Source organism: Rhynchophorus ferrugineus, unplaced genomic scaffold, assembly GCF_030347505.1.
Source record: "Rhynchophorus ferrugineus isolate W39M unplaced genomic scaffold, kcgeb_rfMv2 rfM9, whole genome shotgun sequence".
NCBI classification, from domain to species: Eukaryota; Metazoa; Arthropoda; class Insecta; order Coleoptera; family Curculionidae; genus Rhynchophorus; species Rhynchophorus ferrugineus.
The window spans coordinates 25,899,661-25,960,608 of record NW_027472588.1 but is presented as its reverse complement, the minus strand read 5'-3'; the positions used below and the strand labels follow the sequence as shown (position 1 = coordinate 25,960,608).

The window sequence follows — 60,948 nt, the reverse complement described above, 5'->3', positions numbered from 1 at the left end:
TGCTAGAAACTCCATCTACATAATCACTGTTACCACTATCGTAGATATTATGGTAATAATCTTACGAACATTGTTACCGTTCTCTTTTGGTGCTCTATTTTTATGCAATTATGCAATATGCAGTATGCTATTTTTTCCATCTCTTTCTCTTTACAGTCTTCCATCTTTCGGGTCTTTGTTTAAGAATATCTCAATTCTTGTAAATTAATTACGCTACATAATGAGGTTCATCTTGTACTTACAATTAATAACAAGAGTACGCCTTATAGAAAAAATCGTTTCATTCTCGTTATATTGCTATACAGAAACCGTTCAAGTTTAAATAAATCAATTTTAAAGTTCAACGCTAATCATAAACGACAAAATAAATGAACAACTCAGATGAAATATGATCCAGCCCGTGCCACGGCGAAATGAAAAATGAACCATAACGTAGAAAAATAGAAATATAAGTCAAGAAATAATGTTCTGCACTGATGCTATTATTCACTCATTTGTTTAACTCCAATTATACATTGTTTGGTTTAATTATCAGTTAAATATAGTACAAGGAATTACTTGGGAATGATGATTAACATAATTCATGTTCATATTCAGTTTAATAATTTCGCGGACTTTATTTTTCAGCATAATTTCATTTGATGTTAATATATCAATTCCAATAATTATCCTACTTAGAAATCCCATTGTAATAATTGCAGTGTTAATTTTCTGTAAAACCTCGAAAAAATTTTGAGGTAATTGAAGGATCAATAGGTAAGTGGAACTAAATTAGGCGGAGAAGTTGTATATCGACACAATTAGTGCTTTAATCGATTAATTTTGACGAGAGTTTTTTAAGTTATGTGACCATGCGATCAGCAGGTAATGGATCATGTTTTGTTTTCTTTTGAAAACCAAGTCTGTTTCACGAATTGTTTCATCTTATGAGCCCAAAAAGTTTACAAAAATAATCTTAGCAGAACTAAAATGATATTTTGTTTCACTATTTGCTGTTATTTACTGAAATATTATGTTTATTAATTACATTAATTTGCATTATGATTGAATAAACTAAAATTGAATGAAATAGTGTTTTGTTCCTCTGAATATACTTTTTGTAGAAAATTATGTTTTTTACATATTTAAAATGCTTCTTCAATAGTCAAGGTGTTAATTGAGACACTTAAGGAAATTTATATGATTTATATGTTGTGACTGGATACATCTACGTTCGGATATTATCCATTTGCTTATGTTACATTAAATTCAGAATAGTGGGATGATCTGATGATTATGCTATAGAATGGAGAAATCCGGCTAGAATATGGACCAGCTGCTCGAAATATAGGTTGGAATCTGGGTGTGTTATTAAATATGCGGAAAAAAAAAACGGTTTTCTTTACAAAAATAAGGACCTATTGTGGGTGGTCCAAAAGATTGTTCTTCAATTGATGTGGGCCACTGTAAGTTGGAGATCGCAGTAAGGATAGATACATCTGGGCTCTTTCGATATCAAAAAAGTTTTAGAAATTGATGCACACTTGGAAGTGGCGATTAAGTCGATGACATAGTGGGATGCCGAAGTCGTATTATAGGACCCACAGTTTGTTATCTTTTTAAAGAATGTCCAACATCAGAGCTGGACGAAATTATCATATCCGCTTGTTCATTGTCTGGAATGCCTTTGTTGCTCGTAACTCAGATCAAGGGTGATACAGTAGTATGATCATAGGTAAGATTTTGATATAGTACGTAGGCGCTTTTGACGAGTGGATGTATAGAATGTGGAGTTTTTCAGAATCTGAACAACATTAAGACCGTCTGTGCAAATGGTTTTTGAGCGGTGCTGAGGAAGATATGTGACAAACATCGTTGATGCGAATTCTAGGTCTGTTTCATAGTAAGATAGAACAATGTATTATTATCCCAACGATCCAGGATTTTTGAAATCTCTTGAGCCCGGGGGTTTCTTGTTAGAATGAGAGTCTATTGATATATGAGTCAGTCAGTGTGGTAGGTGAGGCACTTGAACAATACCTTCTAAGATACTCCGTTGACGGTATGAAGTTTGGAATGATAGGATTGGATAGAAATTGGTTCAGTTTCTTGCGTACCAACGACTGGGATTCCTCTTGTCAAATTTGCGCCATGAAGTAGCATAAGTTTGCTAGAGAGGGTTTGATATACCTTATAATAATAATGAGAATTTTAATTGGACGGTCTAGAAATAAAGTCACTGTTATTTATGATGAAATAGTTTATTATTGTCATGAACTGATATTCTTGTATTGGCTTGTAAATATCTTACCTAAACATAAATAAATACTCTGAGCTCGTATTCTGCAATAAGCTACTATAATATAATGAAGCAATCAAAAAGCTCTTTTGATTATTTATATGGAAATCACGTATCGAAATTGTTTGATAAATGGCTCAAAACGGTTTCAAGGTCGATCATTAGTTTCGTACCAATGTAGCCAAATTTCCGAAATAGGAAGGAAAAGAAACTAACTAATTTTGATACTGGCGTTTATTTAAGCACTTATTAACATAAACACCACACGATTTTCGATAAATCTGTCATGTAGTTTTCATTTTAAAGAGAATTAAATTCGATTCCGAATTAAAAGAGATCTCCATTTTGAGAGTTCAATAACATTTGATCGGGGTAAGTGAATTATGTTACTTTATTTTATTTATAGTATTCTAGGGGTTATTACCTTTTGAACGTGCTATATTATGCATTCATTTAATATTATTATTATTATAATTTAAACCCACCAGAAAAATCTAACCTTTTTTAAAACTTTTTCGCCAACTTACTAATTGAGTCGGCATAACAAGAATCTCGACAGCGTCTGTAATGATGGGGGGATACTCATTAAATATCTTTTTTTGTGCCATTTTTTGATACCAATAAATTGCTGTTTATAAGATAATTGTATTTTTTGCTTTATCTGGTGCCACTTTGATCTCTTAATACGGAATACTCACTAAATATATTTTTATTACTCTTTTTATTACTATTTTTATATAATTTATTAATATTATTAAATAGTAAATGTTTATTACTCAAAATGTTTGATATTGATGTGAAATTAATGATAATTATTAGTTCAGCCTCGTGTTTTTTGTTTAAACTTGGTTTTTTAATAATTTTAGTTTAATAAGTTTATCTGGAGTGGACCTCGATATTAATTCCACTGACTGACAAGTAACCAAATGACCATACCTGCGGTTGTAACTGCGGTTATCAATGTCCTCGGTTTTTAGTGTTCTGTCTTACTTATCCTCTTAAGCACCTATCTATTGTACTGTAAAATTGAATTCATTCTATCGGAAGCTATAAATTTAAAATAAAAGCAACTGAAAATAAACTTGCCTATATTTTTAATGACATACCCTCAAATGGCAGTAATGGTGTGCTAGAAGTGATTTTGCTGTGAAAGTTTGAAAAACGAGAGCTGTTATGAACCAAATATCTGTAAAATTGTTAAAATAATCTAACTTTTAAAGTTAATTATTGTTCTATAATAATATTTGCTTAATAGAATCCTTCATTTATTCAAAATTTTGAAGTAAAATATATATGATAGAACAATTATTTGACAAATGACATATGACATATGATATAACATCAGCAGATATCAGACTGACATAAAACATCATAATAAAACAGTGGAGATCATATAAAAAGGCATCACGAGTGAAAGGCTGACTCTGTGAAAATGAAAGAAGTGAGGCTCTGGTACCTAACAATTACTATAAATTAAGAAAACTATCTATAAACAATTAACATTATTTATTTAATATTAAGAATATCCATGTAAATTAGAGATCTTTAATTACATCATTGTTAAAAAATGTTTAAAAATGTAACACTATAATATTAATAATCAAATATACTGCGATCCAGATCTCGTAATAGCAATTTAATTATTAAAACAATTTATAAAGAATAATAATAAACATCACGAAATTAATTTTCCTTTGTTAGGGGTACCATGAACAGTCCTGTATCTCTGTAATATTTTCTTGCTCATTTGGGACCTCTGAAAACAAAAAACACATCATTAGGGAAACTGTAAAATAATTCTATTCATTAGAAACAATGCGCAAATAATATATTGTGGTTCATAGAAAAAAAAGGAGGTACAAAATTCATTTTAAAATGTTTATATTTTTTATTTAATTCATATATAGCTCCCAGTGATATTTCAGCTTTCCTTAGCCTAAAAGAGTTCAGTCAGCCGACTTAAGGAATAGATTTAACAATATTAAAACAAATCTTTTTGACTTACTACAAATGGTTTTTGAAATTGAAACATAGCCAGCGCTCATTGCCAGATCTGTTGAGTAAGGATTATCTTCTTTAACAATGACTTTGATTTGGTCTAAATACCGAAGAGTAATCCTGCATGGGATGATTAACTATTATGATACAATATAATTTACTTTCTTAATAGTTTATAGGACACATTTAAAGAATTATCTTTGTTTTCTTCTGTGTACTTTCTGTAAATTTCTATATATAACATTAGTTTTCATGAATGGATGGCGTCAAATACAAGTAAGTTGTTGACGGTTACACTTAGGAACCAATGATTGAGAGTACGCGTAGGTTGATAGTCTTTTGTCTCTTAAACAAGTTACAGAAAAAACAAGAGAGTTAATCGGTCCTTAGCTGCCTTAAATCTGAGAAGCAAAACCGCGGATAAGCGAAACCGCGGTTGGCGAGACTGCGTGTAACGAGGAACCACTGTAATTATATTCTGGCGTAATTCAATAAATTACAAACCTGATATTGATGAAAATTGAAGAAACTGAAATTAAATCAATATCTGAAATGCACCATAAACTGTGATCACATACTAGAACCGGAAGCATTCCTGCTGGTTTACAAAATTATTTTGTTTTTATTGGTATTAGAGCATTTTCTGGTATACAGAACATACGCGTCAATACCTGGCATAAGCGGATTCTTTAAAAAATATCGAATTTACATTTCTGCAAAGCAGAAGATACATAGCAGGAGAAAAAGAGGTAGACATCAGATTATTGTCAAGTACCTACCCCGTTGTGTGATTGCGAAACGATTCGCCGAGTTCATTTTCGATCCTTGCGAAACATGCAGTCGAGTATGGTGATAGAAATTTATTGACTGATGATGTTGAGACTTCGAGCATTATTCGTCCTTCGACATAATATAATTCGCCTAATAACCCCATATGGTTTGGGAATATCTGAAGAAAAGATCAAAGTGATGACAATTGACGAGTTCCTTGTTGTACTAAATCTCAACAGAATTCTGTAAAGTGCAAGTGCTGAAGTTCAATTGTTCGGGATCACTACTGAAGGAAGCGAAAATTGAATACAGAGCTGAAGTAATACGCTAATCAGACAAGTCGCAGGATCTTTGGTTTCTGTAAGATTGTGAGTATTATATGACTCGACGATTTTGCAATGTTGCTATAATCTAACATCTGAAAGCTTGAAGTATTTCAAATGAGAAGCTTAACGCGAAGAATATTTTTCGCCGGGTTTGAAGTACATATTAAGTTATTCGATTAAAAACACATGATAATAGTTTGAATATGTATGTAGAATTAATTGTTCATACATTTTTTTTTGACGAAATCAGTCATATGGATAAAAGACATGAATCAAAATCATAGAGGAATATCTAAAAGACAAGAGCTTATTCGATGTTTATCCAATTGCTATCGATTGTTAACAGTAGCGAGATACAATCTTCAGGATATTGGTTTAGAAGTAGGTTTTCAGAGTGGGTTGAAACACTATGAACATCTGGATTGTGTGTGAATGCTATTTATTGATTTATGATTGATGATTATATTGACCTACATTTATCTATACTTGTAACGACAGCATTTTCAGAAATGGGCTACCAGGACGTAATATTTAATAAATAATAAATAATAATGTATGCCTTAACATTAATTGCATTAATTTTAGTTAGCAAGGTATGGTCAATGGTTTTAACTTCGATTACTCAGAAAAGGAATATAAATAGATATTATTGAAATTATATGAAATAATTAAAATTAAAAGTAATTTAAAGTGGAATAACATGTACGCCCTCAAAAGAAAATGTTCGTATTAAAACAAAACTCAGTATTAACAAAAAAAAAAGAGAACAAAACGAGAGAAAAGCGGAGACACTTTTCAAACGCAAAAAAGATCAATATAATGCCCCGACAGTTACAATACTCAGGAGAGAGCCCAGTCCAGCGATGCACTGCTGACCAAAAAAAAAGCCAATTATTTCCGTTCACTGACTGAACTGTTTCGACGATTCTTTCAAAAACACACTCACTTCATCCAATTTCGCGATTTAATGGAATTAACCGGCCTTTGCATCTGCCTACGTATGCAGCTAAATCTCGTTCTGTTTTATAACCTGCAGCAGTATATCCTTCATCGAGTTGTACAACAAAGAACGTTTCGAACACAATTCGAAGAGTCTGAATAATAAATTCATATGGTCCGTATGGTAAGTTAAGGCGATCATTGACTGAAATTGATATGGCTTATAATACAAAAATTGAATAATATCGATTTCGTTTCGGACGTGTGTTGTCTATTCCGGTGACTGTTCCATTAAATCCTTTAGTTTCTTTCCGGTATTGTCGTCGAAAAGGATCTGGTGGATAAATATATTGATTGAAACAGAACAATCTGGTGGATACAATATGGTTCGAAAAAGATCATTTAGCAATAAATAAAATAAGAAAGCAAAAACGAAAAACAAATAAAAATGTTAAGGTTCATATAAATAAAATACAAAAATGTTTTTGAATTTTTTATCGTGTTTTTCAAAACCAATTTATATAGGAAATGTTATATAGGAATTTGTTATATAGCGTGACCGATACGGCCCTGTATACTTAAGGAACGGAGACTATGTGCCAATATTAAAACTAAATGGTGTGATAAATGATACGTCTAGACATAGAACGGTTTGGCTTATATTAGAATAGCTTTAAACCCTCAGTATCGCATCACAACGTATATATTTTAAAGTAAAAAATAGTTTTTGTTATTTTAGATAATTCACACTTCATAACTGGACGAAAAGGTTAAAATTACTTATCAAGAAAATAAGACACGTTGCCTTTGGATTGGTATTTGTTCCTCAATTACTTAAAATTATCCCTTGCTGTAGTTAAGTAGAATTCTGGCAAAAGTATTTTAATTGTAGCTATAAAGTCCTAAAAGATGGATTGAAGGTACTCAAGAATGGCTGATGGTCTCGGGACATAAGTAACTCCACTAGCTAGGAAACATCCATTCTTGAAAAAACCATTTCTCGTCCATATACACGGACCTTGGGAACAATTTCCTACAATATGTAGCATGGAAATTATGGAATATGGTAAAAATCATTTTATTAAGAAAATCATCAAAAGAAAATTGGTTGACGAAGGCACAGGTCCTCAAAAATAAATGTATATTTTTATTCATAATATGTTTAAAAAATTATGTACCGTTTTGATCGATGACAAATCCATTATTCCGTCATTGTAGGGCTTGGGATTTCTGGGTAAAATGCTGAAGCAAGTGATTTTCACATGACTGTGTTGAAGCTAGTTTTACAATACTAAGACTTGTTTTAGTTTTGCAAAGAATGAAATAAATTATAGTTGGATCTACAATACTAGTCTTTTTCAAAAACGTGAACTTTTGTGCCAATTTTATGTAGCTTTTGATAAACAATTCGTTTCCCATCCTACAACATACTTAGGCATAACCTTCCTTGGTGACACTATAGTTTTTATGTTCATTTGTTGAGCTTCTCCAAGCCTCAACCGTAATCTTTTTCAAGCTTTATTATTGTACATGATTCACTATCCGAATAATCAGATTTTAATTGCATCCAAACTTAGTTTGATTAGTTTCCTATTGAAGGCATGAGATTATATATATATATATATATATATATATATATATATATATATATATATATATATATATATATGAATATAATTTTATATTCTTTGCGATTTAGTTGACTTTTTCAACAATTAGTTGACTAGGATGGGGTTCACTTTTAACACCAAATTTCCCGAACGAAAACATACAAATCAACTCTGACTCTGACGTTCACTTAAGTAATCATCAGCATAAACATCATAAAATTTTCTAAGCCAGCATCGGGAAGTAAAAATATAAGATAGTACAAAAATAATGTTCTGAAATAACCGCTTTCAAAGCCAGCTTTTCAAAGCCAAAGCCAAACTTTCGCCAGAGTAGATGAATTACACTACTTTTATATCTAGAATGTTTTATGGATTGTTTCCTTTTAAACGCGCTGTATCATTTCTATGGTTTTATCTATTAAGAAACACCGAAATTTGGTTACATCCAACCTAATATACTTTTAAGATTATAAAGTTTTGTAGTGGAAAGAAAAAGAAATCAGGTCTTGATGATATAACAAGTCAATTGAAAAGTCCCCGGCCTCCCATAGTAAAGCACATTTTTTTGGAAAAATTAGTTTTTTTATTCAACATAATTCCCTTCAAGGGTGATATACTGATTATACCGACCCTCCAACTTTTCGATACTATTTTATTTGTACTAGTCAAATTTATACACGCATCTTTTGAGGGTTAGGGCTAACTAAAAAACATATGGGTTTAATTCTAGTAGCGCCATCTATGTGTCAGGCCGGGGACTTTTCAATTAACCTGTTATATTATTCTAACATAAAATAATTTAAAAAATGCGATGAACATTCTGGTGAAAATTCTTCATCACCCAGTTTAACCTTAATGGTCTTCAAGTCATGGTGTTTCAAAATTTAATAGTCTAAAGCTGGAGATATTTCGGGGAATTTCAAACTTTTTGGAACTTTTGGTGGTCTTACAGGATGTGATAAGGAATGTTAAATTCACCTTTTGAGATATTAAGTGCAAAATCAATCTGATTTTGTTGGCGTTGATATCTCCTGAAGTTGGATTCTTGTATCTGAACAGTCTTAATATATTCTAAGGGATGCTTTGAATTACTGCATGACTCTTGACAATCCAATTAAATTTAAAAATTTCTAAAGAGTACAACACAGGCTATCAGCTTCTTGAATTGCCAGTTTGAACGATACTGCTGATTCATAATTTAATATAAATTAATATTCTAATCCCGTTCAATTTCAAGAAAGCTTAAAAAATGTTTGCAATAATTTTTATTGAAATGCATCTAAAATGATTTACATTTACATTTTAAATCGCGTAATTTTAGTATCGCTACTATAATACTCCTCTAAGTATTAAATAACTGAAGAACTAACAGACATCTGTCTGTTACATTATGCAGCCTTACAACAGCCTATTAGTTACATTCTACATGTAAAGGTAACATAATTTTTTATTCAGGTAAGCCTTGGTACATAGCCAATTGTGTGTTATTTATAGTAATATGTGCTTAAGTGAACACCAATATTAAAACTGGATGTTAATGATGATTCTCACCCTGGCCGACAAATCTATAAATATCTCTATAGAAAGAAATTTTATAATTACATCGACCATAAACTTTTGACACATTTGCGTTAGATTGGATACCAAAATAAGGTCGACTCTTAAATTAACAGTAAAAACCTTTATGATATTTGAGAAAATTAAATGCTGCAAATCTAAATAATGAATAATTTTTGTCTAAAATTGTAAAGATAATATTTAAGATAAATTTTTTATTATAGCTTAGCTTGAGAGAAGTTTCGAAACGGAATGGGTTATTTTGGAAACAAAATACTTTTTCCAGGATACTAACAAGCGTAGGTTGAAACTTGATTACCTATAATTTGAAAACCGTATATATAAAGATCGTTCGAAAGTTTTTTGAAATTTGCTTCGATTTGGTATCACATTTCACTGGTTTTATATATTGTTAAAATTATTTTATGAAAAGTGGTTTTATTGTTCTCTGGTTGATTTTATGGTAATGATGCATCACTATAATTATCATATTCGCATAATATTGTGAGTGTGTAACGTAATTTTTTATAATAAATTCAACTTATGCCTTTGCCATGATTATCACAACCACTACAGAGAATTACATATTGAGTTGATTGGGGATATTAAGACCAAATTGACAAATACTTGAAAGGTTATTTCTAAAATGTATTAAAAATTCTCTCGAACAGTGAAAATAAACTTGGTATAAAAGCATTTACATTTTATTTATAATAGGTAATTCTTTTTCAATATATCTAGAATTTATTACAAAAATGCCATATTAAAAAATTAATAAAATCCCAATTATTAATATTATACTGCAAAGTTAATGTTCTAAATTTCATTGATATAAATTGGAAGTTTTTAATCAAAAATAGGTATTTCATCAAACACAAATTTTATTTACATTGACAAATTAAACATATATGTTATTACAGTATTTACTGTTTACGTCAATATATATAAAACCAAAATTCGTTTATGTAAACAAACTGGAGATTATTAGGATATAATTATAAATATCTAATTTAATTTGCTGCCATTTTTTACGGTAGCGTTGACTATTAAAAAAAAAAGGATTGAAGAAAAAGCTGAGAATTGTTGAGTTAATAAATTTCATTAACTTTAAAAACTGTCGAGCAAAATAAAAATATATTTAGAGTAAGATTTGTTGTAGATTCTAACAATAAAAGTTTAACAGCGTCAATACTCAATATATGGTAATAGGATATAGCCATTAGTTTTATCATCAACAAATGAGCTTTAATTATAATGATGTAATAAGCCGCAGTTCGACAACAATCAAAGCGCATCTTGTTTAAAATAAACTTTATAAATGTAGTTAGTTCTTTAGGATACTAAGAATCGGCAACTACCCAGAAAACGGTACAAAGTATAGAAAGAGTAATATACTGATAAATTACGATGTTATACTGATCATTTAACATACCATATTGTTTCCTTAATAAACATGTAGTGTGTAAAAAGTATATGCAGAGTTTAAAATTATTAGTAAGCATTATTTTTTAGTTTAAAGTAATTCTAAGTAAAAATTGTTATTGGATGGATTAAACTGAAGTTTTAAAATATAAATAATGGAGAAACAAAAATTGATTGATAACTACTACTGCTGAGGAATGGGGGAAAGTTTGAAAAACTAAGAAAAGCAACTCAGATTTTTATATTTAGTTCACAGACTGCCTTATTATTTTGTTACTTGTATGTTTTAAATGAGTAGGTTTTTGGGTGCTATGGTCAGTTTGGTTCCGATAGTTAACAGGGTAAGCAAATGTTTAATAGCTTTAATAAATTATTCTCACTAAGAATGTCCTTTTACTACTACTAATAATTGACTGTAAGCTATGAAGGTCATTTTTGCTCTGGCAGCTTAGTTAGATATCGAAAGTTGAACATTTAGCTACTCTCGGGGTTTGGGATATATGCTTGGAAAATCAAGAGCGCGTGAAGAAGGCATAAAACGCGAATTTTATTATTTCATCTTTAAGGATATCAGCTATGTAGATTTAAACAGTACCAGAACGGGTAGAAGAACACTATGGAATACCAGAGTGGATAAATCCAATTGCGAAAAAAGGTGACTCTGACTACGAATGATCAATTCTTTAGCTATCCAAGTACCTATAAAATTAAATCATGATACTACATTTTATTAAAAGCCCTAGTAAGGCCCAAGAAGGTTGCTTCCATGATTTTGTTAATGGAAAGAGCAGTTCTTCTGGTAATTTTGGCATCGATCTTGTTTTTTAAAAGGGAAAAAGGAATGAAAACTTTGATAAAATAATTTGTAATCAAATGAGAAATTACTTTATTTTACTGTCGTTTATAATATTACGTTATGAAGCTCAATTTTACTTCGACAGCTTCGCTAACCATTGACCGTCCAAAAAAGTGCGAAATATGCGTTTGAAATCAATATTTTAGTCATTTAATTTATTTTGGTTTGAAATCAAAGACTTATGACACATATACGTATATTGTATATGTAATATATTTGTGCATAATCTAATATAAATACGTATAAACAATTTTATGATAAACAATTTAATTGCTCTATTAATATCATATGTATATTTACTAGTTATAAAATTTATAAATGTTTTAATGCTTACCTCGAATTTCATGGCTTGTTTCAACTGATAGTTTTTCTTTGCCAGAGCAACACGCACCCACTCTGGTTTGTCTGATATGGAGATGTGCAAGACGTATCGCACTCCAATAAGAAGTTGCTGTAGGCACATGAACAACAGCAACAGTTCAATTTCAGACCAGTCGATAAAATGTCTTCTTGTATCAGGACTCAAATAAAGAACACCACAGTTGGTTAGAATCGACAATCCTCCTAGCACCTCAAATGATCTCTGAAATGAATTAATGGTTGCTTTGTTATTTATATATCTACAATGGAGGCACAGTATATTTGATTTTAATATACTGGCTTGTTAAATAAGTTTTCTTGTTCAATAATAAAAACAGGATTTTCATATTACATATAAATTATTAATAACTTACAGTAGTCAGAAACCGAGGGAAACTCTGCGGACTATAGAGGATAGTGATTCACTGATTTTCTCTATATTTTATCGTGCGTTTGTGTGTTTGTGTTTAAACTAAGTATTGTCTTATAAAGATATAATTATTTAAGAGTTAGCATAAGTTAGGATGCAGAAGGAGATTTCAACTTGATAAATTTAATTTTTGTTCAATTCTACCCTAGCAAAGTAACAATTAAATTATTATTGAAATGTTTGGTCCAGGCTCGATATATTTATATATACTTGGTTGTCAAATACGCTTTATTTAATCACTGGACCATTGTAGCTGTATACAGAATACATCTAGCACAAATATTTATAATAATAATCTGAGTTTATTGTTTTGTAGTCTAGTAGATATGAACAAAATTTAATTCCATCGCGTAAAATTTAACTTTTGCATTCCAAAAATATTGCTATTGGCTATATTTGGATCTTACCTTTTAAATTCTTTTTTAAAATTATACTTATATTTTTAAATAATATATTCGAATGTGCTTTTGTTTTATTTAATACGATCTGATAAGAAACCTAAACAATTAAATGATGACATTTTTATCCTCATTTTTTATTGAACACAAAACTAATTGAACAAACAATTAAAAATGATGATAGGTTAATTGGTTGGAAAGGGTATTATGACAGGGAACTCAAAGGAAGTGCCAGCGAAAGACCCTTCTCATTTACTTATCGGTATATTATAACAAATTATGAAACATGATATTATGGTAGCAGAGAGAGAATAGATCGAATTAAGCTAATATTGATGCTCGAAGTTCCTTCTATGATCTCTTCCGTGTTTGGGAACTCAGAGATTATTGGCACCCCCGTTTCTCGATATGTTTTGGGTTGTTTCTGACTTATTTCGGGTATCCAGAATCACTCTCAATGTCTTATTTTGAAACATTAACAGTCGTTGAGAAAACGAAACAATAGTTATATGGGAACCACATAGAAAAGATGAAGGTACCATAGCCTGGTATATAAAAATTTTAATTAAGATTAAAGATTTAGATTAAGAGTTTTAATTAAGTATACTTGATCTATATAGGAGAAGAAACAGTATAAGCTTTCTTCGCAGTGGCTTGCTAGATTCGATCTGACCATCTTAGCCTGCGATCGAAATTATGTCCAATGTATGTAATTTTTTGGAGCCATGGAATGTGAACTTTTTCAACTAGTAAATTGATTTGAGTAACCGAATATTTACGGAAATTTGTATATTGATGGGATGCTTATTTGGTAACATGAATAATTTAACCATTTGACCGATAATTATCCACTCTTAGAGTTTGAGAGGTAAGTATTTGAACGTTCAAAATCGCACAAAGATAGCAGCGCCATCCGTATAAATCACGGATTTTGTTGTTTGAGCTTTAATGTTATCAACCATATAAATATTGAATACTACGGAGGCGAGTAGTGTTAAGGCGATGCAATAATATGAAAAATGAGAATTTTTTTCTACTGCCTAAGAATAATAATAGCATCATTAAAATTATGTTCCATGTCAGTATACTCTGAAGAGTATTGAAGTGAAGTTTTTCGTGTTCTGCATAATTATTAACTATACATTCTTAAATTAGCCGAGCTAATCAATGAGAGTATACCACTTACGTGATTACAATAAACTATAATCTCCTTCAACATCGAAAGAACATTTACCGTAATAGAAAGCTTGCGAATGCCTTATGTTATGTCTGTTAAAATTACCTGCCAAGCTCCAATATCCTTAACTTTTCTGGTTGCCGGTCGACGGAATACTTTGCAAAGTTTGAAAGCGTCAGCTCTGATTTCGACAATGTTGTTAAGGAACGCCCAAAGCGCGGCCATCGGATAAACGGACGAAAACAGGAAAACGAAACCGAACTGAATGTAGAGTTCTAAATAGTCGTCGAAGGTGTCCTCGTACTCTTCCATGTTGCCGTTACTGTGTGCCTGAAAATATTCATATGCAAAAATTATAGTTGCAGAAGGGATCATTCTAGTCTAAATTTACAAATTTTTAAGACTTATGTTTCTTTAATATACAATAAGATTTCAAAAAAAATTTTCAGGTTAGTAAATTGAGGGCTCCCAAATCAAAATAAAGGGCCAAGGTTGATAAGATTTCCACTCTTCCTGTTAATCAAAACAAAAAAGTAGATTTTCAATCAGTAAACATGTAATCCAATTGCAACTGTTTGGAAAAAAAAATTATCTGTTTTTTAACGTTCTTATATTATTATGCAATTTTATTAAAATGGTCAAAATTAAAGTTTAGTAGAAATGCAAAGTCAAGTAAACTCTAGATATCTTTTTTATATATATTTTAAAGTCTCCTTTTACCTACTAGAGGTTTATCTGGATTGGACCTACAGTCTAACGTGGGATTCGAACCATGGTCCTCGGTATTAAGCCTACCGCCTGGCAAGTAACCAACTTAGAAATCATCCCAGCAGACATCTGGTCTTAGCCAGGCTGGTTATTGACGTGACTGGGATCGTTTTCCTTGTCGGAATTTGAACTCTCGCTTAGGATAATCACAAATAGTAAAAACAATCACAAGTATAAATTTACGACTATGCCCCAGCAAGATTAGAACTCGCGACTATCGCAACAGTAGATAGAGCGTCCTATCGCCTTTACCACTGCGCAACAAGCCGGCTCTAGATATCTTGTTAACTGCTTTCGAAAAAAAAGTTTGTGTCATAAAATGGTATTCTAGGTTCATATTTTGCTATCAGAGACTTCTCATGTTATTTTTGCTAAACAGAAAATTATTGTAACTGTAACCTCCTTAATAAGTTTATACTATTTAAAACTGGAATAAAACCTTTATTGAAAATACTCACAGCTACGTATTACAAATGTGTGATTTATAATAGTGCGTTACTGTGTCCATACTAATCATCAATTTGGTAGCTGATAAAGATGGAGAACAATAGTATTTTAAAAATAATGAAAGTAAAAGAATCGCAATTCTTTCCAAATATTTATATGTTTTGATATCTTCTGCAACTACGAAAACAGTAACTGAAAAATTCAGAAATACTGGATAAATTGGTGATGCTAAAACTACTGGCCCTTCAGTAGCAAGCCTGTTAACATCGAAGCTCTATGCGAAAATGTTGTTGAAAGTTGTTGGAGCAACGTTAATTCGGCGTGGTTGATAAAAATTAAGTACTAATTAAGGATCTCTCTCTTGTTTGTAACGTTCAACTGATGCAAGAACTGACGACTGAAGGTCACTGTAAGGAAAATTCGCTCAATTGATTACTGACAGTTACTTTGATCTTGCCTATTCAATAAATTATGGAAAATGTTGCACTTGGATTTCAAATAACCATGTTTTACCATGTTTTCTGTGTGCTGTCATTACGGTGGAAATTGTCGCTCGTGAAACGAGTTCACACATTTCACCGATCGATTGTTTTAACGGCCAGAATATATTATTTTCATTAAAATTGACTAGCTTTAGAAATAATAAGATTAAGTTGCTTAATCCTGTAACTTGTCATGGCAATTTGTCATCAGTAACTGAATACAGATTAAACAGACACGCGAAATAGCATAGCATGGTCACTAACAGCGTCTCCTTCAATTTGGAAACCTCTAATATCACTGAGCTAGTCAACAGTGTGGAACGTTGTGGTAGTATTAATCGAAAACAGGTTGCCCAAAGAGGTAGAAGTATTCAAAGAAGAAAAGAAGTATTAAAAAGTATTCCGTTCCACATTTTTACCATTAATATTTGTAGATTTTGAAGAAACCAAATTTTGTAGTTATGGAAACAGAGTATACCTTTTTATCTATCTCACCGGCATAACAAAGCGCAAGGAAAATAAGACAATTAGATTGATATTAGGGAACCAGCGGATAGGCTCAAAATTTACATTAGACTTAGAAAAAAGAACTAAGGAGACTAAGAGAACTAAGAAAAACGAACTCAGAAGACGAAACATTTTCTATCATAAGGACAACCTTTAAGGTCGAATCCTTATATCAAGTTCAAAAATGAACGAAAAATGTCGCCAAAGCTAAGTGCAGCCTGATCATCGACTGGCTATGAACTGGGTCTGGACGTCTGAATCCTGCAGCTTATCAGCAAGTTCTACGATAAGTGTAACATTACACGGCTGATACGATTTTTTTTACCGATTTGAGTTGACATCATCCGTCTTCTTTTTTTCGCACATCAAGCTAGAGGGGGAGGAATGATGATGTTAGAAAGGGCAAAAAAAGTCTCGATGTGATATTTAAAGATGGATCTATTGAATGCTTTCCATGGCGCTTTTCACAGTTAACAAAATTATTGAAAAATATTTTTATATAAAGGCTAGCGGCTAATAATTAATTAATTTTTTTATCAGAAAATGAGTTTAATTCTAAACCTATTTAACTCCAGATACATACAATATTGTTTGTTCTCTAATTTTGGCCTGGTATATTTTCTTGTAAACAGTGCAAAATGAAAAGGGTTTATTTATTCGAAACATACATTGCGTAATTTTATACTGAGGCCGCGCTCGAATATAATAACTGAGATGGTTTGGTTCGTTGAAATTAGGAATGTAAATGTCGACGTATTTGCGAATACAATTTCCAGTTGCATTACTGTATAATGCCAAATTTGAATTTAAAATTTGTCTAGGACAAAGAATAGAGTTGATGCGTATAAATAACTAGGTTTTTGTTATAACTAAGCATTCTGGCCAGGGTAGACTAAACTTATACTGGCTATTAATATAGATTCGCAGTTTAATGCAACATAAAGGTGGTGCTTTTCTTTGTTTTTGTTTTATTTTATGAACTCTCATGCTTTTTCAAAATTCAACTTCATAATGTAACTTTTCACGAGTTCTTCAGTAAATTTTAGGTGGTAAGCAGTCAAACGTATCTGAGTAAATATATTCAGCATCCAAACCGTTTGAGGGGGTTTGAACTTTATAGTCCCTACTATTTGGACTTTACCTGGATTTGCTGATAACTACAGAGGAAACCAAGAAAATTATATTAATTAATTGAAAGTTTGTTAATTGCGAATTTGTAAAATTGCAACAAATTTTCCAATCATTGTCTCCTATATTGTTAAAGTTTTTGTTTTCTAAGCTAATCCTAACTTGGTGATAGATATATAAAAAGCTCATTATAATCTTACTTTAAGAAAAAAGTCCTGAGAGGTATTGTGGACGCACCCAAATCCTACAGGACTGATTACCTACATGCAAACCTTCAGATACCCTCAGATACATATCTGATCTTGTGTAGTGTTGTGTAGTGAGGTGCATATAATAAAAAATACAGCAGTTGCATGTGTAAACATTATTTCACCAGGGTCGATGGGTCCTCCTGGTTATATAATTTAAGTTATCATAAAGACAAATTGTAGGTTAGACGGAAACGACTAGTAACAATGTAATAATTAAATAATTAAAAAAAATCTTACTGAACCCGCTTTTTACTAGTTTCTGATTTCTTGATTTTTTGTGATGCGCTGGAAAATATTTTAAAGCACGTCATAACAATTTTTTTCGTTATATTGAACTGAGTTAAATATTACCTTTAAACTTTTTATCCCTATCTAACATATTGGCGTCAGTAGGGTTATTGTCCCAAACTGCGTCAATTTGTGATCATAAGTTGCACAAATCGAATGACTCAATATTATAGTATCAAAAACAATTTATATGTCAGCCCTTGAGCTTATAAAAGCTTATAAATTAAATGGCTATCATAACAGACACTATAGACTATATCTCATCATCTAACATTTTACCTGGCCAGCACAATTGCTAGATCTCAACATAATTGAACCATTATGGGGTGTTTTCGAATAGAGAGCAATGAGTAGACTTCCATCTCCGACATCATCGAAGTAATTGGCGAATATCTAGTACAAAATGGGATAACACTCCATTAGAAACTATTCGGGTATTCTATGAAACTATTTTGTTAAGAATTTTTTTCAAAACAAAATGGTGACTCAAATGGCTCAACGGACTATGAATTCCAAAAAACGCGGTCATGTGCAAGTATTTCTGTTAATACTGAATGGTGCGACAAATACTTACAGTCTTTATAGTAATTGATAAACTTTCAAAGTCGTTTTGTTCTTTCTCGAATTTTATTGAGATCTGTTTAAGTTTTCTTTTTAGTATCCATACATATTCGGTTCAAGAAATACTGAAGAAACAGCTAAATAATTTTGGATGGTTATATATATAATCAGACAGAATAATATATATTTTCGCTTTTTCCTGCTAGATACTTTAGATGCTTAACACATTTGAAATAGAGTTCTATATAATATTTTATACATAAAACTAGCGTCACTCGATTCCTTAGTCAACAATTATTGAGCGTTGAAAAGACTTTACAGAAGGTAATTTTTATGATTATGAGTGTGTAAAAAACCAAAATTAAAATATTAGAAAATTACTTGTTTCTGAATTCACCAAAGACCATTATGAAGCTAAATTTACCAAAAAGAACTGACTGCTTGTGGTAAGTCAAACGTTAAGTGTGAACCTCTTAGTCCACTAAAAAATATTATTTTTCTCCATTATATACATAAAACATTGGACTCTTAGGCAATGTTAAAGCTGAAAATATCGAGTTTTTATCGAATTACTTGTTACAAAAATTTAAATCGATGGGTGCAGAATATCTTCCAAAATACATTTCACACATTCCCATTTCGATTTTTTTCCTCTAATCTTAGAGTGGTGAGTAACGAACAAGGTGAACACTTTCATTGGAATATAAAGCAGGTAGAAAAGCTGCTGGTTTGTCTTGAAAAAGGATTTTACTGTTCACAAGGGGAGGTTAATATTTCGTCATTATCTTTCAGAATATATGGCTAATTTTTTCTATTGACTACTTAAAACCTACGCTATTTTGATTCATTGTCTCCTTTTACCAACTATGGGGTTTATCTGGACTGGACCTAAAGTTTAACGTGGGCTCCGACCCACGGTCTTCAGCATTAAGCCTACCGACTGGCGAGTGACCGACTTTAGTTAGAAATCATCCCAGAAGACATCCAGTCTTACCCTGCCTGGTTACTGGCGTGACTGGGATAATTCTCCTTGTCGGATTTTAGACTCTCGCCTAGAACATTCACAAATTTTAAACAATCACAAACATAAATTTACGACCATGCCCCAGCAGGATTCGAACCCGCGGCTATCGCAACAGTAGGAGGACTGTCCCATCGCCTTTACCACACCGCCACCAAGCCGGCTAGTAAATATGATTTAAAATTCTCACACTGTCTTCGTTTATTTATATAATACTTTAATTTATCAGAACTTTAAAATGGTACGTGTTACAAAAAATCCATTTAAGATTTTGTGTTAAACAGCTACAATTTGACATAAAAGCCGTCTTATTTAATGTTATAGAACAAAAAAATGTTATATTTGTAATTGCTGCGTTTTGCGATTTCAAACTTTTATTTTCAATCTGTCGAATGATTGCTATTCTATATTACTTTCTACAGCTATTTGTTGAATATAAATTAATACACTATTAATTGCATCAGTATCTTCAAGTTATATGCTAGTTCAATAATGACGTCTGCTAATTATACATTCCTCAACATTTTAAAATCACTTTCATTAAAGCAATAAAACTTAATACGCAAAAGTTGACAATTTATTTTCTAAATTTTTACTTTAAGATTTCCACTTTTACTTTTGGAATTTTATTACTCAATTTAAAGTTATCATCAAAGGTGAGATATCCGGAATCGCATTATAAGGTCCAAACTCGAATTCAATTAACATATAAACGCAAAAGAGGGAAAAAACGAGGAAGAACCGATTTCATTCAAGACGATTCCGAATGTCGTTAGGCTGTAATGAAGTGTACAAGTGGAAACAATGAATTCTCGATTTCCTCGAGATCTCCGCGCGCCGCCCAACTTAAAAAAACTACCTGAATTATTCTTGAGTCGTCAACTGGTAACTGGGGGATGTTTAATAAAGGGAAACTTCTTTCCGTCACTTTTTCGGTTGCCCTTTTGGACTCGCTCTCGAAGCTGGCCCTTCGTTTCAGTTTTTGCGTCTGCAAAAGAAAATTCTATTCAGTTCTCGAATGAAAATAACAGATCCCACGATAATTAAGAAATAATACGGGGAGTTATGAAAAAATGAGGAAGCGGGGGGTTGGTTTGGAGAAAAAGTTTCGCCTGTCCGATGTATAAACATTAGACATGATTTTAATTAAAGTTTCGACGGTGTAGGGGTTTCTGAAGCGTGGGATTTTCAACGAATTTATAAACAAATTAAAAGTTTTACGCGGTTAACTCGGTGCACTGTTTGTATGCTAAGAACGCCACTTATATAATAATTATTAAATCTTTCTCGTGGTAATGTTATCCCGAGGGCAAGTGTTCAGTTATCAGTATTAAATTAAATTCTAATGACTATTATTCAAAATTTAATTTAAAATGTAATTTCAAGCTTTTAATACTTGCGCTATGTTTTTTTTATATTTCAAGGGATGTTTTAAAGATTAGTGATTATAATCCTTCACATGTTAAGTTTTTCATACCTATATACTGGAAACGTTTTAAAACTTAAAAGTTGTGCCTTGCACACGTTGACCGAACTGATATACTCGGCAGTAAGAATGTTGGTGAAAATTTGTCGTTAAAATGTGTAATATTGTGGGTAGATCACGGACAGTCCACTACACCAACGTCAAAGCAAGAGATCCACTTGAAGAAGCTAAATATTATTTTATAATGTAAAACGTTTTTCAACAGATCTTGAACGATGAGTATAGTACATCTGCATTATCTGAACCAAGGTCATAAAAAAGGTTAAGATTACAATTCCAAAGATGCATGTTTTCTGATCATTTTGTTTACAGTAAAAAGGCATGCATTGAGAAAAACTCGTGCAATACATAATAATCAAAATGTCTTGCATCATTTTCAATAATTTTTTTTTCTAAAAAATTATGTTGGTTTAGTTGTAATTCAATCAGCATTTTGAAGCAGTGTACCAGCCAAGTCATGAGGTATCCAGAGTAAGAATTCCGCTGATTGCGGTAAAACCTCCTATTCAAGCTGCAACTTATATCAAACAAAAGAATGACTTTGCGTTTGTAACTCTCTATTAATCGACTTTGTTGAATCAATATGTCATTCGCTTTGTTCAGCTGACGTCCATAGACACGTGTAGTAACAGTTTTATTAGGGTTTAGCAGCTCGTAATCACAAAACATGGAAACATAAAATGGGAACTTAAATGGGCACACCCGTAATCTTGTTTTGGGCGTCGGAATCATTAAGGGATCGAAGGTAAAAAGATAACAGATTTCTTTTCTTTCTTTCGATTTGAAATTTTGTGACAACTTTTTAACAGGTTATATATATTTTGCTTCCTATTTTTGCGTATTATTTGAAAGTAATTTGTTGTTATGACATTATTTTTGTTGAACTTAAAGTAAATAGTACTTGCTTAATGCAAAATGATAAGTGTTGTTTTCCAGGATGTGATGGTTCAAATAATATTAATTATTTTCCAAAGGATTATGCTCTAGTGTAGAAATGGTCTTTAAAGGTAATTAACGACAAACTTCAGGAAACCTTTTATGATCTCCTATATGAGGTTCTCGAAGGTTTGTTTTTTGCATTGCAGACCGACTAAATTCAATTCCTAATTATAGTTTTAATGGAAAGTATTTAATTAAATTCGTTAATCTATGGAAAAGGAAAATATTATTTAAATATATAAAGTTTTATATTGGAATAGGCAGTTTTTCAGCCCACATTATAATCATGAAAAATAATTAGAAGTAAAAATATAAATATAATAGTTAACTGAAAATTACAATATATATTATGCTTTAAAATTTAGTGTATATATGGTAAGATAGTTTTATATTTTTTTATGATTCTGCTCTTATGTTACACTATCTAAATATTATTTAACGGTACTAGGAACCTATATAAATTCGTTTGTGTGCGAAGCTATCTCTAGATTTTTTTTTTATTTATTGGCAAAAGAATGTACAAAACAAAATTGACATTCTCATTCTCATGGTTGATTGTATACAACATACTGAGCAAAAGCTGTGTAGAAAAAAAAATTAGGTGTTGCTTGTGTTGGTGGATGAAAGAAATAAATACGATTCCAAGGAGCAAATGGATAACTTCTCACGACTACATATAGTATGGTTAGTGTCCAATTATATACTTAAATAAAATTAAAAAAATTTTTGACAAGAAAATTAAAATGTATGTAAAAAAGAAGGATTAATTTTTTTAAAATTAAGGGTTGTCTACTTTATAATATTTAAGGTAATGACCATGTGCGATTAGAAAATAAGTTTTTAATTGTCAGGTCAGATATTGCTTTTATATATTTTGAAAATATTTCATACATTGTTAACTAGAATTTAAATAAAACATTTTTTACATATGTTATATTACATTATTTAATTTTTCACAATGGGAAATCATTCATATAAATATCAAATTTAATGGGTCCGGCCAGGACCAATAATGTATATATGTGTTTGTATCAGCAAAATCAGTGTAGTGCATTACGAGCTATTAAAACGGACTGAAACTGATATTACAGAAGTCTATCGACATCCATTAAAGAAGCTAATTGTCGTAATGCTGCAAAAAAGATCAGTGATAGCGAGAACAGGCCTAAAGTCATCCTCTTGCATGGCAGTGTTAGGCCACATATTACAAAATTTGTGGAGGATATAGTACTGCAGCTGAGCTAACACACGGTTTGAAATGCTGTGGAAGTGGAAAATTTGAGCAATAATTTACATCGCTGCCAAGATAACATCGTTCGTTAGACAGAAACGTCATCAGAAAGAAAGAAAAAGTTGTATATATACATTTGTTGTATATTTTATTATTTTAGTATTTTACTAATATACGTACTTTTTTTGTTAAATGATTCATTCCCAATGGCATGAAAACCTCCACCAGATTTGTCACAATTTGGTTGGTAATCATCTGCGTTTTAAGTTGGCACCACAACATTTCCATGTCCTTCATTACAAATGCTATATAAATAAGGGCACTGAAATTGTTGACAAACTCAAAGAGCACCAACTTTGTGACACGGTGACGGTCAAATTGAGATTGAGTCCGATGATTTTCTATAAAACAATTTAAGATTAACATCTGTAGAAATATGAGAACTAAATACTACTATAATTAAATAATATTAACATGTAAAATAATGAGTTGTAAATTATATGAATTCTCTGAACTAAACTGCCAATAGGATGTATTATTTCAGTGTTATGTGCCATATTCCTTGAATCAATTAAATATCTTAAGAGACAGGAGCTATGAATCGATAACTCTCCTTTATCATAATTGACATTGTCACCTACCATGGGTTCTTCTCATCTAAAAATTTACTGAATTTTACCCGATTTAGTTGTATTGAATATTTCTAATCTCAAGAAATGTCATCATATCTGCATTGTATTCAGGAAGGTAAAATATATTACCTGTTTGCATTTTAATTAAAAATATTAATTATTTTCTAATGCAACGTCATAATTATTATACTTCAAGAACTGTAAACTAATTTCAAATGAATAATACTGAATGAATAATAAATTAAATTTAATGACTTACTACGATATAAATACTTAACTCCGCGACTAAACTTTAGCACACTATATGTTTCTATCTTTTAAATTCTACAGTTAAAGACGATTAATGAAAACATTACAAAAATACAATTTACACGTAGGATCCGCGTAACACTGTCCCACCCGAGCAACCCGACAAAACACAAGACACGACACATGAAGTGTGCAGTTGTGTATCAAACAAGCATCATAACAAGTATAGTCTATCCAAAGTTTTTTTGTACATAAGTTATCAACATCTTTAATATATTACCAACTGCAATTTATAAATTTCTTTGAGAATCAGATAATATTTCTCTTTTCATTTTATTCTAGTCAAAAAGAGATACATTGCTGCCTGATAAGTTCGAACGTGTATCCGAACTAGCCTGTCAATGTTGTCCGGTTGTCAAACGTAATCAAAATTCTTCAAAACAATAGTGATAAGAGGTTATAAACCGGCAAACGTTATTTTTTCTAGTCAGCGTCTCTAGTCAGTTACTTCGAACCGGAACGAGAAGTAAGAATGTAAGAACATATAATAAATACTCTACAAGATGCGTAGGAAAACTTATATCAAGATTATGTTATCTATATGAAGCGCCGAAGAGATTGAAATTGTGAAGACTAGAGGACTATGTACCCATTAAAAATATTGATCAGTTCTTTTTTTAGTACTTCTAGTTTTGTCGCGTCGTTCGAATGACCTGATTTTAAGTGATATCCATAAGTAAACAATAGCTGTCTCTTTGTCTTCTTTACGTGAATATCTTGACTAACCGTCTTTAATTGTAGAATATATAAGCTAAAAATTTATTTTTATTAAGAGTTGTAATGAATGGATAGTTGTGTGCTACAGTTTTGTCGCGGAGGATCTACATAGAAAAACTTGATAAATATTCAGGCATCTTCATAAGAAGGAAACTTTGGAACTAAGTAGTGCTTCATGATTATTACAATGCATGATCAAGCAGAGCCTTGTTGAAACATTATTTTATCGGTTTCCATTTTCATTTCAATGTTTTGAGCTTCCAATATAAAAACTAATGTTTCATTACCTACTTTTTTATATTTTAAAATCTCAATTTTACCAACGAGGGTTTATCTGGACTGGACCTATAGTTTAACGCGGGTTCCAAATAGCGGTCCTCGGCATTAAGCCTACTGACTGACGAGTGACTAACTTAGAAATCATCCCAGAAGACATCCGGTCTTACACAGCCTGGTTACTGGCGTGACTGGGATCATTATCCTTGTCGAATTTTGCACTCTTACCTAGGGACCATCACAACATACATTTATGACCACGACCGAGGACCATGACCATTAGTCACCTCTATCAATGCGCCACCAAGCGGGCTCGATACATACTTAAATATTATTTTAACAAAAATAAAAAATTAGTTCACAGTTTTTAAGAGCTGAAGAAAATAAATTAATGCTTGTTTGCCGTTGCATAACTAAATATGTACTTGAGTTCTAAAAAAAGTGAAAATTTCCAATAAACGAACGAACATAAATGATTTTTTTATATAAATTCCTGTGGTGGTTTCTTTATTATGTCACTTACCCCATTCGGTCAAATAAGTTGCTAAGCTTCTAAAATAAACACTTATTACATAAACGATCACGGTATACACGATTCCTGGACCACAAACTATATAACTATCCGGCCCAACGATATCCTTTACATAATTTTCGGACCAAAGAGACCACAACATCAAATAAAATCCTGCCAGCATGCATAAAACTACAATTGGGAATGAACAGGCATACATCTAGAAAAATGCCATTATTTTTATTTCGGATTTTTTTATTTTTTAGAGTTTTATCTACTTTAATATACGTCATATATCTTGGACTCTGAGGACACACTTTTCCGGTGACGGCGTCGATACCCATTATTCCTCGAAATCCAGGTCTTGGCTCGTCGAGACTGGTCATCTCTATTGTTCCCCATTTAAAGGCCAGTTCGCTAGCTTTCTTCTTCCATAACTGGAAAAATACAACAGTTAAAATCAAACAGTTAAACTAGATTTTAGAGTTTTAGAACCGTCATTTGTTAGGAAAGAGTTTGCAACTCACTATAAACTATACAAAAACAGTTTGATAGATGTCCTTTTTTACAAGGGAACCATAGAGTAATAAAAAACTAACTCTATAGGTGACGTTGAATAATTGTTTTCCGTGGTCTGTGATTGGTTCATTTCATTCATGGCTCCTTTGTTTGAACGCATTATTCGATGAAACGATCGATGAGGATCGCTATAGACTAAAATGGATGCGTTTGATCCGAGCACTGTGCGAAAAATGACGGCAATACGAACAAGGCACAACAATGTTATTTTTCAATATGATACCGTTCGATCACATGTTGCAAAACCGGGGCAAACATACTTGGAGATATTAAAATGGGAAGTGTTACTATAATTTATAATACCCATCGTATTCTCCAGACTTTACTCCTTCTGATTAGTACTTGTTCTGACATATGAGTCGTGACTTGTCTCAGCAATGCTTCCCCTCTTTTGAGGGTACCAAAACTAGGTAGATTCTTGGGTAGCCTTAAAAGATACACAATTTCTTCGAGGAAGGAATCACTAAATTGCATGAAAGATGGGAAAACTAGCAGCTATCGATGGACAATACCCTGAATAAAATACATTGTGACTGTTTTTCACAATAAAGCATCAAATTAAAAACACCATCCTTTAAAACTAATGTATTAATTAATTTAGAATTATATTTATTTTAGTACATTAATATTTACATGTATGCTTTATATATTCGAGGATGTTTAAATTTCATAGCTGATGCAGTCACTAAATTAATAGTTACATTTTAGTCAGATTTTAGACGGGCGCAGTCAGTAGGATCCCTAGAAGAGCATAAGTTTGTTCTCTTTTGAATTCATTCAGTTAGCTGCAATAAAATTAATTATCAAGAAATTAATACAGGTTAACGTTGGTTTAGTTTGGCAATAGTTCTGCAGTTAGTCGAAGTATTCCTTAGTGTAGTTAAGTGGAGTTTGGGTAAAAGTATCGCGGCTGAAGATGTAATGTCACAAACGGTACATTTGATGTGCTTAAAGACCCTTAGACATAAACTATTCCAATTAGCAAATATTCAAGAATTGAAAACCAAACCTGAACAGTGAATTCGCGGGCAAGCTTCATATTCCAGGGCCTAAAGCCACCAAAAGATGTGACTAAATTTATGGTGGAATTTGGACAAAATACATTTGGATTACAGTAGCTCAGTTCCTCAGTAGCTCAACTATCCATATAGGGTGGAAGAACATTTCAGTAGAGTACAATTGGGTAAAAACATATATATATATATATATATATATATATATATATATATATATATATATATATATATATATATATATATTATCCCAAACTAATTTCACTGTGAGAAGCTGGATATAAGAATAAATTTATATTCCATGCATACATGAGTCTTTTGAATGGAATTTTATTGATGCCCTATACAATCTGCCTATACAGTCTGGTGCATGATTGTAAATTTATATTTGTGATTGTTTCTAATTAAAGTTTCCTGTAAGGCAAGTGTGTAAAACCATCCTAGTCACGCCAGTAACCAAGCTGGACCGTGGGTTTGAGTCACAACAAACCGTAATTGGAGAAGCTAATAAATGAAAATAGAATATAGTCAACACACCTATTGCATCATTCATCTTCAACATAGATATGATCCCATCGAAAAAAAAAACAAACAAAATTAAAATAACTGTATTAATAAATCATAAATTAAAAGGCCAATAACCAAATATAATATAGAATGATTAATTACATCTTGCTGTAAATCGTTACTTTATTCGCAAAAAAAACGGGTTTAAGGAAAAATAAATTCGAATAACTTCATTGTAAGACATTATCTCTACGAGGCAATAAATGTGACCGTTGGAATAATCTCAAATAATTTTCCGAAGCTTATCGGAGCGCAAAATGATGCCGAAAAACAAATTCGCTCAGATTCCAGGATACCGACTCCCGGACAATAAATGTCTCCGTTTTTAACCCCCAATAAAAAACTCGGTAATCCTTTTCAAGTTCCTCCAGGAACCTTTCTCGGTTCCAATCAGCGCCGAAGGATATAAAAGAAATCGCTTTTCATTTCGCAGAACACCGCTGGAGTTAATATAATGGATATATAATGTGTATGCTATTTGATAGGATTAAATTTATTAAAATTCATGTAAATACCGTCATTGTGTTTAGGTGCTTTCATATATTCTGATAATTTTTGGCATTTCATATATTAATAAAAATATTTTCTATAATATTCTACATTTTTGCTTATTTCTAGCAATATGGAGCTATCGTGTGGAATGAACGATACTTATATGTAAGCGATGCATTTTATAATTTCTTTAGCATTTCGAAACAGTATGCCAACCAACCGATGCTGCATTTGTCTGAAGAAGTGGTAGTAAAAAGCTATACCTGGTAAGTACGATACAGTACAGTTTCGCCTTAAAAACTCTTGTAATATGTGGCCTAGCATTGTCATGCTGGCGAATAAGTTAAGTATCTGAGACTGTTACTAACTTTTGCTGGTATTTCTAAAAACAATTTGTTTAATTGGTGCTGGTAGGAGTCTGCTGTTCTGTGATCTCTCATATACATAGCACAATTTTGTGGCCATGAACGGTTCGATATTATATTTACAGTCAATTTGAGATTTTTCATGTGGGAGCCATTTTTCTTCCTTTTGGATTTTATCCGTGCTATAAATACGTCCAGAAACAATTGGTTTTGTGGTATTATAGGATATTCGTTGTCATTGATATCAAAATCATCACATTTAAATTGTTGAAACCAATATGATAGTTTTTATGTGACGAAGCAGCATCACATTTCTAAAAGTGTATGTTGGAGTTTGGCTTCATATTTTTTCAAAACTCATATATTGCATGCAGTAGTATCTGTAATATGAATTGGTAAAATAACAATATTCTTAGATTATGGATGGGATTGAAAAATATGTAGTGAAAACTATTTAAAATTTATACTTTTTCAATGCCTGTTTCAATCAATTTGCTTTCAATCAACACCATAAAATTAAAGTACATAATTTTATCACCAAGGTCAACGCCCATCCCCAATCTTTATTACTTTATTAATTTTTTTAATAAAATTATTTAAAGATATACTAAATTAAAAAAAACATAATATTACAATGTAATAAAAAATAAATACCTCTAGGAATAATGTCACCCAAATAATGTTGAATATGCAGAAGAAAGGAACGGTTTCCGAACAGATCGATCCCAGTAATCCCAGAATAACAGGAACTATCAAGAAGCGTGTGTAGTATTCCAAAAAGGCAAAATACATAGTTATGCATTCTCCAAAATATTGTTTAATGTCATCTGAAACAAATAAAGTTTTAAAAATACTATTTATATATCAGTTTGTTAAAAAAAGACTTTGAAATTTGTTCAGTACTGCAAAACCCAAATTAACAAGGAATTTTTACTGATTTTTGCTGATCTAATTATTCTGTCCTTTATATATATATGTCTTGTATAATATGGTATACAAAGGATGTCCGAGAAGATTTGAACTAAATTGAGTTATTGAGAAAGTAGAGTTGTTGAAATATTCTAAAGAATCATAAAGTACACAATATATATTGTGATAGTATATCGAGCTATTGGCCCAAAATAATTTTGCATAAATATTAATATGAACTTAACTTTGTTGGGCAACGCTGAACCTCTTACTTCTGTATTTGATAACTTTTTGGCACAGACCATTAATATTAAACAAGCGACAATAATAAAAACAATTAAATAAAATGTATTTCTATGTATTCTATGTCTCATATAGTAATTGGTTATTTTATGGGCTGTGTTACATTGGTGCAGTCTTGTTATTGAGTAACTGCTTGACGAATCTCATTTTTGAGGAAATGATGCGTCCAGACCAAATGGCGCTCGAAACAGTGACATGTTATGGATGTATATGTTTTCCAATCATATGTCAGTTGTTTGAACTACGGATATATCGCAATTTCGATTATTTAAGAAGCTATCAAGGCTTCAAGTTATTGTTTTAATTGTAAGCATAAAACATTTTAAGCAAGGATGTGCTGATTTTTAGTCAATGTAAGTGTACTCTTACTTTTAAGGAAATATCTACATATTTCCTTCAAATTTGTAATTATTGTCCTCGATATCTAATTGATACTCCTGGACATTCACCAACCTTATTTGGTTATTAACTATCTGATTATTTAATTAATAATTCATCTTATTAATTAGTACTATTTATTATTTAATTATTTATTAATATTAATATAATTTAATAATTAATGTGGGGCTGTCAAACTATTTTTAAAGAAATTGTTCAATAATAACAACGAGTTGTTCGGTTGTATAGTGTTCTATTTTTACTAAATCAAAATATAAATTAAAGGATATAAGTAGAGAAACCAATTTTCAATTTTATCATAAATGTTGCGAGTAATTGTTTATATGATCACTAAAATGTGTCTACAATACCAACATCTCCCATTATCCATAAATATGTGTCCCTTTTAGATCTATTCCAAAATATGTATATAAACAGAAATTATATAATACCCAAGAAAATTTTTATTTCGAAAAATAGGAAAATTCGGATAAAATTTGTAATAGAGCCAAAGAATTGCAATTATGATAGATGAAAAAACGTATTGTGGTCAGCTAGGTGCAAATCGTATGGATTAGACGGTATAAAGTGCCTAGAGACTTTATGATTTTGTGGTATTTCCGCATTCATAGAGTGAGTCCTATTATCAAAATTGAAACTACTATGGAGGGATACAATTATCCTAAGAAATACAATCAATATTTTGATAATGTCGACTGATCAAATATTGGGATACCAAATTTTCTACCTAGTTTATTATCTACTTATCACATAATATAAAATGTCGTTTACTTATTTTACATCCTTGTGCATTCACTCGGTCTATAATGTTCTATTTTTACTAAATCAAAATGTGTATTAACGGATATAAGTAGAGAAACCAATTTTCAATTTTATCATAAATGTTGGGAGTTATTGTTTTTATGATCATTAAAATGTGTCTACAATACCAACATCTCCCATTATCCATAAATATGTGTCCCTTTTAGATCTATTCCAAAATATTTATATAAACAGAAATTATATAATACCCAAGAAAATTTTTATTTCGAAAAATAGGAAAATTCGGATAAAATTTGTAATAGAGCCAAAGAATTGCAATTATGATAGATGACAAAACGTATTGTGGTCAGCTAGGTACAAATCGTATGGATTAGAGGGCGTAAAGTACCTAGAGGCTTTATGATTTTGTGGTACTTCCGCGTTCATAGAGTGAATCCTATTATCAAAATTGAAACTACTATGGAGGGATACAATTATCCTAAGAAATACAATCAATATCTTGATAATGTCCACTGACCAAATATTGGGATACCAAATTTTCTACCTAGTTTATTATCTACTTTATCACGGAATATAAAATGTCGTTCACTTATTTTACATCCTTAGGCATTCACTTGCAGAATAATCTAAAGCTACACTGACAACACAATTTTATATTATTTCAAAATTTCTCCGTTTATATCTGTTAGTGTATATATAAATTAAGATTTCGCTTAACGAATATTCTGGAAGCCTCGAAATAAATGAAACATGTCACCATTACCTAAATTATTATTTGAATATTTATGAAACAGACATAAAATCGAGATTCGCATATTGTGTGCTTTTGGTAATTTAATATTTCAAAATAAATTATAATGCCAGTAAAATATAAAATTATAATAATTTTCAAACTAAATTAATGTTTTTGTTACTCGTTATGTTTTGCATCTCGAGCATTGATGATTTTAACGAAATTGACTAGGCCTTAAAACCCTATTTATGTATTCGGTATTTTTCACCTACAACTGGCATTCGGAGGGGAGTATCTTGTCCTCAAACCAACTGGGCTAATACGATAATGCTAATGATAACCGACTTCGTAACTTTTTAACCACATTTCTTTATTGTTAAAAATCGGGTAAAGGGGAAAAGTTTATTTTGCTATTTTTAAACTCTTGACGACAGTCCGGGAGCATCAATTCAACTTAGTGTACAATAATTGAAAATTTCCATATGTTATCTTACAAGACGCAAAGTTAATAACAGAACTATGTTACTTTAATATTCAACATATAATTCGTATCTAAATATCGGCATCATAACTTTCGAATGCACGTTGTCAATAACGTCGAATGTATGCCAAATTTACTTTGAAAAAATGTAACATTTTAAGTAACGTTTTAAATTCGGAGTGGATTTTCCTTCGCATTTTACTAATTAGTATAACTCTAGATGAAAATAGATAGAATGAAGTTCGATGCGACCGAGCATGTAACAGAATCGGTCAATAAAATTCGATTTGTGTTGGTAGTGGTCGACACCGTTGTCATATGTCTGCAAAGGTATTTAAAACATTAATGATAATAATCAGAGGTTATAAACAGCCAAACGTCCTTTTGCAAATTATTATATTTAAACATTCCAAATCTATTAACTAGTCAGAGTCAGAAATACATGTGTCTAATCAGTCTCAATCATGTCTCTAATCAGTTACTTCCAACAGTATAGAGTTAACGGGGTTCCCTCTTGCCAGTAAAATGCGTAAGAGAGACAAGCATTTATACGATTAAATATTGGTTCATCCTAGTTTTATTGGAAATAATTTTAGGGTGTTGCAGCTGCATAGAATTAATTAACATAAACATTGAGAGCCATTGAATACAAATAGCGGCACAAAACAAAGCAGGCAAGATCACCTTGATATTAGCTTCATTCGAGGTTAAATTTATAAAATGTATAAAAACAGTGAGTAGTTCCTTCCTAATAATCCATAGAAAACTTCGTCAAACTCAAAAAGTCATCGCTTCATAGACTAGTTAAGAAACTTAGGATTTAAGTGGTGTAAATATAACCCATGAAGAGGTTTAAAGGAACGTTAACACATGTTTCTAAAAATAATACCATTTTTAAAAGAGTACAATAAAATCAACGAAGATTTATTATTTCAGTTTACGTATCTAGACTAGACAAAAATTTTTCAAAATGAAATATTGATACTCTTGGCAAAAAGGTAATAAAGGCACTAAAGACAACAAAAGTTAATGGAAGAAGGTAAAAGTTAGAATAACATTGGTTTTATTATTTATAATAATTTTTTATAATGAATTCATTGTAGATGTGCTATCGTTCATGAAGACAAGGTTTGTGTTTTATGCAATTTACATTTTTTAGAAACAAGCCTTAATAAAGGTGAGTATGTAGAAAAAAGCATCCTCTACAATAACAAATTCGCTCAAAGAAAAATAAATCAACAGATGGTGGAATTGTTGTGTACGGGTGAACAAGTGTACGATAGATTAGAAATTAAGCTTTTTGTGATTGACTTGAACAGCGATTCTCATAGTGAAAGAGACTGAATGAAACTTTTTGTTGTTGACTTCTAGCCCAATGTTCATAATTACCAATGCAGATTAATAAGAGTAGAGAAAACAAAAGGTGTGTATATAGTCAATATAAAATAACTGTAGATTCATAGATATTTGCGTAATTGTTTAAAATATTCATCAGCATTAGAATAGAATTTATTAGGAAATAATTAATAATAACTTTTGGAGATATGACAAATGCATTAGAGAGAATGTAGTGATTAAAACTAATTTTATGTAGTAAAATGTATACAGGCAGTAATAGAAGCTCTGGAGACATTTCAGAGATATAAAAATCACTTAACAAGGACACAAAGGAAATAAAGAAACAAGAAAAAATGTAATTAAATAAAATTAATTAAAGTAAAATAATATATTTTTTTAAAAAGGTGCCTAGGGCTACTGAGGGAAATTAAAAGTTTTGAGGTCTTCTGTATTGCGATCTCAGCAGAGAGAAAATTAGAAGTAGACGATAGTCGAAAGAGCTTGTAGTGTTTTGTTGCGCTTATTATCTGTACAAATTACTTTCGAATATAGACAGTCAATATATTTTGAAGAAGTTGCTTTTAAACTGTCAGGCGGCTTAGATTTTATTTTTTATTGATTTCTCTTTTCCACAAAAATACTTCATTGATAAAAATGTGCAATTGTGGGTACTGATATTTCAATTAATTAAGTGTGGTTTGATTTGATAAATACGGAGATCAATTTTGTTTTGAGGTCATCGTGCGGTTTCATAACGGTAAGTCCTGGAAATTAATCGAAGAGCTTCGCTTTGTCAACCTTTGATTACTAGTCGATTTTATGATTTAGTACAACTCCATATTTGCATATTTTATTGCTACTGCTAGTAAGTTTTTCAAGTTTCCTTTAGTAGAATTTATTGGAAGTTGAAACGATGCGTATATTGATGGGTTTTTAGTAGTGTATCCTGATAAAAATAGTTCTTGTACAAGCTGGAACAGCATCAAAAGGTGTGTCTTTTTTAAACGAAATTTAGATACAGTAGGAAAGAGGAAAAACAATGTTGTTATATTATTAATTTCACTTCCAATTATAATAAATTTATGGATCCCATTACCCCTTTGTTTCACAAAATAATTTTTAAATTGAATTTTTCATTCTACTATTGGGTGTGTTTCATGGCATTATTGAACAGAAAAGTGCGAAAATATGATATCAAGGATCAGCTTCAAACTTAATAATAGCTTCAAAATTGATGCCAGCAATAATTGATAACGACCGATGATTAAAATCTTTAAGGAACTTTTAGCAAAATTTTGTATACAATGTAATTTACGCAATTTCCGGTTCTGAACGTAACCCTTCGATATGATTGGATGAAGCTCGGATCATTAGTCTCCCGAATACTCGCGAAACAACATAACGATCGAGCCGAATAATCTAGTGAAGATCGCATTCGTCTGCTCGATTATTCAAACTAACACGCCCGAAACGAATCTCCATACATCGATTAACTTTTTCTGTGTAACGCTGAAGAGAGAACACTACCGGGTTCCATTAAATACGGCGTTAATAATTCGATAAGCTGTCCAAAATTCCGAAATAATTGAATTTTGTAGCTCGACGAGTGAAATTCCCCATAAACAAACTGTGGGCCGGTTTGGAAGCGAACAGTGGCCATGCCGGAAATTTTACCATACGACCTGATATTTCAATTAAAATCTTAATTAAATACCTGGCGTGCCTTTATGTTTCCCTAATAAATGAAAAACCGACAGTTCGAATGTTATTTCACAATCAGCTGCTCTGGGAAAAGCACATGGTTTTTTTCTTCTTGTTAAGGTAGAATGAGTGTCGGAATTCTTTTTTATAGGATTTATTCACTTGCGATTTGTTTATTTTGCTAATTAGATCTGTACGATATTAATGACACATTAAAAAAAACGATTGGATTCTGATATTTGTTACTTGATATTTTGATATTTGAAATGGTTACGAAAACTAAAATGTTCTTTACTTCAAAATGTACTTATAGTCTATCCAAAGGAGTAGTGAACCCACGTCATAAAGATGTATAATGTATATTGTATATTAATAAACTGCCTATTGCAGTTTGTAAATTCGCTTTAATACCAAACTATGTTTTCCTTTTCATTTTATTCCAATTAGAAAAAATATATGCTGCCTGAAACGTTCGAACATGCATTGTTATCAAATGTCTGCAAAATTATATAAAACATTAGTCATAATAAAAGGTTATAAATTGGCAGACGTTGTTTTGGCGCATTGCTTATTTTGATAAATAATTTTTCAAATTTAAAGTTTCAAGTTCAAGTGAAAGTAATATTCATAATTACGCTGATTAAAAATGCCGATACCAAACAAATAGTTAGTCAGAGGTAATGGGGATCAGGTCTTATATACCGTAAAATGCGTTGGAGAGGATTGTTACTATTAAATATTAAGCTGCTTGACTTTATATTGGAAATATTTTCGTTCTATCTACATACCTTCATGTTAGTTCTATTCAAGAATAAATATGTGAAACGTATAAAAATGGTGAGCAGTTCTTTTAATATAAACATAATATAATTCAATTATTTCAGAGATAACTGTTAGTATTAAAAGTATCCATAGAAAACTTAATGATATGCAGCTTTTTGGCAGCAGCACAATTTAATTAGGTTTTGTAAATCATATTATTTAATAATTTGTTACAAATACTTTGTTCTTCATCCTAGAAACAGAAATCCAACAAAAAGATCCCAAGAAGTTGTCGTCAACAGCTTTAATAAAGGAATGGCTTGCAAAACATAAATTAAGGTTTGAGATACCTTGTTAAAGAATTAGGTATTTTAATTGTCAATTGGTAAATATAAATTAAATGTTTAATCATGTTTTTGTATTTAATTTACTTTTTTTTAAATAGGCCTGAATGAAAATACTATCATTCATTCATCATTCCCTAGCACTGCATATTCAAATAAATCGAATTGTTATGGGATGTGGCAAATAATTATTACAACAGACGTGCAGGTCGAGAAAAATATTTAAGTAAAAATATGTAACTGTTTGGTTTGGTACCCTTCGGTTTGGATTATCTTCATCAGACACACAGGCAAAGAAATTGGCAAATGATGGAATTGTGAAATAGTGTTAGATTGGAAACTGAAAACTTAGTTATTGATTTATATAACTTTTTTATTGAATATTGAAAGTGACAGTGAGTGCATGATGCTGGATCTGGGACTATGATTCAACGCTGACAATACCATGACAGGGTAAATATTTATGTGCATAGATATCTGTTCAATTGTTCTGAATATATATGAGAATTTGGTTAAAATGAGCGAGGAGATAATGAATACTTATTGTTTTCCAGATGCAGAAAATGTAGAAGGGAAAATGAAGTGATTAAATCTACTGTTACCAAGAAAAATGTACACTAGTAACAGAAAAAACTAAAGAAAAATGCACTGATATCATAGTGATTTGACAAGATAACACACTAACAAAGGAGACAAGAACTAAACATACAAGGAAATTATGTTCTCTCCATCTGATTACAGGCCTATCAGCCTTCTCAGCGCCATTCATATCAGCCTCTCGAAGCTTGCCGAGAGGGCAATACTCTACGCTCTCAACTCTTTCACAAAGGAAAACAACATCATTCCAGATGAACAATTCGTCTTTCGCGCTCACCACTGATCCGTCCATCAGGCTACCCGTCTGGCCGCACACATCTACAACGCTCTTGACCAACGTAAAAAGCTTGGAGCAGTACTTCTGGACCTAACCAAAGCCTTCGACAAGGTCTGGCACGACGGATTGATCGCAAAGTGCGTGCGGTTAGGCCTCCCAGAAGACCTAACCGCTCTCATCAAGTCCTATCTCTCGGACAGATCTTTCCAGGTCAAGATCAGGGAATCACTTTCCAGTCGTAAACAAATCGATGCTGGCGTACCTCAAGGTTCCCCGTTGGCCTCGGCCTTATTTAACCTCTTTATTTCAGATCTGCCGAGAAAAGAGCACATTGACGTCGCGTTTTACGCTGAAGACACTGCTTCCTTTACGGCCGTCAGTTTCGAAGTTACAATTCATGAACGTTTAGAGAAGTAGCTCGATCATGCGGTCAAGTGCCGGCATTCCATGACTGGATAACGTCACGTACCTAGATCTTCATTCGACCGGCGGTTCGGTTGGCATTTCCAAATCCAGAAAGCAATCCAAAAAGATTCGGGGATAGCAAACCTGCTATCTTCTCTGATCTGCCCTTCTAGCAGACTTCCCATCTCCATCAAATGCTTATTTTACAAAATGTTCATTCGGTCCGTACTCCTCTACGGATCTAATGTCTACTTCAAGTTTGTTGCACCCAACCAGGTCAAACGGCTTCAAGTTTTCCAAAATAAGCTCCTCAGGAGAATATTAAACGCTCCATGGTTTATCAGAAATAATCAAATTCATAGGGAAACTAACACACCAGAAATCAAGCATTTCATATCTCAATCATTCCACAACAACAACTCAGCTCAAGTTCTTCTGAAAACGCGCTTGTTCGCGAGCTGGTCGACATGTTGGGAGCTTACCGCCGCTATCTTCCCCCCCTTTTCCATGCTGAAACAACCTCATCCGTCGTTACAGTCATAACTTTTGCCCCCATACAACAATATCCAGTTGTGTGTTAACTCAGGTTCGTGAATCAATAGAATCGCCGAGCGCTCGTGCCCAATAACGGCTGCCCGATCAGCGGATGCCATATCCCCAAATTTAATGCAGTAGCAGTAGCGAACCACAGGGGTCAACTGTGAGGCGGTTTCGGTTTAGTGTATTGGTAAGCCCAGAGGCAGTCCAACATAACCCGGTCCAACTTGTCACTCCAGGGCAAGTCTCCGCGATCAGGTATGCGTCATGCATTCCACCGCCTGGTTTTTAGGCCAGAACAAAAAAAAGAAAAATTATGTTCTCTAATGAAAATAACATGTTAATTAGATGTAAAGTTAACTAATTAACTAATTAATTATTAATTAGTGCATTAATTTAATATAGAATTCTTAATTAGGTGGATTAAGCCTCAAGGAGATAATATAATAATAAAATATATTAAAATAACTCTAACCTATAAACTATTGTGGCTGTATAATTAACTGTAGGATCAGTCCTTCGATAATATATACATTAGATGTACTATAATATTAAAATAAATTATATTTTATTAAAAAATTGTCGTTATTTTATGTATATTAGAATGTTTTATATCAAAGACAAAATAAAACAAAACGCCTAAAATGTCAGAGATAAATACGGCAACAAATTTTTCTTCGTCTAATGCTATTATTTTTGCTTTAAATCAATATCGAATATGTCCTAAAGCCCTCAATAATATTCTTCGACAATCTGTTTTGTAGTTTGAATTTCGCTTGAGTATCTTTTATTTCATCAGCAACCTACAAATGGAAGCTCACCCATTCCATTAACTGCTTTATTGTTAATTCATGTTATAACCAAGTGTCGAGTCTCTATCTGTATTCAATCGTATCCAATCGTCTACCTTTAGATTTTTTAAAAATTCAATGACTGTTCTGGAAGGAAAATGATTAAACCAATTGTGACATTGGTATTCACTTAAGTAGGCATCACCATAAATACAACACATTTTAAGTTAATCTGAGCTGGATTTTCATTGATATTAAACAAGAAACATATTACGAAAGTCACCCTGTGGAATCATTTTCGAAAAGCAATGGCTTTTGGCTGAGTAAGCCAATGACACTACCTTTATATCTTGATTTTTCTATGGGTTATTACTTTTTAAATGCGCTGTAGTATGTCTTTATTGATAATTAGTATAAGAGATATGAGACGTTAAACCCATCCAATAGCAAAAATTTTTTTCTCTTCAACCTGATAGAGTGGTAATAAAAATATTTTATCAATTTAATAACATTAAATATGAAGCACCTTTTATTTTTCTAATTAGTTTTAGATTAGGACCACATACTAATACACCACATAGAGATACGACCAAAAGTAATAAAACCCTAGCGACGGTCCTCGTATAGAGACGGCTGCTCCTTAATGACGCTAGCGGGAACAACGGTTTGAAAGGGTTAATCTGTATAGTTTGAATTGAATTTGAAAATTTAAACGCAATCTAAAATCATCCATATAATTTCCGTTGTGCACAGCTTTGGTGCGTTTAATAGTAGCCATAAAATTTGTTGATAATCTTGTGCAGACTACACAAAGTTCATAAATCACCTTATATTAATTCTAAACTGCGAAACCTAATACCTAGTACGTTATGGGCACGTCGTCAGTATAGCGGCGAAGTATTTAATTTTCGAGGATCCCTTCGGACATGATAAATACGAGGGCTACTTTAAATTTGCAGCAGATGGTTATAGAGGTAATACATTATCAATTTATTGAAATATATGATAACAAACGTGCATTTTTAAAATACAGGATGGATTTTGTTTACGAAAGGTTTATACGCGTTTACTTATGTAATAAGTTATGAAATTAGAAGGGCTGAAGTCTAAAATAAAAGAAAATTTTGACTTTAAGAAATTTGATGGCGTCTATTTCTAGATATTTCGATCATGCGATCTTAACGCATGTACTTGAATACACTTTGTAGTAGTAACACCTTTAGATGGCTTATAACAGTGGTTTAGATGGCTTATAACGCTACCATTTTATATGACGTTTCGCTCAATTTTGCTTTAACCATTGTTTTGTGTAAACATCCAATTCTTATTGTGGATAAATATGCGTCAGAAGAACGGGCAGAAATAGTTACATTATTTATTGAAAATAATCGTTCCATTATTGCCACTCAGCGGATATTGCGTCAAAAATATCCTAATCGACCACAATACGACCACTTATAAAACCACAATTTATCGTTTACATGCGAATTTTCGACAGTACGGTATGACAGCAGACAGACCTCGTTCTGGAAGACAATGGACGTCTCGTAACGCGGAGTGATTCGGAGACGTGATTTCCAGTTACACATTTCTGCATGCAGTTTAAGGCGAATTTTGAAAACTGATTTGAAAATTTTCCCGTACAAAATTTAATTACTCCAAACATTGCTACCGAGAGATCCTGATCAACAAGTTGAGTACAGCAATGCAATCCTAAGGCTGTCTGGTGAAATTGAAGATCTTTCTTGGTGTCGAGCTTCCGGACACTGCCCCAGGAAATTCAATCATCAAGGATTGCTATGCTAAATTTGGACGTGGTGAAATTAGCACCAAAGACGGTGAATGCAGTGGACGCCCAAAAGTGGTTGTTACCAAAGAACACATTTAAAAAATCCGTAAAATGATTTTGAATGATCGTAAATTGAAATTGAATGAAATAGCAGACACTCCAAAGATATCAACTGAACGTGTAAATCATACCATTCACGAATGTTAGGGCATGAGAAAGCTATGTGCAAAGTGCGTACCGCGCGAGCTCACTTTTTACCAAAAACAACGACGAGTTGATGATTCGGAGCAGTGTTTAAATAAAAAAGATGATAAAGTGTAATAAACCCGAGCTTTTGCGTCGATTTGTGACAAAGGATGAAACATGGCTCCATTATATCAGTCCGAAATCCAATCGATAGTCATCCGAGTGGACTGCACACGATGAACCCGCCCCAAAGCGTGGGAAAACGCAACAGTCGGCTGGCAAGGTTGTGGCATCTGTATTTTCGGATGAGCATGGAATAATTTTCATTGACTACCTTGAAAATGGAAGGACCATCAACAGCGGCTTTTACATAGCGTTATTGGTCCGTTTAAAGGAAGAAATCGCCGAAAAACGGCCGCATTTGAATAAAAAGAAAGTGCTGCTTCATCAAGACAATGCACCGTGTCGCAAGTCAGTGAAAACGATGGCAAAAATCCATGAATTGGGCTTTGAATTGCTTCTTCATTCTCCGTATTCTCCAGAGATCCGGCCCCCAGCGACTATTTCCTCTTCTTAAATGTCAAAAGAATGCTCGCTGGGAAGAAATTTTCGTCAAATGAGAATGAAGAGGTGATCACCGAAACTGAGGCCTATTTTGAAGCAAAGGACAAATCGTACTACAAAATGGTATTGAAAAGTTGGAGGCTCGCTATAATCAGTGTATCACCCTTAAAGGGAATTATTTTGAATAAAAAAAATTGCCAAAAAATCTGTTTTACTATGTTAGGCCGGGGAGTTTTCAAATAACCTGTTACTTTATTCTATGGTACAACTAAAACGATTGAAGCCGGCAATCAAAAACCGGCCAGAATTGATCAATACAATAGCTATTGTCTTCCAACACTAAACTGCATATAGTCCTAGTGACTTAATAATAGGACTTTGATGCATCAACACTATGAGCCTGAAGCTTGTGTCGTATCACTACCGTTTATTCCGGTCTACGTAAATCACTCTTAATGGTGTATAGTTGGTTTCAGAACAGGCTTGTGAGAATTAGTTAGTATGGTTTTTGCTATAGAAATCTTAGTTTTAAACTGATAGAATTACAGTATTATTTTTCATTTTATCCTATTAAAGCAGAGATAGAATGCCTGATGCATTGGAGTCTGTAAATGAATTAATCTATAAAGTTCTCTTTTCGATTGGTACCGGTAGGCCATGTTGTCAAATGTCTACAAAATTCTTCAAAATATTAGTGATAATTACTATAGTTTATAACAGCTAATTCAAACAAGAACCATATAACGGAGGCCGCTTCTTGTTATTAAGCTGCGTTAGAGACGTAAATATTGATACTATTATATATTAAGTTGTTGCGGTTTTTATTGGAAATAGTTTTAGTGTGTTACAACTGCACTGAATAAATAATAAATATGTATTCACAAAATCTCTCAAAAAATTAAAAACAATATGATGCTGGAATCTTTATCTGTGGCTTTATAAATAATTGTAGTTTAAGCCCTAATAATTTATTTTAAGACCTAACAGCTGAAAGACATCAAACAAGTATATCTTTCATTGGTAGACTACTTACAATTTTAAACGAAAATTTGTGTATAGACTTACATGGATCTGTCACTAATAGGTATTCAAGGTATACAACCTGAATGAGAGAAATCGTTCAAGAAATGAACATCCACCAATGAAAAACCAAATCGACAAATCCATCAACTTAAACAAAACAATTTAACACTTAATTAAACAAAACTTATTACTTTCATACAGACAAATTTTTGTCTTACGCAAACCCTTTTTCGGTAATATCTTTTATATATACAAAATAAAACTGGTATTTAGATATACTTGGTAAGTGGTTTCGGTACTTCAGAGCGGATATTTCTAAGTAGAAAATGAAGAATGTAACCAAAAACTTACTATGTGAACACATTTTTACCAAAAACCTAAAATACAAAATTAATTTTATTTAAGAATTAAAGCCGCTACTATTGTGCAATTCATGCAATCCATTAAAGTGATCGTATGGATGAGACTCGAAGAATAATCCTTACATTTAAAAATAAAATTCTGAACGATTTTACTTTGAAGAAATACCTCCCCTAATATGTAAATTAACATTTCATAAATCGTTCTTTCAATAGCTATTAATTTCTTTTAGTTATTATTTAGATTATAGATTAAAATAGAAAGAATTCCTACAAGATTTTAATTTCTAGTAAAAAATGATCTGTTAAAGGAAAAGCTTATTCCAGCTCTTCCAAAATTGAATTCCTCCAGGTAGAACACATAAACTCGTTTTACGTTACGATTCCTGGAAATAATTGAACTAAGTGGTGCTTCTTAACGAAATAAAGCGATAACATTCAAATTGCCCCGGTAATAGAATGGAGAGGTGAACGGTAATACCGCCAAATCCGCCGTTTCGAATAAACGGTCCTGTTTTAACTTCGTTAAATACTGGTATTTTCATAAAGAATGAACAGGCAAGATAAATATGGAACGAAATTATATATTCGGATTTTGTTTGCAAAATAATGGTGACATTTATAAAGAAAACTACTATTAGGTTCTTGCATGCACTCTGATGATTTATTCACTTTAAATGGACATTTACTGAGAAAAATTGGCGTAATATTTATTAATCAATTTTCCATAATATTTGTTTGGAAGTAATCCAATCATTGATCGATTTTTGCACCTGCCCTCAAGCCATGCTACATCTGGTGGTTTTAACAATCTCACCAATATCTATTACTGATAAAAATACATGCAGCAATCTAATATGCTGATTTGTTAAATATTACAGCCATATTTATCAAAGAAAGCAGTTTTGGAACCATAGAACATAAATAATAATCATGGTCTCGTTACCGATCCTAATATCTCCACAGGTTGAGCATTATTACATCTCGTAACACTGAAAATGTGGCTGTGGTGCGCGATAGTGTTGTAGAGTATCCAGAAACATTAAATCGGAGACGCGGTTCCTAGTTACACATTTCTGCACGCAGTTTAAGCCGAATTTTGAAAACTGATTTGAAAATGTTCCCGTACAAAATTCAATTAGTCCAAAAATTTCTACCGAGAGATCCTGATCAATAAGTTGAGTACAGTAATGCAATCCTAAGGCTGCCTGGTGAAATTGAAGATTTTTCTTCTAAATTGATAATGAGCGATGAAGCCCATTTTCTTCTCAGTGGTCATGTCAATAAACAGAACAGTCCGTTTTGGGGAACACAGAATCCTCAATTAATTCATAAAACATCATTGCATTGACTAAAAACAACTTTATGGTATGGTATTTATGCTGGAAACATCATTGGTCCCTATTTTTTTGAAAATGATCAAGGTGTTGCAGTTATTATTACCGATGAACGGTTCCAAGACATGATTCGAAATGTTCTTGTGTCTGAAATGGAAGAGCAAGGACTAGAGGACATGTGGTTTCAGCAAGATGGGGCCACAGAACACACGGCTCATTCAACAATTCAATTATTGAATGAAGTTTTTCATTTACAGACAGAATTTACTGAGAAAAATTGGTATAATATTTATTAATCAATTTTCCATAATATATGTTTGGAAGTGATCCAATCATCGATCGATTTTTGCACCTGCTCTCAAGCCATGCTACATCTGGTGGTTTTAACAATCTCACCAATATCTATTGCTGATAAAAATACATGCAAGAACCTAATATGCTGATTTGTTAAATATTACGGCCATATTTATCAGAGAAAGCAGTTTTGGAACCATCGAACATAAACAATAAACATGGTCTCGTTACCGATCCAAATATCTCCACAGGTTGAGCATTGTTAGCTCAGTTGTTGCTCACTTCCTCATTAGTTGATTAAATAGAAAACACAGTCATTTTGAGAATATAAGTAAAATCATAAAGAAAGAAAATAGCGTAAAAAATATCCATAAATTTTTTCCATAACAGTGACTTAATTAAATTCATACCACCTACAGATGTACAAAATAATATAAATACCTGGCAATACCTACACAAGATTTATTGATCAATAATATATTGAGGCGGCATTTGCCTTTAAAACAGTTTCGCGGAATAGATTCACAGAATATCTGAATAGTTTCCAAATCTTGTATCAACACATCCTGTCCCATTCTTGTATCAAAACATCCACCGAATATCGATGTTGGAAATGGAAATTCAATCCCCTGGCAACTGCACTCCTTGTGAAGACGTTTGATGAGATCTTGATGCTTTTCAAGGCAAGACTGAGCCAGGTCTTTGGCAGTATAGTAAAAATTTTATCACTGAGACTGTCGAAATATTCATCCGTAGTAATCCGACCAGTGATGTACATAACAAGACCAGCTGAGTACTACGATATTGACATGATTGTCCGTAGGTAGCAAGAAGTTTGGACTGTAGGTTTCTTTTGGGATTTTCCAGACATACGCTTTTCCATTTAATTTAATTCCTGATTTTACTAATTTATTTCATCTTCATTTCGACTATATTTGGTACAACATTTGAAAGCCACCATTTTTTATTATTTTAAAAATATTTCAGTTTCATTAAACTTTCAGCTATAAAGCTGTTTTGTTTGTTGAAATTTCAGTTTTTCTTAAATGAAACGTTACTACAGCGCGTTGGATAAATTGGAATATCAGATATAAAGGTACTGTTATTAGTCTACCAAGTAAAAATTGATTCATCTTTGGAATTGAGATTTCATAAGGTATTTTTTCATATTTTGTTATTTTACGCTTTTACTCTTTGGCTTCAAATGTTCTGGTAGCACGATAATGGAAAAACAATAATGAATCTATGAATTGATTGATTTGGACATTTACACAGAAACCTAAGATTTCCCGCTTTACAAACTTTCCCACGCAGCATTTTATGCAGATGATACCGCTTTCTTCACAACCGGTTACTGTGACGACGCAAGACGCAATACAAAACTAAACCAAACCAAACCAAGCGATAGCGTAGTACAAATTCTGGCGGCTACAGATAAACCCGAACAAAACTCAGGCCATTCTGTTCATCACCAGAAGGAGTTCCGCGCCTATCGCCTCCAAATCGATAAAAACTTCCTATCCCATGGCTCCAGAAAGTTTCATACCTCGGTCTCCAGTTCGACCGCATATTCCAATGGTCACCCCAAATTCAGCACGCCATTTGCAAGGGAAATGGTATGTACAGCCTACCATTTCCTCTACTCTACAGAAAAAGCAAGCTACCAATCCCACAGAAAGCCACGCTGTATAAAATGCTAGTCTGTCCAATCTGCCTCAATGGAGCACAGGTGTGGTACACGTATGTCTCGAAGAGACAACTTGAAATACTACAACTGTTCCAATCCAAAAAAGTCCGTGCGTACCTCAGAGCCCCATGGTTTATGAGGAACGTCGATACACACCTCTAATCAGGCATCCCGTTTGTGAAAAAATTTATCCACTCACTTTCATACCTCGAACCTAAAATTCATTCAATCACATCCTCAGTGTGAGGTTCTCCATAGGAACCTTAGAACACGACAACATCTTGATAAAATTCCTACCCGTCCACAAATTCCGGTAGTAAACAAACTACGACAGTCCCAGTCGTAACCCAGGGTCTCTGTCGCCCGAAAAACAACCATACCCCGAACCTGAAGCGAAATCAGCCGAAGACCATTTGGTGCTAGCTGGTCAACCTACTAAACGAAAAAAAAACCTAATAGATGCTGGAACTAACATGATTTTATTAGCAACTTTTAGAGCAGTTCTATAAAAAAAATGATTGATTACATCTTACATTATATACGCTTAATACAATCTTAATGTACAAATTAATTTATTACTGCTGTTCTGTTGTACTTGGATTAATACACAAGCAACGCGAGTATGGGATTAATACATCAGTGTATATTTCCCAAATTAAAATAAAACTAATCTACTTAAGCTATAGTTAAGAATATTAAATATACACCAAAAAGTTCGTGTGGTTTGGTTAGCTCCAATCATCAGATTTCCTGCCTGTTGTTAATTAGCTTATCGCTTCCTCTTTGCTGTGATTTAGCAACCTAATTTCATGTTTTAAGGTGAAATCACGGATCACTTCGTGTATCTATTTGATTTCGAGGTCATCGTGCAGCTCTTCGTAAGTTACGTAGCGATAAGTATTTGTTATTAATCGTAGAATTTTATTTTGGGTACCCCATATTTACAACCACAAATTTGCACCCCATAGGTCCAAATTGTCTTTATGATTGACTGAAAAGACCAATCTCTTTGATTTTAGGTCAAGTTGAGAGTATCTCCCAACTAATCAGAATACAGTTGCTTAACTATGAGACTAATATGCTCTGCTTTTTGTCTAACACGATGCTTCCAATTTAATCTGCAATTTGCAGTTATTAAGCTATATTTCCAGTCTCTAGTCCATTTGCAGATCTAGTTGACCGCTACTTGTGCTTTTCTGCAGCCTTAGGCAGAGATACATATTTTGTCATGATAATTGTATCGTCGGCAAATGTTCCGAGTACTATTTCTTTTGGGATATCAGCAGTATAGAGCAGATATAGGAGTGGTCCCAAGTGATCCCTATGGAACTCCAGCCGAAATAGGTTTAAGTGTTGAGAATGCCCCTTCATGCAAGACACTACATTTTCTTTCAAAAAGATATGATTCCAGCAGTAGACAGTAATTCCGCGGTAGCAATTTGCTCATTTTGTATATTAATCTCAAATACCATACCCGGTCAAAAGCTTGTGAGACGTCCAGGAATATTTTAGGGCAGTATTTCTTTTCTTTGAATGCCCTTTCAACAGCCACAGTAGACAGTAATTCCGCGGTAGCAATTTGCTCATGCCCGGTCAAAAGCTTGTGAGACGTCCAGGAATATTTTAATGCAATATTTCTTTTCTTTGAATGCCCTTTCAACAACCACTGTTACTCTGTGCACATGCTCGATTGTCGAGTGTTGACTTCGATGATTCTTAAGCATAATTATTCGTGTAACCTTAAGACATTCCTCATGGTTCAGTCTCATACAGGCATTGAATGTATATATCAACATGATGATTGGTTTTCGTGGCAAATGTTTTAATAACCCAGGTAAAATATCATCAATTCCAGTATGCTTATCAGGATTGAGATTATTGTCAATTTCTGTGTTTCATTGGAGAAATCAGATCTACAGCTACAAAGGGCCAATAAACAGGATTTATATCTATTGTAGATTCTATATCATTTGATTGGAATACTTTAGCTAAATGATCTGCGAATAATTCAGCTTTTTCATCGTTCCGTCGAACCCATTCACATTTTGATCATTTTAGTAGGCGGTACTCTAATAATTGGTCTTTTAAATCTCCGAGTTACTTTCTATATTCTTGTCTGCTTCCGAGCTTAATTCAATTACATATTATTCGAAGCAACTATGTTTATACTCTTTAATCTTTTGATTTTTATGGTTACTAATTCTATTAATCATCATTTCTGGGTCTGTGCCATACTCTTCAAGCTTTTAGTCTTTATTTTATCAGTTCCCTAATTTCAAGGAGGTAATTTATCTCATATTCATTCTGATTTCTCTCTTGATGTCGAAGTAACTTCTTTTGCAGCAGATCGTATTTGTTCAGTTATATTTAAGGTTTCCAAAGTTTTAAGAATGGTGACTATGAGAATAACAATTGGTCTAGAAGCCTATGCGTTCAACGTTAAATGTGATTATACCTGGAGAGAGCGCTCAGAAATAATTTTAATTTTTTTTCATTTTGTTTTGTCTCATGTAATTTTCAAATATCAATAAATATATAGTAAAAATGAATAGTATATATATTGCTTGTTTTTCGTTTTATTTCACTTGAAAAAATATCTAAAATTCATGCCTCTGGATTAGAATACCCTTTTAAAAAATTGTTTAATACTAAATTTAGCTTTCAAATAAGTAAAATAAATATTTATGTTTATTTGTGACAAACCAACCAAAATTATCCTCGTAAATCGTTAATAATTAGAGTCCACTTGAATTTTCCCGTTTATCAATTCGCGAATAAAAAATTCAAAAAATAAAAATAACCTGTTACTAAACGAACGAATGGATCGGCGCATCCAAAATAAAGTTTTTCGTTTCGGCATAGCGTTCTCGACGAAATCGAATTATAAAATCAGCTTTTATTAAAAAATACATTGTTCAGATATATCCAATTAAATCAGCCTCCCTTTGGATGTTTGGCAATATTTTTTAGCTTGTTTGCTGTTTATATTTTGTTATAGTTAGTTCCGTCGACAGATATATGAAATTAATAATTCCAATGCGTATTCGGTAATTTAATACTACATATGTGCGGAACCGTGAATTAGTTTTAAAGAATATATGATAGGCGTTGCATGTGAAATCAGAAGAAATAAAAGAGGTAAATTGACTGAGCCTTGAATATTGGACCGTCACCGGCTCTAAAAGGTCCCAAATATGACTAGATATTTACTGCTGCATCACTATACTGAATTGACGATTCTGATTTAGAATTCAAGATTTCCCTCTAGGTGTAGTTGGTATTATTTGAATGAGAAACTAATATATTCGATATAATATTTAATATAGCAATTATGACAAAATATGTCATATATCGAATATAGTTAGAAATATCTTAATCATAGTATATAGCTTTTTTGGTGGTGTCTTGGTTGTACTTATTGTAGGTGTTTGATAAATCATAATAAGAATTTTTATGATACCGATTAGGGAAATACCAGTTGTATCGGTAAGTTATTATCGTATTTTTCTGAAAAAAAAACATAATTTTTAAGAAAATTGCCACATTTATTTACTCAAAATATTGACCATTTGGTTTCATAGATCTTGGCCTTTTTTCAGATAATTTATGGATGCCATCCCCAAAAAAAAAAAACTGTTTTCAATAGTCAATTACTAAACACTCGATAGTCAATTTCAGTCGATAGTTCTCAACACTAAAAAAAAATGAATCGCCAAAGAGCTGTGAGAAGACAGGCCTAGAAGTACAGACGAATTGTGACTAAATAACGGTTTTGTAGCTAAGATCCGCAATCGGTCAGTTTATGGTGAGATAGAAAGATTATGGAAGTCGTGCGATTATTGTTTTTATTAATAGTCGCCCTCACTATGGATAGCATTTTGAAAAAAAAAATGTCTCCCTAAGCGTTTGTAAACTTCTTCTCAGGATGGTTTTATTAGCCCTGTGCGAGTGTATAATGATTTGTCATGTTCATTTAAAATCTTAGCTTTTAACGAGCTAGTGAATGCAATTATGCGGAAAGGTTTTAAAAAATATATGCATTACGATCATTAAACCATTAACATTATCAGAGGCGAGAATAGTTGCGTCGGATTGCCAAGTGTTGTGACATTTAATGAAAATTATTCAAAGTGCTGCGATATTAACACCGGCCTCTTCGATCGCCGGCTATGGGATTGATGATGCTAATGATGTTGAAAACAAATTGTTACAGCAAAATCACTACATGTTATTGTTGCGAATTATTTCCGATGTTCTTTATGATGATTATATCGGTTTGTACTAAACTTTCGTGATGATTGAACACTTGGCAGAAAGCTAGACCTGATTAGATGGTAAAATCTGCTTTTATTCCGGTCGCTCCTCTCTAAGATTCTTGGTAGTGGTTCAGTAAGTTTTACCAAACATCGCCATGACCATTGGTTCGTTGAATGCTTTCAAAAGACTGAACATTTCCAAATAAGTTTTCCCTGGCGCGATGAAGAACGTGTGCTTCTAGATTCTCAGAGTTTCGGAAGCATAACAGCAGTAAATCTTTCCGATTACTTATTGCCTCATTTAGAAATTTTCGCTTCGGTGAATGAGTATATAAATCGGTTCAAATTTTAAAATAGTGCTTATTTATATGCTAGCCATAAATGCGATACCCGATTCACCCTACAATTTGGTATGCCTATTTTTTTATGAAATACTTGTGTCTTTGCTGATATTTACCTAATATTTCATAGTATATATTTTAAATATCCGTTTTTCCAAATATGAAGCCATAAATAACATGTTGTTAAGTCGTATCTCATACTGCTAATTAGTTTGCTTTATTACCAAATATATTTCATAAGATATAGTAAATACCAGTTTTACTAACACATTTGGCTAGGATCGTGTATTTAATGTAATTATTTGACACATATGTCATTTTATTCTACTGGTATCAAGCTTCAAAGCTATAAATATTATATTTTACGAAAGTGGAAGATGTCAAGTTTCTTGCTTGACAACGTGGATTTACGGCACGTATTACTTCTCATATTTAATTAAAAGAAAAAATCCTCTGACAGTCATCGTTCGCTGGTATTTTATAGTATACGGTGAGCCTGCTGTAACTTTAAAGGCATGTGAGGCGCAAGGACATATCGCATCCGCTATACTCTCCAAATCTTGCCTCGTTCGACTATCAACTTTTCACATCAATAGGACACGCGTTTGCAGTGCAGCACTTCACCAATTTTGAAGAGGTTAGAAAATGGCTCGATAAAAGGTTTTGCTCAATTTTGCTCAACAGTTTGTTTTTTGGGGCGGCATCCATACATTGCCTGCAAGATGGGCATGATGTACAGAATGAAATGGCCAATACTTTGGATAAATAATTTATTTAATTTCCTTGAAAATTATGTTTTTTTTTCAAAAAAACAATGGTAATGACTTTTTGGTATACTTGGTAATATCTTGAACTTAACAAGTACGTATATGCTAGCAAAATAGAGAAGGCCGCTGATTATCTCATAGTTTAAAGGTTAACTCATGATTTAACAAACAGTTTCATTAGAAATAAATAACTGTAATTTCTCTAGATTAAAATATTTTGTAAATTTTGGAATACCCATTATATTTATTTATTATATTGATATGAGAATAACTGCAAGAATAACAATATTAGATAGAGCGAAGAAAACCGTACAAGTTAATCACTTTAAAAAATGTGCTCACCTATAGGCTGTGTTAATGTTGCGTGTCCTGACATATACCAACTGCCGGACAATTTCTTCAGTTCCTCGTCGTCGTGCAGCGGATAAACTTTCGTTATGAGACTCTTATTAAGGGCAAAGGGTATTATGGCCTGGTTATCGTACAGCTTGAATAATGGATAACCTAAAAATACATAAAATTTATTCCGGAGGGAGGCCGGCATGGGGATTCTGCAGGCTTATGGTAAATATGATCATCTCTTTTTGATACAAAGCCGGCTGTAGAAAAAATACGATGGCCCAAATGAAATGCTTAAATAATACATGTTCCTTTGTATTAGCATATGCTTGGAATATATTGAATTTATATGTATATATATATACATATATATATATATATATATATATATATATATATATATATATATTATATATATATATATATATATATATATATATATATAATAAATTTCAGGCATTCTCATGAACATTTTGTCATGGCTCGTTTGAAGGTTATCATAAAAAAACTACTACTACTATATATATATATATATATATATATATATATATATATATATATATATATATATATATATATATATATATATATATATACATCTCAGCTCTGGCCTCTTTATCATTTTTGATTACCACTTATTTCAATACAGAACACAGAAAATACTTACAATTTTCCTTACGACTTATAATAATAATTTCAATGTTGTCTATTCAATTCCTCGAACCCCATATCTGTGGTTCATTATGGAATATAAAATTAGAATATAAATTTATTAAGGAATATAAAATATAGATTACAATATATAAAATGATTAGAATAGTCATATTTTCAAAAAATAAAAGAAACCATATATCATAACAAGAACATATTATAACTAGAGAATAGCCATTGGAGTAATGTATTTTTTGACAAAATGAACCTAATAGCATCTCTTAATGCCATTAAACGTATCTCACCCCACAAATTAAGGGACACATTAAAAGGAGAAATAGTAATATTTTTGTTCCCTAAACAGAATTACAATATGGACCAAAAGATATAGGTTAGAAGAATCGTTAGAACTTAAGTACCTTCAGATTCACTAGACCATACTAATCAGAATACAGAATATCATATCATTGAGTATGGTTTATTCGTAAAGTAGTATAGTACTGGGCTAGTATATAAACTTCTTAACATTCTTAAAAATTAATTAATATAATGATATTTTCTATTAATAATATAATTAATTAAATAATTTTCTAATAATTAACTAAGTAAAGTATTACACGCGTTTTAGTCGTGGAGTAATATGTTTTATAGCAAATATTGATAATTCGAAGACATGACATTAAATGTTAAGGCTGCATTTTTATTATGAACACATATACTTGTGACGTTCAGGTAGTAAAAAAGCGACAATTTATTCGATATCTTAATATTTAATCAAGTGACTTACCCGGAATGAAAGTATCAGTATTTAGAGCACGAATATTCTCCAATTCGTGTATCACAATAGTTTGTTTATCAGTCAAAGTTAAAAGATCATCGATCGTCATATCATCGTATAAAAAATCATTCAGTTGTGCAAGAGTAAACTCCCTAGTATGTCCCGTGACGTCTTTCTTCATCAGATTTAGTTCTTCGGCGATTTCAAGTAATTTATACTTTGTGGCTGATATATGGAAGGTGTATTCCTAAAACAAACATGATTTTCTAATTACGATACTTCGTTTTCACTTCCAAATAAATTAAAACAGTATAGTTTCTTCAAAATAACAGTGAACTGAAGTATTGCAATTTGTAAATTTGATTTACAATATTAAGCAAACAATATTTTCCTTACTCTTTTATTCTAGTTAAAAAGATACAATTCTGTTTGAGAGGTTCGAACATGTAACCAATTTAACCCAGAAAAATCGCTCGGTCGTCAAATTTCAAAACGCTGCTTATTATTATTCTAAATCAAAATGCCATAGTCATGATATAGTCAGATTCAGAAACAGATTGCATCTCTAAACAGTCACAAGGCACAGGCACCCATCTTTCCATCTTTTGGATGGGACGCATTTAACGCTTCTACCTATTGTTTTTGAGTTTGGGTTGGGTCTTCATCAAATAACTCTTGCAGTTTCGCATCTACAAATCTTGAAATCGAAATCACCATTTCTGAATTTTCGAAACCACACTTCACGTAACTTTGAAGCTTGATATCAGTAGAATAAAATGACATACCTAAGTCTAGCGACATCTGGTAGAAAACCCTTTCCCATAGACGTAGTAGACGAGATTTAGCTCACAGACAAACAACGTAATGCCTATTGTTGTTGTTGGTTAACACTTGCAAGATAGATGTCAAATCGGGTCATCTAATATTTCAATAAAACATTTTATTTATCCTCTGGTGACTCAAACAGGCAAAACTTGCTTATGACTATATATATGGAAATATTGATGCTAAAATATCTGTCATTATCGAACGCGATGGTATTCCCAACGCCGAAATAATAGTAACTTCAAAAATAAACCATCAAATCAAAAAACTATACATGTAATTATATCAGTATTGATAAAACATTCATTAATTTTTTAAATATTTTAAAACACAAAGTGTTATCAACAATGTGAAAATACCTCACTGGCGGTAAACTTTTCTTCCATCATGACAACCAACTCTCCACCTCCGTCATACTTTTTAGCGCGTACTTTCCCAATGAGCCACTGGAGCGCCATCTCGTGTATGTCCGCTGCCACTTTCATGACAACGTACGTTGGGGGTAATTGCGTTTCTTCGTCTGTCAATTTCATTCCGGAAGTGTAGCCCATTTCCGGATACTGTCCAGGGACCCGGCCTGACCGGTTCTAGTTTAGTTTTTCCTTTCGTTTAGGGCAAGCGGACGACGAGGTTGACGAGAATTAGTAAAATTCGATGATACCGAACCGGTCTGAAAATAAGATTATAGATATATTGACCACTAATCATATAAAACATATATAGATCCAAAGGTAGTCTTATCTCGAGATTAACATTGTTAAGGATAATAATGTCATGCGAAACTTTCTACAATTTGATAGAATTTTGTACGACCTTATACAAAAATACTATATATTGCGTCGTTAATTATAACATACCATATAATCAGTATTGGCCGCTTTAGCATTTATATACATCATACAAGGCAAAATTAATATTAAACGTAGTGTCTACAATATTCTAAGATAATAAAATTTAATGAATTCGGACATAATATTTACAAATTAAAAATAAAGTAGATAAAATTAAAGAAATACTCGAGTACCCGGCGCATTCGCCATTACAAAAAATATATTTATAAATCGAACATATTGGCATTTTAAGTCATTAATTAATAAAATTTTATAGAAAATAAACATATCTACTTTTGAAAATCCGCGCAAAACTCAAATTTATTTTAAATATGTCTTATAATTATTTGATTATGACAACATTATTTTTAATTTAAATGGAACTGCCAAATAAAAAAAGAATGTTTTCCAAACATAACCTTATAACTCGTGTTAACGTGTGCATTGAACTATTATATTATAGAATTAATAATTATAACTGTAGGTGTGATTATTTATTTAGTTTTGTTAGGTTATGGTTGTTAAGAACATATAATCACTTACGGAGAGGCTCTATATAACAGATCTCTATATATAGAATGGGTTTAATCAATTAAAATAAACATTTGTCACGATATGTATACAACCGACTGAGATTAAAATATACAGTTGTGCATTGTTAGCTTAATTTTAACTATTTTTCAAATTTTTGTATAGATGGCGCCCTCCGACGTTACAATTTATGACATTATGGTGACGGTAATCTATATTACTGTTTCGATATAGTAATGTTTGTTTTTTTATTATTTTTTCTTGTATAAGTGATCATAAATCTTTAGACCTATTGCAATGTTTTAAAGGTGATATAGTAGAATGGTTTGATCGGTAACTAACATAGGACTATAGGGAATTTATCGTAAGATGTCACTACAAGCTGATGTCAATTTAAACAGACGATTTATTACCGGATTGTCGGTGGTGAAAATGATAGAAGAATTGTTCTATTTCAATAACTGGCTTTATTTCCTCTTTATATATTTCGGAATTACGTTCCTGATTTTTAGTTTAATTTGTATTAAAGGTATGGATTAAATTACTGATAGTGTGGTATTGATAACACATGTATTTGTTTAGATTTTGCTCGTATTTTAATAGAGTTCTTGAGCAAAGACTATATAGAAGTATCCGATAATGACGAAGAATGTGAAACAATTACGGAACCCAATTAAAGTGTTACATATGTTTTTTTCAACTGTATTATATATATTTATTTATATAAGTGAGATTTTAAACATGAGATATTATTTAAAATATATATTATTTATATGGTATGCTAGTCAAGCTCTACGACTGAGTCTGATATTTTACTATGATGGGAGTAATTCTTGTATATTGCTTTTGACGAAAATCTAGGGTTGGGTTGGTTTATATTGGTTGTAGAAATCAATTTGTAAGGTCACTTTATAAAAAATAATAATCAAAATATCAGTAATTGAGTGAACGTAGGAAAAGGTACCAAACTATAGTTGCACATAGAATACGATCTCCTATATATAAAGTTGTAGGCGAGTTTTGTTCATGTAAATCACTAGAGGGCACGCCAAGCGGATTTATTTACTAGAGAGGGAAATTAAAAAATAGAGTTTTAATAAAATATTTTATTTAATTACTAGTTCACATTTGTATAAAATATTTTCTAAATACACCAAGAACAATATCTAATATGACAACTGATTATTTATTTTCTAATTGTAAAACTAACAAATAATTTGGTCTAAAATATACTTAAAAATACAATATTTGTACTGATTACTGTACTGAAATACATACACTGTACTGTCAGTGTTACTGAATATAGTAATTACTAATTTTAGAGTAACTCATATTTGCCCTTTATAATTCTGTTTATTTTGTTCCAGAATAAAGTCACCAGAACAAGAAATACCTAATTATTATTTTACTTATTACTTTGCGTTTACTTAGCATGTTATACAGAGTTTGAAAAAATCACCATTTGCTGACGTAATATCAAAATGAGGATTTTTGTTAAGTTTGTTTTCTTAGATTCGTTTTCCAATAAATAAAAAAGTTTAGAGAAAGCTTCGCACACAATCAAATTAAAATAGCTTCCGATGCCGTTAAGTAAGATAACAATGTAGCAGAATCATAAAAATTAATATAACAATGTTTGTTTGCAATATTACCACATATAGTCTATTCAAAGTTTTTTTAGTAATACGTCATGGATATTTGTGACCTTTACGAACCATTACAATGTTGCTGCATCAACTGAGTTTTAGTTCAGTTTGGCTTTGACAAATTCTAATCAAAAAAAAATTACTGAACAAAAATGTTATCAAATATAATTTATTTTAATATTATATATATTGTCGAAGGACTTAAAACTACAATTAAGAACACAGGTATAATAGTTTGTAGGTTAGACTTGTTTTGTTTACATTAAACTCTTTTCCATACCACCCATGAGGTGGAGTTTCTAGGCGCGTTTTTATGTAGCTGTGTCCCCCTGGAAACCTAATCCACCTAATTAACAATTGTATATCTGAGAAACTTATTTCATGTTTATTCGAGAGCATATATAACTGTTTACGTTTAGTTCTTGTTTCCTTCGATGGTGTGTTTACTTGTCAAGTCATCTTGGTATCATTGTATATTTTATTTCTTCTGCTACTACTTGTGTACACCATTCTTCATAAAATTAATTACTGATCTCTCTAATGCATTTACCATATCTACAAAACAGTTAATATTCAGTTTCTCCTCATATGTTCTAACCTAGTGCTCATTTTTAATTTTGAACAATTACAATCATATCTGTATATACAAAAATGTTTCACGCTCTACAATACCATTTTCTACACTTATATTCAATTAATTATGTGCATAACTTTAGTTGTTTCCACACTCATCACTCTGTCTCGGAAATTTCCGAATTTCAATTGCACAGCATTGTCACATATCCTGAAAGTTTCCTTCAGTCACTTTTACTTTCCGTCCAATTCAATCACTAAACTGTTAATCTATAATCTGTCTAAAACATATTCACAATTCCACCATTTATCAATTACTTCCTCTGTATGTCTTATCGAGTTCATCCAAACCGAAGGTGTTATGGTTGACAATGCTTCCAATGTCTGGAAGGTCTATTAGACCTCTCCGAGGGTTATCTTTCCACCATTTAAACCCTATGCCCTATAAAAGTGTACGAAATGATGTCTTACATCCGTCAAATAGCTACATGGCCTTAGCTCTTCTATGTATACTTTCCAGACAGACAATATTCTCTAAAATAACTTTATTAAATTATATCGATAAAATAGTTTGTGTACTTACTGTTCTTATACATTTCGTATATTTGGTCTTGAATAGAGCCAATATCAAGATGGTCAAGATTCATCACCCACTTTGTATGTAGACGGGTTTTCTTGGATGAATCAAATGTATTATTTTGTAAGCAATGTTATTCACAGTACCCACACTAATATTTAGGGCAGCAGCAACCCGCTAAAATATTTTCAATAAAATTGTAGTGGCTTGTATTATTTAATATCGTCAGTAATTACAACTCTAACGGAAATTATAGGCAAAAGGGGGCCTCCAATACCTCGCTCCTTTTCGAAATATTTTATTAAAGCCGCAGTCAATTAGTGACCCTGACTATCTATTATTTTCCGCATTTTCAAAGGATATATAAGGGAGCGATTTAATGTTTATCAAAATAACCAAAGCGCTAAAATAATGTAGTCGGTTTTTAATCTGTAGTAATAATAACTAATATTTTGAATAATTTTGGGTACGTCTGACAACCGGCCGCCGTCCGTTTGTCAGACGTATGCATAATTTTTTAATGCTATAGTGTTAAGAACTTTTAACTCTTACCTATAAATTATTGTGGCTGTATAATTAACTTTAATTTTCAGATATACTATAATGTTAAAATAAATTCTATTTGATGACATTTTTGTTCAATTATTTTACTTAGATTAGAATTTTCTTGTATGTCAAAGCCAAACTGATCTAAAACTCAGAGTTGATGCAGCAACATTGCAATGTTTGGACGTCACCAGTATTAATGAGGCATTACTAAAAAAGCTTTGAATAGACTATATATACGTAGGTTTTCGTCTTTTTGGTGTTATAAAGTCTGGTTCTTATCGGCATGAAGTTTACTACGCAGATTCGTCTGTTTCGACAGCATCTGCGGAGGAACATGTGTTATGAATTTCAATTTTCTAGGAATTGCCGCTTGGTTACGAACTGATTTTCCACATTTTGGTTCCTAAGTATCTGGTCGGTCTGAAATACAAATAATAAACCTTCCTCTACGGAACCTCCATCTAGGAGAATATGAGGTTTACTAAAATTGATTGTTTACCTTTAAAAAGCGTTTGTACGCTAAAGCTTGTATCAGTCCTCTACTGATTAAGATGCGAAAAACATGGTTATAGGTGTGACCATTTCAGTTTCCATTCTATATTTTTATATTTTGTGGTAGGCAATGTGCAGGGAAACTGACATTGATAGCGTTTATATTCGTTTTTATATAGGGCTCTTTTTTCCTTCTCTTTTTACCCGTTCTAATTAAATATTTTTGAATCAGACCACAAAACCTTAAAACAGACCCTATTGAAGCTTACAGAATGTTATATTTAACAAATGTTATGATATTCTAGTTAATATTGTTCAAAAAATCTATTGCTCCAATATTTTAGCAACATCGATGACATCCACGAAGAGGTAGAAATGTAATTCCAACGATAACGATAATTCTAATTCAGCGTAGCATAGTAGAATCTGTAAACTGGCAGATTTGCTCTTCTGGCAATAAACGTTTTTTGAAAATGATATCTGGTATTTGGATTGGGCTCCCACCACATTTTAACTCGTTTTTATCTTGCTTTTAAAGCAAGATGTTACCAAAGAATATCAGAAATTTTAAATTCATAATTGACATTCGGTTCATAAATTTTATGACGATGTGATTGGGTGTGAAGGGCTATAGAACGCTATGTAAGGAAATCACAGACTGCCGAGTGTGAAGAAATAATTATCATAATTTTTTAAAACATTTTTCGGGTTAGCCATGTGTTACCAGCGTGCTAGTTAACAACAAAATAATTTTTTTACTATGTCTATGATGAAAATGTAATTATGTTGTAGGAATGTTCGTCGGGTCGGTTAGTCGGTCGGAATGTGTGGCTGCCGCTGCGATTATTTGTCAGAACACTCACTACTATTGAAAACACTGAAGAAGTACGGTAGCGCTCTGGAAGTGGTACTACTACAAGGGGATGGAGAAAAGAAAAGAGAACGAGACGTCGTCGTGATGGTCTTTTATAGCCTGGAACTGCATGGTACCAATCCACCGGCGTTGCCAACTTTTGTAGTTGTTGTTGGTGAATTCCTAGTGGCCTAAAGGGTAGTAGCGGTCGCCACAATGTTAACCAATGGTAACCAATCAAATTATTTGAATGACGATCGAACACCATTTGTAGCTCTATTTTGGAAGTCACGAATTTAGACCAACAGTTTTTTTGCGATTTTACAATAAAAATGTTATCAAACAAACATACTTTTATTACACTTTGCACTGTAATTAGAATTTCGTGTACTATTACTCGAAAACTGTAATTTTCTATAGAGAAATGTCTCAAATGTAGGGTTTAATAGTTAGGTTACTTTGTTTAACAGTTATTTATATTAATGCTTCGCATTTTTACCAATATATGTTGCTGATTAAAATACATACAAGCATCTAGCATTAGAGGGGGGCTACTTTGACTACAATAAAATAAAATGCCAACAAAAATGCATTTGAATAAATAATAAAAATTTTGTTGAAGCAACATGAGTATTGACATGAGAAATTAATTTAACACTTCCGCAAATAA

At 32.1% G+C, this 60,948-nt stretch overlaps 1 protein-coding gene across 2 annotated transcripts; it reads right to left on the bottom strand.

Moving 5' to 3' along the window:
• Window positions 1–3,769: 3,769 nt before the first annotated feature.
• On the bottom strand, window positions 3,770–55,709 carry Axs (Abnormal X segregation). 2 transcript variants are annotated; one of them, XM_076414359.1, is made up of 13 exons: window positions 55,601–55,708; window positions 54,587–54,897; window positions 53,412–53,649; window positions 51,977–52,138; window positions 29,347–29,519; window positions 25,955–26,113; window positions 25,689–25,896; window positions 23,412–23,632; window positions 20,435–20,563; window positions 18,273–18,386; window positions 14,228–14,452; window positions 12,092–12,340; window positions 3,770–4,034 (listed from the first exon to the last, which is right to left on the bottom strand). In XM_076414359.1, the coding sequence occupies exons 2-13, from the start codon at window positions 54,776–54,778 to the stop codon at window positions 3,954–3,956; spliced, it is 2,151 nt and encodes a 716-aa protein (XP_076270474.1). In that variant the 5' UTR covers window positions 54,779–54,897; window positions 55,601–55,708; the 3' UTR covers window positions 3,770–3,953. The 2 variants fall into 2 exon arrangements, with proteins under 2 accessions (XP_076270474.1, XP_076270475.1); XM_076414360.1 differs by lacking the exon at window positions 18,273–18,386 and having other exon boundaries at window positions 55,601–55,709.
• Between the last annotated feature and the right edge of the window lie 5,239 nt (window positions 55,710–60,948).

Bases quoted from the DNA above. Each gene is read 5' to 3' on its own strand.
- Axs (XM_076414359.1), bottom strand. From the start codon at position 54,778: ATGGGCTACACTTCCGGAATGAAATTGACAGACGAAGAAACGCAATTA. The intron at 52,139-53,411 runs GTAAGTCACTTG...ATGTATTTTTAG, and splicing joins TACTGATACTTTCATTCCGG to GTTATCCATTATTCAAGCTG. The intron at 14,453-18,272 runs GTAAAATGTTAG...GAATATTTTCAG, and splicing joins CTAGCAATTGTGCTGGCCAG to GCACACAGTAACGGCAACAT.